At 36.8% G+C, this 72,089-nt stretch overlaps 1 protein-coding gene across 1 annotated transcript; it reads left to right on the forward strand.

Annotated features, from left to right (window-relative positions):
- The first annotated feature begins 7,269 nt into the window (after positions 1-7,269).
- Positions 7,270-38,785, forward strand: LOC110659193 (extra-large guanine nucleotide-binding protein 3). The gene is made up of 9 exons (XM_021817059.2): positions 7,270-7,530; positions 8,079-9,267; positions 9,372-9,509; positions 19,181-19,285; positions 19,380-19,559; positions 20,624-20,774; positions 36,095-36,342; positions 37,504-37,676; positions 37,979-38,785. Exons 2-9 carry the CDS (start codon positions 8,299-8,301, stop codon positions 38,571-38,573), a joined length of 2,559 nt encoding a protein of 852 aa, XP_021672751.2. The 5' UTR covers positions 7,270-7,530; positions 8,079-8,298; the 3' UTR covers positions 38,574-38,785.
- Positions 38,786-72,089: the final 33,304 nt, after the last annotated feature.

Here is a 72,089-nt window from a genome sequence, read left to right on the forward strand (position 1 = left end):
GTCACAAATAAACATTCTCTTTTCCATTTACAAACACAATTCTTATTATTTACATGATCATCAAAATACATTTCATAAGTTCAACTACATATGGGAAAATGAAAATTTAGTTACAAAATACCAAAATGACACCTAGTGTCCTACCAATGCACTGTAGAAGTTGAGGTGACAAGGACACTGTGCAGAGCTGCAGGATGGACTCACCCAGTCTGCGGTCTACTGGGCTCACGATCAGTATCTCCAGAACCTACACGTGGCAAAAGCAACGCGCTAAGCAATAATGCTTAGTAGTGCAATAATAAAATAAAAGAAAATAGCAAAAAAAAAAATAGATATGCATTGAATGTATATGTCTTATTTGTTTTGTATCTGTTATATTCATTTATTTCTTTAACTTTGTCCATTTTCATTCATTTGGTTGCCCAAGTAACCTATACTAGACGACTGGACTGGATAAACGGGTAAACTGGCACTGGGTATCTAGTACCTCGGGCCGTCACACCATCGGTCACATATGCATCTCCCAGTGTGCAATAGAACAGCTAATAAGCTGTAATAACATCAGGCACAAGGCCAAATCTCAACACAATATCAAAATGGCTAAAAGCCATAAAATCACAGAATGGCATAATGCCATGTGCAGTACTGCTAACTGAACCCTATTGGCATGCCAAACCATCCAAACCAATCTTGTTAGGTATACTAGGGCATTTGATACTTTTAAATTCTTGAATTTTTGAATTTCAAGTTTTGGTGTCACTATTCACCTCATTGGTCAACAAAATGTTGACTTTTGGATAGAAAATAGGTATATTGGTTTTGACACTCCCAACATACCACATTTTGCATTGAAAACTTGTTGGCATTAAGCATTAATACCATTTCTAAGCTTAAACCAAGAGAAACAGAATTTTCAGTTTTTGTAACTCAATTTTACTGTTCAATTGGGCACTGTTGCAGTAGGAATTTGAGGAAATGGTAAACATGAAAGTTGTTCCTTATTTTGTCTAGTTGAATTTCCTTTTTTGAATCACTCCATTTGGAGTTTTGTAGCTCCAGATATGGTCCAAAAACCACAGTTGGCCGGATTGGAAAAACTGCAGAATTACCAAATCTACAATACAATGAACAGTGACTGTGACTACTATTTGGGTTAGGTTCTGGTCATAATTTGGGGTAGGTTTCTTCATGAAAGTTGTTGTTCTATGTCTTCACTTGTTGCTGTAAAAATTTCAGGTCAATTGACCATTTCTACAGTGAGTTATGGTTACTGTTCATTTGGTCATTCTGCAGAATTGGCTTGTAGGGTACTCGGATTGGGGCCAACTTTTGGTCCTCTTGATTTGGTCTTTTAGGCATGGTTTCTTCAGCAAAAATGTGCCATTATAAGTCTAGTTTCATGTCCAATTGGCCAAACACCAATTGGACCAACACAGCCAAAGATATGGCAGTCCAAGTGGGCTAGAATCACAGCCACCCTGCTGCACTCATTGGGCAGCATACTCATTCACTTTGCCATGCTATATTTCAGTCCAAATTATGGTCAAATTTCCTCAAATGGTCACTAATTGACCATTAGAAGGTTCTTTAACAATTTCATAAGCCAAGTCCACATTTTACTCTCAAAACCCTAGTTTCCATTTTTAAATTTTCACAACATGCCTTAATTACTAACTCATTCACTAACCACATGCATACATGCTTTAAACATGATCTCTAATCCACTTTAAGTCCATCAAAACACTCCATCATTGTTCCTTCCTTAGGGCTGCCAAAATTCATGGTAGGCATACACACAAATTTGGTTCATTTAATTCACAAATTCATGTTGATTTCTAGTCCCTAACATGGAAAATAAGGGTTTTAAGTAAATAGGTGCACTAACCTCTTGTAGGGCAGATTTTTCCAAGCTCAAACTTCACTTTCCTTCACTTTCTAGGCTGCCAAACACTTTCCCAAGATGAGTGGACAAGTTTTAATGAAGAGAATAAGGGATTTTATGGTGGAATGAAGAGGGGAAATGAAGCTTGATGGAGTGTTAATGGTGGTTTAGGGCAAGGGCATGGGTTCGGCTGGTTGGGGAAGAAGAATGGCAGATTGTATTTTTAATTCTTTGGTCTTGTTTGTCTCTTTTATTGGTTAATTAAAGGGTTGTTTAATTATGATTGGTGGAAGTTTTTAAATGACATCATAATGATGTCATATTTAGCTTTTTATTGATTTTTCTTTTCTTTTCATCACTACTCAATTTCACTTTAATTTTTAGTAATATTTATTCATATTTTAGACCATAATAATTATTTACTTAACTGGACAAGTCGGCCAAAAATCGTCTTTGAAGGCGAAATGACCAAAATGCCCTCCGTTTGGCTTAACGGGTCAAAATTGTCTGTACCGATTGAAAAATTTTTCTAAATATTTTCTTGGCATTCTAATGCCATAGGAACCTCAATGACCCTTCTCTGGAGTCCCAAAAATTATTTTATAATTTTTCCCCAGGGTCTAGGGCTCCTAGTTGCGAGAACCGCAACTTCCCTCTGGGTTACCCATCGCTTGGGCACCGGCTCATTTGACTTGGTTGTATTTTATTTCTAAAATTTTTACTAAATTTTTCTTATTAATATTTAAGTTAATTATGGTTCCTGACTTTAGTTTAAATATTTTTCCGGACGTTTTTAGGCTATGGGACCGACCTGATCACCGGACGAGTAGAATGTACAGAGTTGCTACCGGGAGGGTGTTACAAAACTGCTTGCACAAGTTGAGGTACCAAAACTGTTCAGAACCATTGCAACTCAGAATTTGACCATATGAACAGTAGTCACTCATTTGACCATAACTTATTCAAAACAGGTCCAAATGACCTAAAATTTATATCAATGGAAAGATTAGATATAGAGCTACAACTCTTATGAAGACACCAAAGCCCAGAAATGACCAGAACCAAGTCAAATTGCTTGCCCAAGTTAGGATACTAAATCTGCCAGAATTGAACTTGACCTAAAAATGACCTAAAGTTGCATTGAAAATGCAATCTGTCCAGCTTTAGTAAATTGACCATATCTTGGTCTATACAACTCAGAATGACCGGAAATCTATGCCAAAAGTTCAATAAGATATAGAGCTACAAAGTTGCTCCTTTGACCAAAGCTAAAAATTAATGGAAACAGGACATTTAGCTAGACCAATCTAGCACACTAAATCTAGAATTGGTACAATTGACCATTAAGTCCAAAAAATTCAAATAAGCATATCTCCCACAAAAAGTATCTAAATATAATGAGCTATACCAATCTGGAAAGCTAAGAAAGAGACCTAAAACTTTTTTTAGGCAACTTCCTCAAATTATAAATGTATAAGGCCAGAATTTAAGGTCAAAGCCATTGACCTAATTGAAAACCATGCCAATATAGGACCTTTGAGTCCAAGTCAATAATTTGACTAAAAATAATTCTATAAGACTTGACAAAGTATGAGTAAAATTTCTAAATGACTATAAGACATAGGACAACAAATTCTATGAAGCACACTAGGCCTAAATGTCATTATAAGCAGTCCAAATAAATTAGTAAAGTCCAGAATCAAAATGACTACTAAGGGAACCAAAATTCATATTTGACCTAGTTATGGTTAATTGACCATAACTTGAGTTATACAACTCAAAATGGAGTAATTCAAAAAGGAAATTAAAGAAGACACAATAAAAAACAATTTGATGAAGAGAATTTTGCTAATTTCACCCTATAGCTTGACCCAATGGAACAATAATCATTGGCCATGAAATCTGAAAAATTGGAATCACATATAATTAGCCTTGAATTAAGTTTGGAAATCAATGCCAACGAGTATAAACTCAAAATGAGGAATCCTAGTGCAACTAGAACCAACATATCTGTTCAGTATGGAAAAGTCAATATTTATGTTTGACTAGTAATGTGAATAAGAAATATAATGACTTAATAAATCACATGAATGTATGAATGGGACATTAGTCCTTATTATTAGAGACAGGAAAAATGCTTTGAGCACAATGGTACTTCAGAACAATTGATATGAAATGTGATCTGTCTAATGATCTATTGAATAATTGTGACATGTTGATACTAGAATCAACCTATCCATGATGCATAAAAAGATCAACAATTTTGTTGACCAGTGAAAGGCATAATGACCTATAAATCCTAAAAATAAATAATTAAATATTTAAGTTTGTAAATGCCCTAGTATTGCCTAGTTGACTAGTTTGGATAGGTTGGCATGCCAATAGGATTTTGACAGCTGTTCTGTAAATAGCTTCATGCCATACTGTATTTTCTGGCTTATTATGCCATACTATGATTTTAATAGCCTATGGCTATACGGATTGTGTTATTATACTCGGCTTAATGCTTGATTAATTATATGGCTTTTTAGCCATACTGTTTGCACACCGGAGATACTTTGTGACCAATGGTGTGACTGCCCGAAGTACTAGGTACTCAGTGCTAGTATATCCGTTTATCTAGTCTGGTCAATGTATAGGCTACACGGGCAGTCAATTAAAACATTATTCAATTCAGGCAGTTAAGTTAAGTTAAGTATAATGAAATTTCAGTACAATTAAGTTAAGTATTGAATAAAATGAGTAACAGAGATTAGCAATAGAAACATAATAAAAATACAATTTGCAGAACCGTAGAGACTTAAAATATAATACAGTTAGAATAATTTGTATACTGGATATTATTACGGAAAGTTTATAAACTTAGCACTTCCAAAAAGGAACAAACTAGTATATAAGATAGTTGATGCTAGAAAAACAATACCAAATTAAATTGATTCCTGGATATCCGAATTATGATTTATTTCTTTCTTTATTTGTATATATTATTTCTTGTTATATTGCACCACTAAGCAGAAATGCTTAGCGCGATGGAATTGTTTTCCTCACGTAGGTACTTCAACTGAGATTTTGGAGTCCAGATTTGTAGAATTGTCAGAAGTGTACAAGGTTATCACCTCCTCAGCAATGCATGTAGATAGGGCTCATTTTAAGCATGTTTCTAATCTGTACATTATAATTACTGCTTATATTGTAATGTGAATTAGTAACTGTAATTTCATTTGTATATCCTGTACTTGATAAATTTATGTACTTAGTTGGCAAATTATATAAGTTAATGAAATATAAAAATTCTAATATCTGAGTTGATTATCTAATCATAATGATTCTGAATGAGATTGAGTTTGAGAAATTTTGAGACTGAATCTGTGTTTGAGAAACTGTTGAGAATGCTTTGAGACAATCTGAGTTATGAATTTGAGTATATATTGAAATTGTTTTTAGCAGGTTTAGAAGAACTGTTAGTCCAAATTACAGCCCGCACTCTGCCAGATTGTCGTTAAAATTTTTGAAATTTCCAAATTAGTTAGATTTTGATAAAAGTAAAAATAACCTAAACCTTAGATAAAGTTTTTGAATAAATAAATCAAGAACTGTAATGAAATCAGATAAGATCAGGTGCTCCGGCACTCCGTGTGACACACCTTGCTCGGCTACACTATAGACGGGTTAGGAGTGTTACACATGTAATCTTCTGCCACTCCAATTAATGAAGGCTTCCAAGGCTCCAGAGAGTTACATGGCTTGCCCCATGCAACAATACACGGGTCGTGTAAATTGCCCCAACTCATGCTCCAATGCAACTCCAACTCTCTTTTACTCGACTCAAAAAGACTTCTAAGGCCTCCAGGACTCTAAATTGAGGATTTTTATGTCAGATATAAATACAAGAAGTCAGAAATAAGCTAGGTATTGCATCTTTTACATTCCAACTTAGATTTTCAATGATTTGGAGAGATTTGCACAAGATTTTTAGGAGAGATTTACAGTCGAAGTTCCAAAAGTTCAAAATTGCAGAATCTCCTACATGGGTTACTTTGTTATATTTCTTTAGATGTTTTGTCATTGTTATTTTGTTTTTATTTTGATTATTAAACTCACTATGGGTGAGTAGTTTTCTTAATTATAGGATTAATGATATAACACTTTCAATTTCGTTATGGATTTACATTGATTTTATTTAATAAATTTGGAGATTTGTTCTTTGATTCAATTTCTTGTGATCTTAATACATGCTATATGTAGAGTTCCACTTAGTTACGATTTTAGATATTAATTGAAGGACTGAAAGGTAAATATTAATATTGAAAAATTAATATATTAAACTTAGGTTTTTAACCTAGAGATAGCTAAGATTCTATGTGAGATCATAATTAATCAAAGAGTTTAAAGGGTCTTAATTAAGATTGATCGTTATAAAAGTAGGGTTCAAATTAATTAAGATACACTTTGAGTATCTTAAGAGTGGACTTAAGATAGCTCAGGATTAATTTCTTTCAAAGTAAGAACTTTTCAATTTATTGAATTAATGAGATTAGATTTGTAATAGGTTGAAGTGTGAGCCATTAATTCTAGAATTGCTTTTATTAATTGATTACCTTAGTTAAATTGTTTAACTTTCCTTTTTTTTTTTTCAATAGTTTAGAATAACTTAATTTAGATTCTTATCACTATAATTGATAGTCTAGATAATTATAATTGCTGTTTAGTTTAATACTAAGTTTCTCATGGGAACAATAATAATACTATATTACTTATTAATGATACGTGTATTTATAGGATTTTGCACAATAAGAAGAGTAATTGAAAATTTAATTAAAAAATAATTGATTTTAGGGATATATAATATGATGAGTATAGTTTTGTATTGTTTGAATTTGTAAACTTAAGAAAATTTTAAAATTCTTAAAAAATTGTATGAAAAAAGTATTTTAGATTTTAATAATTGAGATAAAATTTTTATAGTTTAAATTTGAAAATATTTAGATAAAAATCAATATTTAATGTGATAAACTAATTTACTTATGTGGCACATTCTTATAAAATATCTTTTAAGACTTAGTTTAATAAATATATATCGATAAAAATGTTTTAATTAATTTATTTTAGTGGTGTCCTGATTTCAAATTATATCAAAAAAGTGTGGAGTGAAAATAGAATATATGAAAAATAGAATATAGGTATTTTTGACATCACACTAACCCATTAAAATGAATGGAAGGAATAAAAAGATTAAACAGTTTTATTTTAAAAATATATGAGATATTTTAATTAAATTTTAAAATTTTAAGCATAACATAATGTATAAATATTATATTTAACACTACTCTCATCGACTCATAAAAATTCATATACATTAAAAAAATGTAGTTAATGTAATTAAAAATGCCCACCTGCTGTCCTGCGTGCATCATTCACAGACTGCACTAGTTAGAAAGAGCCAAATTGCAAAATATGGTCCCTCTTCCATTATCAACTCTCTCTTTCTTAACTCTCTGTTCATCTTCTGCTATTAGTTTTCACTTTTCACCCATAGCTGAAATTTGTTCTTCAAAGCATTGGAGAGGAACCTCAACAAGCATACTTCGTCTTCTTTCTTGGATTTTCTTTAGCTAGCTCTCTCTCTCTCATTTTGTCTCTTTCTTCAGGTCTCTCTCTCTCTCTCTCTCTCTGTTTTATCTGTTTAGAAAGTTGAAATTTTGTTATGGCAAAGGACGTTTCAACTTTTTTTTTTTTTAAATTTTGTTCTTTAATGGGTTTATTTGAATGAGTTTGTTATTATTGATTGTTTTCTAGGGTTTTCGTTTGTGTTTTTGACTATTTGATTGTTTCAACACTTGGATTAGTACAAGTGGCCTTTTCTATGACTTGAAACCTTAAAGTTAAAAGAAAAAAGGTGTGATTTGAGGTGGGTTAATTGATTTTCACTGCAAATTAATTTTATTTTTATTTTATTTTTGGTGATTTAGCTGAAAAAGTCATGCTTGGCCTATGTAAGAGTTGAATTTGGCTACATTTCAATCAGAATGTTTCTTGTATGACTGCTATATGATTCAATCTCAGATGGGTAGCGTGCAGTAATTTTGCATAATAAGTTGTGCTTGGACATTGGATCAAGTATTGGATTTAGGTTGAATTCTTCATCAGGTCTTTGATCTAATTTTCTTTTTCTTTTGTCATTTTATCAAATTTGAAGGCTTTCAAAGGATGATCCAAGATGTATGACTATTGATTGCGGCTGTTTGCTTGATTATTTCTGGTTTTGCTTGCAAGTCCACGGAGGATATTGTCTAGAATTTCCAATTCAATATCTTGGATTATCTTTGAAGTTACTCTCATGATTTGTTTCATGATTGATACTTGAGAAGCTATTAGTTTAATTGAAGATATAGTTAGTTGGTGTTATTGTGGAAGTAATGGAGCAAAAAGAGGGAGAGAGCTGGAGGGAATTGGTGAGAAAGATGCTTCCTCCAGGTGCTTCTCTTCCTGAGGATGATACTAAACTTGATTACTCCATAGCTATAGAGTATCATGGTCCTCCGGTCCCTTACAAGGTTCCTAAAGTTGAACCTCTTGATGTAAGTTCTCATGCAATCCCAACTGCAGAACAACTTTCAGAGTCGCAAAGATCAGCTGAAAATGTTAGTCCTCCAATAATTGAACCAATACCTTTGCCCGTGTCTTGTATAGCTGGTGTCACAAGCTCACCCATTCAAAGCCCCAGAGTATCAGCAAGCTCGGAGTCAGAGGTGTCTGTGTTGCAAAACCCAGATTTTTCTTCTGCTTCAGCTTCAGCTTCACCAGGTTCAGTCCATATTCCTTCTAATCATCCTCCAAAACAAGTGGTCAATGAAGTGAAGAGAATACCAGTTGTTACATTTAATACAGTTGATAGATCTGAGAAGAAAGATATTGATGTGGAGAAGCCATTTTATCCTGAGTATGCTGGGGTTTCCAAAGGAAAGATGAAGAAAAAGAGTAGATTCTGTTACAGGTGTGGAAAAGGTAAGTGGGAAACCAAAGAATCATGCGTGGTTTGTGATGCTAAGTATTGTAGCAATTGCGTACTGAGGGCTATGGGATCAATGCCTGAAGGCCGTAAATGTGTGACTTGCATTGGGGAAGCAATTGATGAATCAAAGCGGTTCAAGTTAGGTAAACATTCCAGGGTCTTATCTCGATTGCTCAGTCCTTTGGAAGTTAAGCAGATAATGAAAGCAGAGAAAGAGTGCTCTGCTAATCAACTTCGACCAGAGCAACTAATTGTCAATGGATTCCCTTTGAAGCCAGAAGAGATGGCAGAATTACTTGGATGCCCATTACCTCCACGAAAACTGAAGCCAGGTAGATATTGGTATGATAAGGAATCTGGTCTCTGGGGAAAGGTATGTTAAGTGTTGTTGAACTGCATTGTTTGGAATTATTAACATTTCTTCTGGATTACTTTTGGCAGAAATTGTTCTAACATCTCAACTTGTTGATTTTACAGGAGGGGGAAAGGCCAGATAGAATCATAAGTTCAAACTTAAATTTTACAGGAAAACTCAGTCCAGGTGCAAGCAGTGGGAACACTGAAGTTTATATTAATGGCCGGGAAATCACCAAACTTGAACTGAGGGTGCTAAAAGTAAGTCCACTTATTTTTGGTAAGGTATCATCTTATTTTGTTATTTCTAGTTCTTTCATGTGTTGCAAATGGCAACATTAGGTTTGTTGCTACATAAATGAAGTAAAACAGATACTATCTTGTTCAAAGGCTCACCCCTTATCTTATCTATTTACTAATGCCAAGACTCATTTGTGGTGTTTGTCAATACTCATATGTAATACTCAATGTATGTTTCTGTGTTAACCTGTGGGGTATACTGGATTTAACAGGATGTATGATGTTCAGTCAATATATTAATAGAAGGCTTTATTTCACCCTTCCATTGACCTTTTTTTTTTCCTTTTTTTTTTTTTAGAATTATGCAATTCTAGTTCAATAGTTGACTGCAAATGGATGTGAGGAAACCCTAAGTTTCTTTTGTATGAATTTCCCATTGGCTATTGAATAAATTGGATTTGTACTGTTGTTCAGTGTTAGTCTTTTAGTGATATTATCAACTGCTCTCAGCTTTAGCTGTGCTGGCAAGATACATAGCTGAGTTGGGTAGGTTATCATTTGAAATTATAATAATGGAAACCAAAAGAGCTGAATTTATATGTGGTCTTTTTTTTTTCTTCTTTCTTTTTATAGGAAGTGGATGTGCTGGAATGAGAATGTCTTATGATTTCATATAATCCTTTTTATTTTTTTTCATTCTCTTACAAAGCGATAAGGGAAGCAGTTCTAAAATTTCCGCCTCTGGCAATGAAATGAAGACTTAAGTGTTTATATGTTATTTTCTTTCGGCACTGAAGTTGCAACATGCAGCAAAACATTTATTGATGCAAAAATTATGTGTAGATCAAATAATGATTTGAGCAAAGCAGCTAAGGGTGCAATGAGCCAAACTGTTGGAAAGCGTGAGAAATTTGGTACAAAACTACAAATGGTTAAAGAGTTGAAAGGGTAGCTGGGAAAATTCATGAATAGAGCGAATAACCTAGATGGCAACCTAACCTACGTCGTATTTAAGAGAAGGATCAAGCCACCCCTTCTCCCCTAACACATGCACACTTGTGCATTTGCTCGCACTCGCGAAAGAGCCAGAACACAAGAGTAAATGGGCAACTATCTTTGAAATTATATTGTTAAAAGCACTAATCGAAATAGGTGGGATTCCTTTGGAGTGATTCCTTTTCAACCTTCTCTGTTCAGGATGAGCTAGGATACCTTTTCTGTTCTTTTGCAGAAGAGAAAGCAAGAACAAAAGACCTGTAGGAAGGAGACAGGACTTTAAAGTAAAGAATTTGATTGATGGGTTGAATTGTACAAGAACATGTCCCTTATCTCAAAGTAATAGGAAGGTCAGCATTGGAATCAGAAGCAGCGGGAGTATCAGGCAGTAATGAATAAGATTCAATAGGAAGGGAAAGAGGGCTTAAGTTCCAAAGACTTGTGGAGTGTGGAGTGGAGCTTAGTGCACAAATCACAGGCATGCACCTAATTGAAGTTAGGTGCACATCCTTGAAATAAAATGTATGATATTTTTCTATGAGAATTTTATATCATATAATAAGGTTAAATGTATCATTATCGTAAATTTTTATTCTACACCTGCAAAACATGCCCACTCATGTAGCAATGATAAGAAAAAGTATTATCAAACAATACTTTACCATCATGTATAAGAAGCAATGCAATGTTTACAATTGTCGTCTTATTTGCGATATTTCTAAAAGGATGAAGCATTTTTTGCAATTGATAGATGAAGAGTCATATAATTAATTGTTATTTTATTAACATTTTGTTTCTAAAGGTTATATCCCCTTTCAATGTTAGCGGTCTTTGGTGCACTTTGATCTTCTAACTTTTTAGCCTTGTGACAATCTAAGGAAATAATTGGATGTAACTAGCTTTTGAAATTCAACAATGTAGAAAGAGATGATTCTCCTTAATTTTAATTAATCTGTACATGGGTATATATATATATAATTGATTCCTATAATTGTATTCTACTAATTAGGAAGAAATCCTAAATAAGAAATTCTAAATAGGAATACAGAATATACAAAGAAATAATATAGTGATTGACTTTCCATAACACTCCCCCTCAAGTTGGAGCATAGATGTTAATCATGCCCAACTTGTTACAAATGTAGTCAATCCTAGCTCCATTCAGAGCTTTTGTGAAAATCTCCTAACTGCTCTCCAGTTTTGATGTGTCCTGTTGAGATGATCTGTTGTTGAATCTTTTCACGAACAAAGTGACAATCAATCTCAATATGTTTGGTCCGCTCATGAAACACCGGATTAGAAGCAATATGGAGAGCAGCTTGATTATCACACCACAATTTCGCAGGCAGGGAGGTCTTAAAACCTATCTCATCTAGTAATTGAAGTATCCACATTACCTCACATACTGATTGTGCCATGGCTCTGTATTCGGATTCAGCACTAGATCAAGAAACTACACTCTGCTTCTTGCTTCTCCAAGACACCAAATTTCTTTCAACAAAAACGCAATATCTAGTAGTTGATCTCTTGTCAACCTTAGATCCAGCCTAGTCAGCATCTAAAAAACATTCAACATTCAAATGCCCATGATTACCATATAACAAACCTCTTCTTGGAGCGCCCTTCAGATAACACAAGATTTGTCCCAAGGCTTCCCAATGAGCAACAGTTGGGGAAGACATAAACTGACTTACCACACTAATGGCATAAGCAATGTCAGGACGAGTGACTGTATGGTAGTTCAATTTTCCTATCAATTTCCTGTATCTCTTTGGATCTTCAAACAACTCACTATCCCTTGCTAACAGTTGTAAATTTAGAGTCATTGGTGCACTACAAGGCTTAGCACCTAATTTTCCTGTTTCTGTCTATAAATTGAGGACATATTTTCTTTGAGACAAGAAAATACCCTTCTTACTTCTCATAACTTTAATACCCAAAAAATACTTTAACAATCCCAAGTCTTTGGTCCAAAACTGGGTTTGGAGGAAGGTTTTAAGAGATGAAATACCTGCAGAGTCACTCCCAGTGATGATAATGTCATCCACATAGACTACCAGGAGGATTAGACCAGCCTCAGATTGCCTATAAAACACTGAGTGATCACACTTACTCTTTTCCATATCAAATTCTTGTATTGCTTCACTGAATCTCCCAAACCAGGTCCTAGGACTTTGTTTCAAGCCATAAAGAGACTTCCGAAGCCTACAAACTTTACCCAACTCTCCCTGAGCAACAAACCCAGGTGGTTGTTCCATATACACCTCCTCCTGAAGATCATCATGAAGGAAAGCATTCTTGATATCCAATTGGTATAGGGGCCAATCATATGTAGCTGCTAAAGAGATAAACAAGCGAACAGAAGTAAGTTTAGCTACAGGAGAAAAAGTGTCAGAGTAATCAACCCCATATGTCTGAGCATATCCTTTTGCTACAAGGCGTGCTTTTAACCTAGCCACAGAACCATCAGGATTTACTTTTACTGTAAATACCCATTTGCAACCAATAGCTTTCTTACCAGTGGGCAAAGGCAACGTTTCCCATGTACTATTAGCATCTAAAGCCTCCATTTCCTCTTTCATAGCAGCACACCAGCCAAGATGAGACAGTGCCTCACTAACAATATTAGGGATAGGAATAGAGTTTAAAGAAGTAACAAAACACCGAGAACAAGAAGACAATTGATTATAAGAAACAAAAGAAGAGATAGGTTAAATACATGAACGTTTACCTTTACGAAGAGCAATGGGTAAGTCTAGATCAGAATCATGATGAGTATGAGGTACAGGATCTCCTAACGAAGTAGATGGTGGAGGATCTGAGTCGGGAATCTCCAATCTCCTGGAATAAACATGAACAACGGGAGGTCGAGTAGGTCTAGAGATAGAAGGAACAGGCTGTGGGAGAGGACTAGACATTGGTTGGACAGTATATATTAAGAGATCATCCTCCTCCCCCTGACTCTCATACATAGATGATTGAGGAAAAAATGGAGTGGACTAAAAAAATGTGACATCTGCAGAAACAAGATAACGATTAAGAGTAGGAGAGAAATAGCGGTACCCTTTTTGCAGCCGGGAGTACCCAAGGAAGACATATTTGAGAGACTTTGGATCCAATTTAGTAACCTGTGGACGAACATCACGCACAAAACAGGTACAACAAAAAATACGGGGTTCAACAGGGAACAAAGATTTTGTAGGGAACAAAGTAGTATAAGGAATATCCCCATTAAGGACAGAAGACGGCATACAATTAATAAAAAAATATGCCGTAGAAACTGCATCCGCCCAAAAGTGTTTAGGAATTTTCATCTGAAAAAGAAGAGCACGAGTTACCTCAAGAAGATGCTGATTTTTTCTTACGGCCACGCCATTTTGGGATGGGGTATCCACTCAGGAAGACTGATGAAGAATGTCATTTTATTTCATATAAGGCTGAAATTGTGCTGAAAAGTATTCTTTGGCATTGTCACTTCTTAATATGTGCACAGAAATATTAAATTGAGTTTTGATTTTATTACAAAAGGCACAAAAGATAGAAAACAACTCAGAACGATTCTTCATTAAATATAACCAGGTAACACGAGAGTAATCATCAACAAAAGTAACAAAATAACGAAATTCAGTTTTAGAAGTAACAGAACAAGGACTCCAAACATCAGAATGAACTAACTCAAAAGGGGATGAAGCCCGTTTATTGACTCTAGACATAGAAGGCAAACGATAATGTTTTGCAAACTGATACGACTCACATTCTAGTACTGATAAAGACTGAAACTGAGGACATAGCTTTTTCATGGTAGACAAAGAAGGATGACCCAATCTACAATGAGCTTCAAGAGGTGTTAAGGTACTAGAGCAAACAAGCGACCGCGGTACATGATTTTCAGAATGTCGAGACTACCTGACTCACGTCCTCTATCAATAATCTGCTTCATCGTAAGATCCTAAAACAAACACTGGTTAGGAAAAAAGGAAACAGAACAATTTAAGGTACGAGTAAGTTTACTAACAGAAAGTAGATTAAAAGAGAATTTTGGTAGATACAAAACAGATGACAAAGAAATTGATGAAATCGGGTTCGCAGTTTCAGAACCCATGACACAAGAAGTAGAACCATCGGCAATAAAGTAATGTGAGAGGAAGTGAGATTAAACCAAAAGCGGATAGAAGACTAAAATTACTCGTCATGTGATCCGCCGCACTGTAATCAATAACCCATTTGGATGAGGAAGACACAAGGCATGTAGTGGATTTACCTGACTCAGTGATCGCAGTGACAGGGGAACTGGTAGGCTTTAGAGATGCCTGATACTGGAAAAACTGTGCAAAATCCTCTGCAGATACCAAAATAGTTTTCTCAGAGGAAGATACTGTAGAATCCTCTGCTGCCATATTTGCCATTTGTGATCGTTGATTTTTCCTCTGAAGTTACAGACAATTATATTTGGTATGGCCAGGCTCATGGCAATAATAACAAATGACTTATCTTGAGTCCTGATTAGAACTGGCCTGTCCATTACGCTGATTACTTTGGTTGTCTGTAATTCCTCCTCTACTTTCTCTTCTATTACCCTGTTGTCCATGTGGATTACGGCTAATAAGAGCACTACTGACAGGCTGTGAAGATTGGGTACTCTCTGTACGAAGGACCCGTGTGAATGTTTCATGCAAAGAGGAAATCTCAGAACTGGAGAGAATCTGAGATTTAGCAGTCTCATACTCTGAAGGAAGGCTTGGAAGAAAACTCATAACAGCCAGTTGCTCCCGTTGGGTGTGCTGAACTTTCACATCAGGATTAAAAGGCAACAATACATTAAGTTCCTCATATACCCGTTTAAAATCCATAAAATAAGCCGTGAGAGACTTATCCTCTTTTTCGGCACGGTAGAATGCCTTACAAACATTATAAATACGGGAGATATTTCCTTTACCAGAATACAGAAAATTTAATTAATCCATCAATTTCTTAACAAATTCACAGTGATTAATTAAACTAATTACCTCACTGTGAATCGAGTTCCGAAGTTGTAAAAACAACCGAATATCCTCCCTTAGCCAAGTTTGTCGTGTATCATCCGTAGGTGGATCTTTAGTAAGGTGATTATCCTTATCAATGCTACGCAAATAGACCCTAACAGTCTTACTCTACTCCAGGTAATTTGAACCATTAAGTTTGTGTTCCATGATCTTAGTCATCACCGGAATCACATCAGAAATAACATTCTTATTGTCTGTCATTTGTTGAGACAAAGAAAACTAATCGAAACGCTAATTCAAAGTGCTTACAGCAGCAAAATAACCCAAAATCACAAATCAAGCAAATATCGAAATAGGATCTGAGAGTTAAATCTCAGAAGTCCTTTAATGGTATACTGGATCAGGCAACAGCACACAGTGGTGGAATGAGGGGGTTGAGGCGATGCCGGCTATGTTGATCGGAGTCGAAACGGCAGGTCGGCGGCCAAGGTCTCTCCTGAGCTTGGTGGTGAGAACAAATAGTCACCCTAGATAGATGATCTGCTCTGATATCATGTAGAAAGAGATGATTCTTCTTAATTTCAATTAATCTGTACATGGGTATATATATACAATTGATTCCTATAATTGTGTTCTACTAATTAGGAAGAAATCCTAAATAGGAATACAGAATATAGAAGATACAAAGAAATAATATAGTGATTGACTTTCCATAACAAACAATATGGAAAAACATATTGAATTTCACAAAAATGAGCATCTTTTTTTTGTGCCTAAGTTGAATGATGGGTGATGCAGTCCAAGAAGACTAGATTTAGGGATTGTTTTGATATGATATTTTCTTGTAAAATTGGGAAGGTTATATTTCTATTATCTAGGAAATGCAGAGGAGCAGAAATTAAGAAGAATCATATCAGATAACGGATAACGCAATTGCGGTCACGGTCACAGATAACGGAAACAGGCCTGTAACGGCCGTAATGTAACGGTAACAGCCTGGCGCTATGCAATTTTTTTTGAAAATTTTGCAAAGTTCATAAAATGAGTAGATATTGGTAGAAATAAATAAAATTAAGATATACAACTATATACTAAGCATTTATATATCAAATAAAGACGTTATCATCTATAGGGGGCTGCCACTGCTGTCTTTTGTTTCCAAGTAAGAGAAAATGAGTTACGAAGGTGGAGACTAGAGAATGGAGCATTATTTGAAAGTAAAAAAGTGAGTTTGGACTGAATTATTACTTTGAATTGTTCTCTGCCATTTTGGACTGAAATTAGATGGTTTTTGGACTATTTTGGACTGCTAAAATCATGTGATTTCTGCCTCCCACCAGCCCACAAATTCTGTCACATTCGCAACAGCCGTTACCGTTATTTAACAATGGTAACGGCCGTTACCGTTATTTAACAATGGTAACGGCCGTTATTCTGCAAATCAAAATAGGCCTGTAAATAACGGCCTAACGGGTAACCGGCTCCTCTAAAACCTGTAAATAACGGCCGTTTGATTCCATGGTTCCAAATCCTAATACTAATAGAATTAATATTCTACCATAAATACCTTAGTTCTCTGTGTATTTTGGTAGACTGTTATTATGATATTATTGACAATTGAGAATTAATAAAGTGAGAATTTGTATCTCTTCCTATGTGTCTTGAGAATTTGTTTCTTGATCCTTTGGTTTCTTCTTGTTCTGCATCAATTTGGTGTTAGAGTATTGAAAGATCTCACCCTTGATTTCCTTTGAAATTTCCTTCATGATGCAGTATGGGAAGATAGAATTTAGGAGTAATGTCCATTGTAAAATTAGGAAATTTAGAGTTTTTATTATTCAAGAATTCTATTAGTTATAGTATTTCTTTTAGGAAGTATTTTAATTATTTAGGAATTTTGTTGATGTGGGATTCCTAGTTAGGATTTGATTTGTATCTTCTTGATTAGGTTCTAAATCCTAAAGCTAGTAGGATTACTAATACTATATCTAGGACCTAGGATTTCTATTATTATTAGCAGCTTGGACTATAATGTGATTATTATTTGAGCATAATACAATTGAGAATTCGTTCTCTTTTTCTTCAAGATTTATTCCTTTTCTTTGCCTTTTCAACTGTTTGCTGTTGAGCTCATGAGCTTTCCAATTTTAAGACATTTTATTTAATAGCAAAAATAAAAAATTCGAAAGTTGTTAATGGAAGTTTAGAATACATAAAAAATTGTTTCATGCTTAAAAAACTTGTATTGCATCATGGACAAAACTTTGAAAAATTCATTAGCTTAGAAATAGGTTCTTTTTCTTTCCTCTAATCTCAACAACTTTCACAGTAGAAAAATAATTTAATTTTTTAATTTTTAAAATTGTTATTCTCAATATCCATAAATTGAAAAGTTCATGGGCTCATTAGCGCACAATTGAAGAATAGGGGTTCAATAGATAAAACCTGAAAATTTTAGCAGCCTAGAAAAGACTACATAAAAATTTCAGCACCAATTTGATTATGCCACGTAAGGTTCAGTTATTTTCTATTAATTGTGTATACTTCCAATGCACCACAAACATTTGAGCCATTGCAGGACTAATACAGGGATTATTCCTTTAACCCACAAGCCTGCTTTTGGAAGAACTTCCACTTGGTCTATTTGGCATTACTGTTTCAGCTACTATTGAGAAACACACCATCTCTAATATCATAATATGTTATTAGATGCTGTTAATTGTTTTGAGGTTAAATTTATCTTGTTTTAGTCATAAGAACTCTAAAACAACTTGATAACAGTTTTATTTTGCTTTTTCCAATAGCATCTGAAGGGGTGCTAGAGGAGGTTTGAACCTCAATCCTAAAAAGGCTCTTAGTGTTTTGACTATGCTGAAAATGTTTTGCCAGATATGAAACTCTACCTTTTCTATGCAAGTTTTGTTGCCAGAGATGTCTAATATAGTGCAATTTTACCCATGTTTATTCACTTTGTTATTATCATCTTCAGTAGCAGATGTACTGCACTAAATGGGGGGGTCAATTAACACTCTTTTGTTTAAAAATAAAAATCCTTATATATCATATATTTGTCTAAATTGACCACTCATAAATTTAATTTTTGAACCATCTTTTTGGTAAAAGTAAAAGTTAAATAAGAGCATAATATTATTCTTTTTCAAGGGTAAAAGTTAAAATTTGCACTTATTCTGCTTGTCACTACTGCAATTGTGAAACTAGTTTTTTCAGCAATAAATTTTATCAAGACAATTGTGCCAACCACGTGTGATCAATTGATGAATACTTGTTAAGTTACTCATGGAGAGAGAGAGATGTATTGATAGCATTAATAATAATGTAATTCTTGATAGCTTATAGAGTAATAGACATTGTAGAGTCCAATTATAAGATATTAATATTATATTTTTTTTTATATCTTTTAATAGTATTTTATTATTTATTTTTTATATGTTGACCCTAGGGAAAAAAAAAATCTAGATGCACCATTCGTCTTGGATCTTATGCACCAATTTTGTGCAACAATATTACTGTTCTTGTTACATGAATGATAGTTATGTGTTGCTTGAATCTTATTTCTTCAGTTGATTCTCCATACTACATGATTGTGTCAAGGTTACAAATGATAATATTAGTCCCTTGGCATGATATATGTGTTTTTGTTGCTCTTGCTTATAGCTAATGAGAACTAATAACCTAATTTCTCAATGTTTACAGCTAGCAAATGTCCAATGTCCGCGTGACACTCATTTTTGGGTCTATGATGATGGCCGTTACGAAGAGGAAGGCCAGAATAATATCAGGGGAAACATTTGGGAGAAGGTATGTAGTGAAAAACTCACTAAAAATTTAACAGAGCCTTTGTAAAATCATAGTTTCTTCGTGAAGTATTGTGGATTTGGTCTTTCCTAGACAGGCATCAACGCGTTTTGTTTGTGCACTTTTCTCTTTGCCCGTCCTTCATGGTCAACCACTTGGACAGAGAGATGAGGCTAGTAATTATACTACGGTTCCAAATTATCTAGAGCAGAAAAGAGTACAGAAACTTCTTCTGCTTGGCCTTGAAGGCTCTGGAACCAGCACTATCTTCAAGCAGGTATGGCTTTTATGTCTTGTTTTCTTCTTTTAACTTTTCTTAAAATTTTTTAATTCAATTATGGTTTTCTCTAACAGTGTAATGAAAGTAATGTTTACTTTTATACCCTAGTTATGCTTACCTGTATGATGTGGATGACCAAAGTGTTTTCCCCCCCTAAATCATTTTAAATCCTCCAGCCTTGATAGCCAGTGAACCATAACCCTAGTTATGCTCACGTGTATTATTCTGTAACAGTTGCAATGCTGAAAATTAGTTAAATATTATTTTCTAGCATTCGGAGTACATTGGGATGTATGAATATTCTTTCAATATTTAAGAGACTAAAAGTGTTTGGACCTACAAGATTTTCTATATTCTTCTGTTTAGAATTTGAATATGAGAGATATTATGCAAAAAAAAGAAAAAGGGTAAATTGTGATTTTCATTGGCAATTGGCAGTGACTGGCGTTGACCAGGGATAATTGGTGATGGCTAGTAGGCTAATGGACATGCCTTTTGTTCCTTATAGGTTTTCCTCCTTTTATGAGTTTGAAAGTCCAAAAAATGACTTACTTTTTCCTTTGAGTAAGAACATTTTTCGTTGACTTCCAGGAAATTAACTTCTATGTAGCAAACAGAGCCCAAACCTTAGAAATTTATGCATTTAACTCTGGACCTTTTAAGTTGCATCATATGTGTTGCTAATGTATGGTCTAGGTATACATAATTGAATGCGCAAATGATATGCCTTACTTGTAGGCCATTATTGGGGAAGTCCAATATCCTAAGATTTTAAAAAATGGTCAAAACTAAAAACTGAAAAAAAAAAAAGAGAAAAAAGTGGTTGCATGACATTGTTCCAGGAGAAGTGTCATTATGACCAATTTTGGTGTGTATGTATATGTAATATTTGACCAACTTAAGTGGTAAAATGATTTAAATTGGAACTCAGCCTCAATTTGATAAGCTGTCATTGCATTCGTTTCCGGACATATCGTATTTCAGCAAATATTCTGTAGAAACTTGATATACTTTTGTAATTGTGTTGACCAATTTAACTTCCACTATGTATCATTCGACAGGCCAAATTTTTGTATGGAAACAAGTTTATTGCAGAGGAACTGCAGGATATCAAGTTGATGATCCAGAGTAATATGTATAGATATCTTAGCCTTTTGCTTGATGGACGGGAACGCTTTGAGGAGGAGGCATTGTATAGAATGAAGGAATTAGGTACCCAAGATGACTTTGAGACTGATAATATTTTCATATTTTTTTTCCTGCATTAAATTCTTCGATGTGCTTTCCATTTAATGTGATCTATTGTTAGCTTTACTAAAAAATTGGTATAATGATAGTATACTGGTCTCTCCACTTGCTTGTTTAGTGTTTTTGAGTTGGATGCTGTTGTGACTCTGTTGTGTTCGTTGCTTGTCAGCCCATGTCTTAGCCTTTTCTCATTATTGTTGTCAACCAATCATGTATCATGCTTCTATGTTGGTTCAATATTAATTAATAAATGAGCGCTGGGTGTCTAAGCATGCACTGTTCAGTACTTTCTAACTACTAGTTAGGATTTTAGGTTGGATTTTCCAACTGTTCTAAACATGATTTTGGAACTGTAAGTAATCTACTTGCATTTTAATGAATTTTTTTTTTGTTTATTTATTAATTAGAGGAATGCACTTTAATATTTTGCGTTTACATTTACTACAAGTCCAGATAGAGGACTAAGGTTTTGAATGATATTTAAATACTCTGAAGTCAATATTGGTTAGCAAATGTTCCTGTGCTGTTAATTTGGTCTCTGACATGACACCTAAATGGCCTTCATTTGTTTTAAGAAAACTCACCTCTCTTTATTTTCCGAACCAAGAAAAGGATTCCACCCTCGGTCCTTTCTCTTAAGCTGTATTCATGATGATAATTTCTTCCTAAATAATTCAAAAGCCTCTCCTCAGAGTTCCCATTTTCCTCCAAGTAAACAAGTGTTATGGAAAGTCAATCACTATATTATTTCTCTGTATATTCTGTATTCTGTATTCCTATTTAGGATTTCTTATTTAGGATTTCTTCCTAATTAGTAGAACACAATTATAGGAATCAATTGTATATATATACCCATGTACAGATTAATTGAAATTGAGGAGAATCATCTCTTTCTACAACAAGAAAGCAAGAATGCTGGAATTCAGTCAATTGGTCAAAATAGCCTTTTTTTTTTTTTTGGGATAGCCCTGGTTAAACTTTCAATTTCTGCAAGTTACTCATGCTGGAAATCCCTTCAATAGAACCTTCATAGAAAACTGCAGTAAGATGCAGTTCATTAAAGGGATAAATAATGCTGAAGGTGCTTAAACTTTGAGTGAATTGCCATTTAAGTGTTGAAACTTCCTTTCAATGAAGTACTGACGTAGAACAAAGAGAAAAAACCAAGAAATCAAGGACCAATCCTTGAAAAGAGAACTAATTCTCTAAGATATTATTGATCTTATGAAATTGTCATAACAAAACTTGTCTAATAACAATAGAAACCCTAGGTCTTATTTATAGAATTAGGAGTCCCAATTACATTAAGATTTTAGAACCCTAATTCAATTCTAATTAGGAATATTAAATTAAACCAAAAGAAACTAGAAAATAATAAAATTCTTAAATAATAGACTTAATAAGAATAAAATTCCTAAAGAATATAACTTTTAAATTTCCTAATTTTACATGGAATATAATTCTTAAATTAGGAATATTATCTTCCTATTCTGCATTATTCTCCCCTGGTTGGAAAAAAAACTCGTCCTTGAGTCTTGAAGTGTGAGAGAATCAGAAAATGCATTAGGAGAACAATCAACTCTTTATTCTTGTATGGTAGCAAGAAATTTGAAATCAAGCACTTCATGCTTTCCTTTGCATCTCTAAAAGGATCTAGACAAACAAAATCAAATGGATTAACAGTTGAAAGACTCTTCAAATCAATAAGAATAACTTTGACTTTCTTCAATCTCCATTGAAGTTTCCATAAAGTGATCTTTGTTCTGCAAGTTATCCTCCTCAAGTTTTGGTTTTGCATTTTCATCAACTTCTTGCTTTAGAATAGGCTCTTTAACAGGTGTGTGTTCAATACTCAAATCTTCAGATTCTTCGATCTTAGGTTCTTTAATACTCATTCTACCACTGTGTGCCGTTGCCTGATCCAGTATAACCATTAAAGGACTTCTGAGGTTTGGCTCTCAGATCCTATTTCGGTATTTGCTTGATTTGTGATTTTGGGTTATTTTGCTGCTATAAGCACTTTGGATTAGCGTTTCGGTTAGTTTTCTTTGTCTCAACAAATGGCAGACAATAAGAATGTTATTTCTGATGTGATTCCGGTGATGACTAAGATCACGGAACACAAACTTAATGGTTCGAATTACCTGGAGTGGAGTAAGACTGTTAGGGTCTATTTGCGTAGCATTGATAAGGATGATCACCTTACTAAAGATCCACCCACTGATGATACACGACAAACTTGGCTAAGGGAGGATGCTCGGTTGTTTTTGCAGCTTCGGAACTCGATTCATAGTGAGGTAATTAGTTTAATTAATCACTGTGAATTTGTTAAGGAATTGATGGATTACTTAGATTTTCTGTATTCTGGTAAAGGGAATATCTCCCGTATTTATGATGTTTGTAAGGCATTCTACCGTGCTGAGAAAGAGGATAAGTCTCTCACGGCTTATTTTATGGATTTTAAACGGGTATATGAGGAACTTAATGTATTGTTGCCTTTTAGTCCTGATATGAAAGTTCAGCAGGCCCAACGGGAGCAACTGGCTGTTATGAGTTTTCTTGCAGGCCTTCCTTCAGAGTATGAGACTGCTAAATCTCAGATTCTTTCCAGTTCTGAGATTTCCTCTTTGCATGAAACGTTCACACGGATCCTTCGTACAGAGAGTACTCAATCTTCACAGCCTGGCAGTAGTGTTCTTATTAGTCGTAATCCAAATGGACAACAGGGTAATAGAAGAGGAAGTAGAGGAGGAATTACAGACAACAGAAGTAATCAGCGTAATGGAGAGGCTAGTTCTAATCAGGACTCAAGAGGAGTCATTTGTTATTATTGCCATGAGCCTGGCCATACAAAATATAATTGTCCGCAACTTCAGAGAAAAAATCAGCGATCACAGATGGCAAATATGGCAGCAGAGAATTCTACAGTATCTTCCTCTGAGAAAACTATTTTGGTATCTGCAGAGGATTTTGCACAATTTTTCCAGTATCAGGCATCTCTAAAGCCTACCAGTTCCTCTGTCACTGCGATCGCTGAGTCAGGTAAATCCACTACATGCCTTGTGTCTTCTTCATCCAAATGGGTTATTGATTCTGGTGCGACAGATCACATGACAGGTAATTCTAGTCTTCTATCTGCTTTTCAGTCTAATCTCACTTCCTCTACTGTTACTTTAGCTGATGGTTCTACTTCTTGTGTCATGGGTTCTGGAACTGCGAACCCGACTTCGTCAATTTCTTTGTCTTCTGTTTTGTGTCTACCAAAATTCTCTTTTAATTTACTTTCTGTTAGTAAACTTACTCGTACCTTAAATTGTTCTATTTCCTTTTTTCCTGACCAGTGTTTGTTTCAGGATCTTACGACGAAGCAGATTATTGGTAGAGGACGCGAGTCAGGTGGTCTCTACATTCTGGAAAATCATGTACCACGGTCGCTTGTTTGCCCCAGTACCTTAACACCTCTTGAAGCTCATTGTAGATTGGGTCATCCTTCTTTGTCTACCATGAAGAAGCTGTGTCCTCAATTTCAGTCTTTATCAGTACTAGAATGTGAGTCGTGTCAGTTTGCAAAACATCATCGTTTGCCTTCTGTGTCTAGAGTCAATAAACGGGCTTCATCTCCTCTTGAGTTAGTTCATTCTGATGTTTGGGGTCCTTGTTCTGTTATATCTAAAACTGGATTTCGTTATTTTATTACTTTTGTTGATGATTACTCTCGTGTTACCTGGTTATATTTAATGAAGAATCGTTCTGAGTTGTTTTCTATCTTTTGTGCCTTTTGTAATGAAATCAAAACTCAATTTAATATTTCTGTGCGCATATTAAGAAGTGACAATGCCAAAGAATACTTTTCAGCACAATTTCAGCCTTATATGATACAAAATGGCATTCTTCATCAGTTTTCCTGTGTGGATACCCCATCCCAAAATGGCGTGGCCGAAAGAAAAAATCATATTCTTGAGGTAACTCGTGCTCTTCTTTTTCAGATGAAAGTACCTAAACACTTTTGAGCGGATGTAGTTTTTACGGCATGTTTTTTGATCAATCGTATGCCGTCTTATGTCCTTAATGGGGATATTCCTTATACTGCTTTGTTTCCTACAAAATCTTTGTTCCCTATTAAACTCCGTATTTTTGGTTGTGCCTGTTTTGTGCGTGATGTTCGTCCACAGGTTACTAAATTGGATCCAAAATCTCTCAAATGTGTCTTCCTTGGGTACTCTCGGCTTCAAAAAGGGTACCGTTGTTTCTCTCCTACTCTTAATCATTATCTTATTTCTGTAGATGTCATATTTTTTGAGTCCACTCTATTTTTTTCTCCATCATCTGTGTATGAGAATCAGGGGGAGGAGGATGATCTCTTAATATATACTGTCCAACCAATGTCTAGTCCTCTCCCACAGCCTGTTCCTTCTGTCTCTAGACCTACGACCTCCCGTTGTTCATGTTTATTCCAGGAGATTGGAGATTCCTGACTCAGATCCTCCACCAGCTACTTCGTTGGGAGATCCTATACCTCATACTAATCATGATTCTGATCTAGACTTACCCATTGCTCTTCGTAAAGGTAAACGTTCATGTACTTATCCTATCTCTTCTTTTGTTTCTTATAATCAATTGTCTTCTTGTTCTCGGTGTTTTGTTACTTCTTTAGACTCTGTTCCTATACCTCATACGGTTGATGAGGCCTTTGTCTCATCCCGGGCCGGTGTGATGCTATGAAAGTGGAAATGGAGGCTTTAGATGCTAATGGTACATGGGAACTATTGCCTTTGCCCACTGGTAAGAAAGCTATTGGTTGCAAATGGGTATATACAGTAAAGGTAAATCCTGATGGTTCTGTGGCTAGGTTAAAAGCACGCCTTGTAGCAAAAGGATATGCTTAGACATATGGGGTTGATTACTCTGATACTTTTTCTCCTGTAGCTAAACTTACTTCTATTCGCTTGTTTATCTCTTTAGCAGCTACATATGATTGGCCCCTGCATCAATTGGATATCAAGAATGCTTTCCTTCATGGTGATCTTCGAGGAGGAGGTATATGGAGCAACCACCTGGGTTTGTTGCTCAAGGGGAGTTGGGTAAAGTTTGTAGGCTTCGGAAGTCTCTTTATGGCTTGAAACAAAGTCCTAGGGCATGGTTTGGGAGATTCAGTGAAGCAGTACAGGAATTTGGTATGCAAAAGAGTAAGTGTGATCACTCAGTATTTTATAGGCAATCTGAGGCTGGTCTAATTCTCTTGGTAGTCTATGTGGATGACATTGTCATAACTGAGAGTAACTCTGCAGGTATTTCATCTCTTAAAACCTTCCTCCAAACTCGCCTGCACCAAAGACTTGGGATTGTTAAAGTATTTCTTGGGTATCGAAGTTATGAGAAGTAAGAAGGGTATTTTCTTGTCTCAAAGAAAATATGTCCTCGATCTATTGACAGAGATAGGAAAATTAGGTGCTAAGCCTTGTAGCGCATCAATGACTCCAACTTTACAATTGTTAGCAGGGGATAGTGAGTTGTTTGAAGATCCAGAGAGATACAGGAGATTGGTAGAAAAATTGAACTACCTTACAGTCACTCGTGCTGACATTGCTGATGCCGTTAGTGTGGTAAGTCAGTTTGTGTCTTCCCCAACTGTTGCTCATTGGGAAGCCTTGGAACAAATCTTGTGTTATCTGAAGGGCGCTTCAGGAAGAGGTTTGCTATATGGTAATCATGGGCATTTGAATGTTGAATGTTTTTCAGATGCCGATTGGGCTGGATCTAAGGTTGACAGGATGTCAACTACTGGATATTGCGTTTTTATTGGAGGAAATTTGGTGTCTTGGAGAAGCAAGAAGCAGAGTGTAGTTTCTCGTTCTAGTGCTGAATCCGAATACAGAGCCATGGCACAATCAGTATGTGAGGTAATGTGGATATTTCAATTACTAGATGAGACAGGTTTTAAGACCTCCCTGCCTGTGAAATTGTGGTGTGATAATCAAGCTGCTCTTCATATTGCTTCTAATCCGGTGTTTCATAAGCGGACCAAATATATTGAGATTGATTGTCACTTTATTCGCGAAAAGATTCAACAACATATCATCTCAACAGGACACATCAAAACTGGAGAGCAGTTAGGAGATATTTTCACAAAAGCTCTGAATGGAGCTAGGATTGACTACATTTGTAACAAGTTGGGCATGATTAACAACTATGCTCCAACTTGAGGGGGAGTGTTATGGAAAGTCAATCACTATGTTATGGAAAGTCAATCACTATATTATTTCTCTGTATATTTTGTATTCTGTATTCCTATTTAGGATTTCTTATTTAGGATTTCTTCCTAATTAGTAGAACACAATTATAGGAATCAATTGTATATATATACCCATGTACAGATTAATTGAGATCAATGAGAATCATCTCTTTCTACAAAGGCAAATTTGAAGGATTAGCGGGGTTGAAAAACAAATGGAGTTTGAATGTTTAGCTATGTTTATAGTTAGAATTAGAATCATTTTATTTCAGCTTGATTCTTGCCTCAAACCAATCTTACTAACTTACTTATGAATTGAAATTGATATTAGTTGTCAAAGAATTGTGCAATTTGCAATTTGAATTATATAGATCAACTTGAATTTTAGGATTCTTGTGATTTGAATTAAAATATTAATGTAGGTGCTGTCTTCTTTTTCTCCATTCCACTTCTCTCTCTCTATCTCCCTCTCTCTCTCTCTCTCTCTTTCTCTCTTTTCCCTTGGTATTTCTAAAGATGACACGAGTCATGGAACCCTGGTCATTTGTATATATGATAGAGGATAGAAATGTTATTTTCATAGGAAAGCTTTATAGGTAAAGTCATAGTTAAAAGTTGCGTGGGAGGTGGATCTAAGGAACACGGTGCTTAGGGCATTGGCGGTATCCCTAGGAAAGGGGAAGGCAACCTGTAATTGATGCACGCTTTGTGGCTTAAGTGTGTGCTTCTTATAAGCAGCCTAAGAAAGGCACACCTTCCAAAGCATCTTTGGCGAGTTTTTTCATCAATAAAAGCCACCACCATCAGAATCAAAACTTTCCATGCAGAAATTTGGTGTTGACCCACTAGAATGTTCTCAAAAATGATATTGGACCACCACCTTTGAGATTAGTAGCTGCTACTACTTTCATTTGACCTTGTTTTGGGTCCATATTCTCTTTTCTTTCTTCCCTTGGTAGCTTGGCTCCTTGTTTTTGGGTTGGGCGTTTCTTTTTTTCTTTTCCAAACAATAATCAAACTATTTCTCTAGAGTCCTTTTGCAGGTTTGTTAATATTGAAACCAATTCTAAAAGTTGAGGGTAGAATTGACGAACTTAAAAAGATTGGATAAAATTGATAATTTTCCAAAAGGCTGAGGTTTTTCTTTTGGTCTTTTAGCTTTTATATGTATTGAAATAAGTTATGGATTCAAATATTTTTATTATCAAATTAGCATAAGAATTATATTTCGTTTGTTTCATTTATTATCAAATATTTAATAAGAATGCTCACAGTGTCATAACTTTGAAGGCAAGTACTCAAACTTGGAAGAAGACACTTAGAATAGGTGTATTCTATGATTACTTGGTTTTATCATTACTGAGAATTATGGACCCAAGAGTGTAAATATCAAACCAGCAAGATACATGTTTAACTAGGCTTCTCATTACCAAAATGGCCTAAGCCTTTTTGATTTGGTTTGCCAACACTTTTATATCCTTTAATTTTCTTGTACCTTGCCAATGTGGGACTAGTTCCCACAAGTGATATTCCACCACTCATCTCAAGTGGCAACTTGGACATCCGGTTGACACTTGAAACCTGAAATTGAAATGCCGTGGCAACACCGGGAAATTAAAATGAAATTGAAATCGGGCCTTGACCTGCTCTGCTACCATGTTGAGAATTATGAATCCAAGAGTGTAAATATCAAATTGGCAAGCTACATGTTGAAATATGCTCTCCATCACCAAAATGGCCTAAGCCTTTTTTGTTTGATTTGCCAATAATTATTTATCCTTTAATTTTCTTGTATATTGCCGATGTGAGACTTGTTCCCATAAGTAATATTCCAACAATTACAAAGTAAAATTATTTTGTTACGTAAATAAGATAATTTAAAAATAAGGGAGACATACAGAGTTGCTCAAACTATAGGGGAATTAAACTCATGAGCCATACTATGACGTTGTGGGAGAGAGTTATGGAGCATCGACTACGTCATGATACTTCTATCTCTCTCAATCAATTTGGTTTCATGCCCGGTCGTTCAACTATGGAAGCGATCTTTCTCATTAGAAGCTTGATGGAGAAATATAGAGATGTGAAGAAAGATCTACACATGGTTTTTATTGATTTGGAGAAGGCTTATGATAGTGTTCCAAGAGAGGTCTTATGGAATGTGTTAGAACAAAAAAGGGTATCTATTAGGTACATACAAGTATTGAAAGATATGTATGAAGGAGCAACTACTATTGTGCACACAGTGGGAGGGGACACAAGAGATTTTCCGATCTCAATTGGATTACACCAAGGATCAGCTATAAGCCCTTACCTTTTTACATTAGTTTTAGATGAACTGACGAAACATATACAAGAGAGTATTCCTTGGTGCATGATGTTTGCGGATGATATTGTTCTGATAGATGAGACACGAGAAGGAGTCAATAGAAAGCTAGAACTTTGGAGAAGCACTCTAGAGTCAAAGGGTTTTAAGTTAAGTAGAACGAAGACAGAATACATGCATTGCAAGTTCAGTGAAGGCCAAACTGGTGATAGGGAAGGAGTTAGTTTGAATGGAGTGGTACTGTTCCAAAGTAATCACTTTAAATATCTAGGCTCAGTCCTTCAAGTAGATGGAGGATGTTAGTCATAGGATTAAAGCCGGATGGTTGAAGTGGAGACGTGCCACTGGAGTTTTATGTGATCGTAAGATTCCCAATAAATTGAAAGGAAAATTTTACCGTACAGCCATACGACCGGTTATGTTATATGGTAGTGAGTGTTGGGCACTGAAAGAGTCGTATGCATCTAAGATAAGAGTTGCAGAGATGAGAATGTTAAGGTGGATGAGTGGCCATACTAGACTAGATAAAGTCCGTAATGAGAGTATTAGAGTAAAGGTAGGAGTGGTGCCAATAGAAGATAAGTTGAGAGAAGGGAGATTGAGGTGGTTTGGTCATGTGAAGCGTAGACATACGGAGGCTCCAGTTAGACAAGTAGAGTACATTAGGTTAGAGGATAGAAAGAAAAAAAGGAGTAGACCTAAATTGACTTGGAGGAGATTAGTACAATATGACCTAGAAGCATTACACATTACTGAGGATTTAGCCCAAAATCGTTCAGAGTGGAAAAAGCGAAATCCATATAGCCGACCCCAAATTTTTGGGATAAAAGCTTAGTTGAGTTGAGTAAATAAGATAATTTAGCAAAAATTGACAATTCATCTTACGAGATTTTTGTAAACTGATAGTTTTTTTTTACTTAAAATAGTTAATTACAAAAAATTTATTAGATTAACGAAAAAAGTAAAGTTTCTTCATGTAAAAAAAAAAAAAAACATATAATATTGATGAATATGGGGATCATTATTACTTTATCTATGAAGGGAGATGTAGAACTACAAAGAATGCTCAATGGAGATGAGAAACAATTTTCAAGAACTTTTATTAAATTCTTAGTTGTCAATAATAACTGTGATAATATCTAATAAACCACCTAGATGACGGGAATTTATTGTATAATATTAATCTTAGTACTGGGATTAGGAATCCCAAAATAAGAAAATATTAAGCCAATATTAACTGGTAAAATACTAAACTGTTATGGAAAGTCAATCACTATATTATTTCTCTGTATATTCTGTATTCTGTATTCCTATTTAGGATTTCTTATTTAGGATTTCTTCCTAATTAGTAGAACACAATTATAGGAATCAATTGTATATATATACCCATGTACAGATTAATTGAAATCAATGAAAATCATCTCTTTCTACATGGTATCAGAGCTGGTCATCAATCTAGGGTGACTATTTGTTTTCACTACCCAGCTCAGGAGAGACCTTGGCCGCCGATCGGCCGTTTCAACCCCGATCAACATCGCCGGCATCGTCTCAACCCCCTCATTCCACCACTGTGTCTTTGTTCGATCCAAGATACACCATTAAAGGACTTCTGAGGTTTGGCTCTCAGATCCTATTTCGGTATTTGCTTGATTTGTGATTTTGGATTATTTTGCTGCTATAAGCACTTTGGATTAACTTTTCGGTCAGTTTTCTTTGTCTCAACAAATGGCAGACAATAAGAATGTTATTTCTGATGTGATTCCGGTGATGACTAAGATCACGGAACACAAACTTAATGGTTCGAATTACCTGGAGTGGAGTAAGACTGTTAGGGTCTATTTGCGTAGCATTGATAAGGATGATCACCTTACTAAAGATCTACCCACTGATGATACACGACAAACTTGGCTAAGGGAGGATGCTCGGTTGTTTTTGCAGCTTCGGAACTCGATTCATAGTGAGGTAATTAGTTTAATTAATCACTGTGAATTTGTTAAGGAATTGATGGATTACTTAGATTTTCTGTATTCTGGTAAAGGGAATATCTCCCGTATTTATGATGTTTGTAAGGCATTCTATCGTGCTGAGAAAGAGGATAAGTCTCTCACGGCTTATTTTATGGATTTTAAACGGGTATATGAGGAACTTAATGTATTGTTGCCTTTTAGTCCTGATGTGAAAGTTCAGCAGGCCCAACGGGAGCAACTGGCTGTTTTGAGTTTTCTTGCAGGCCTTCCTTCAGAGTATGAGACTGCTAAATCTCAGATTCTCTCAAGTTCTGAGATTTCCTCTTTGCATGAAACGTTCACACGGATCCTTCGTACAGAGAGTACCCAATCTTCACAGCCTGTCAGTAGTGCTCTTATTTGCCATAATCCAAATGGACAACAGCGTAATAAAAGAGAAAGTAGAGGAGGAATTACAAGCAACAGAAGTCATCAGCGTAATGGAGAGGCTAGTTCTAATCAGGACTCAAGAGGAGTCATTTGTTATTATTGCCATGAGCCTGGCTATACAAAATATAATTGTCCGCAACTTCAGAGGAAAAATCAGCGATCACAGATGGCAAATATGGCGTGAGAGAATTCTACAAGATCTTTCTCTCGAGAAAACTATTTTGGTATCTGCAGATGATTTTGCACAATTTTTCCGATGATCGCATCTCTAAAGCCTACCGGTTCCCTCACATCGCGATCACGAGTCGTAAATCCACTACATGCCTTGTGTCTTCCTCATCCAAATGGGTTATTGATTCCGCATGCGACATCACATGACAAGTAATTCTAGTCTTCTATCCGCTTTTCACTAATCTCACTTCCAACATCAAGTACTTTAGCCGATGGTTCTACTTCTTGTGTCATGGGTTCTCGAATCGCAACCCGACTTCACAATTTCTTTGTCTTCTGCTTTGTGTCTACCAAAATTCTCTTTTAATCTACTTTCTGTTAGTAAACTTACTCGCACCTTAAATTGTTCTGTTTCCTTTTTCCGACCGGTGTTTGTTTCGTGATCTTACGACGGCGCATTATTGGTAGAGGACGCGAGTCAGGTGGTCTCTACATTCTGGAAAATCATGTACCGCGGTCGCTTGTTTGCTCCAGCACCTTAACACCTCTTAAAGCTCATTGTAGATTGGGTCATCCTTCTTTGTCTACCATGAAGAAGTTGTGTCCTCAATTTCAGTCTTTATCGATCTAGAATGTGAGTCGTGTCGCTTGCAAAATATCATCGCTTGCCTTCTCGTGTCTAGAGTCAATAAACGCTTCATCCCCTTTTGAGTTAGTTCATTCGATGTTTGGGGTCCTTATTCTACTTCTAAACTGGATTTCGTTATTTTGTTACTTTTGTTGATGATTACTCGTGTTACCTGGTTATATTTAATGATGAATCGCTCGAGTTGTTTTCTATCTTTTGTGCCTTTTGTAATGAAATCAAAACTCAATTTAATATTTAAGGCATGCATATTAAGAAGTGACAATGCCAAAGAATACTTTTCAGCACAATTTCAGTCTTATATGATACAAAATGGCATTCTTCATCAGTCTTCCTGTGTGGATACCCCATCACAAAATGGTGTGGCCGAAAGAAAAAATCGGCATCTTCTTGAGGTAACTCGTGCTCTTCTTTTTCATATGAAAGTACCTAAACACTTTTGGGCGGATGCAGTTTCTACGGCATGTTTTTTGATCAATCGTATGCCGTCTTCTGTCCTTAATGGGGATATTCCTTATACTGCTTTGTTCCCTACAAAATCTTTGTTTCCTATTGAACCCCGTATTTTTGGTTGTACATGTTTTGTGCGTGATGTTCGTCCACAGGTTACTAAATTGGATCCAAAATCTCTCAAATGTGTCTTCCTTGGGTACTCCGGCCCAAAAAGGGTACCGTTGTTTCTCTCCTACTCTTAATCGTTATCTTGTTTCGCAGATGTCACATTTTTGAGTCCACTCCATTTTTTCCTCCATCATCTGTGTATGAGAGTCGGGGAGGAGGATGATCTCTTAATATATACCGTCAACCAATGTCTAGTCCTCTCCCACACTGCTCCTTCCGTCTCTAGACCTACTCGACCTCCCGTTGTTCATGTTTATTCCAGAGATTGAGATTCCCGACTGGATCCTCCACCAGCCTACTTCGTTGGGAGATCCTGCACTCATACTGATCATGATTCTGATCTAGACTTACCCATTGCTCTTCGTAAAGGTAAACGTTCATGTACTTACCCTATCTCTTCTTTTGTTTCTTATAATCAATTGTCTTCTTGTTCTCGGTGTTTTGTTACTTCTTTAGACTGCTCCTATCTCTAATATCAGTGAGGCCTTTGTCTCATTCTGGCTGGTGTGATGCTATGAAAGAGGAAATGGAGGCTTTAGATGCTAATGGTACGTGGGAACTATTGCCTTTGCCCACTGGTAAGAAAGCTATTGGTTGCAAATGGGTATTTACAGTAAAGGTAAATCCTAATGATTCTGTGGCTAGGTTAAAAGCACGCCTTGTAGCAAAAGGATATGCTCAGACATATGGGGTTGATTACTCTGATACTTTTTCTCCTGTAGCTAAACTTACTTCTATTCGCTTATTTATCTCTTTAGCAGCTACATATGATTGGCCCCTGCATCAATTGGATATCAAGAATGCTTTCCTTCATGGTGATCTTCAGGAGGAGGTGTATATGGAGCAACCACCTGGGTTTGTTGCTCAGGGGGAGTTGGGTAAAGTTTGTAGGCTTCGGAAGTCTCTTTATGACTTGAAACAAAGTCCTAGGGCATGGTTTGGGAGATTCAGTGAAGCAGTACAGGAATTTGGTATGCAAAAGAGTAAGTGTGATTACTCAGTATTTTATAGGCAATCTGTGGCTGGTCTAATTCTCTTGGTAGTCTATGTGGATGACATTGTCATCACTGGGAGTGACTCTACAGGTATTTCATCTCTTAAAACCTTCCTCCAAACTCAGTTTCAGACCAAAGACTTGGGATTGTTAAAGTATTTCTTGGGTATCAAAGTTATGAGAAGTAAGAAGGGTATTTTCTTGTCTCAAAGAAAATATATCCTCGATCTATTGACAGAGACAGGAAAATTAGGTGCTAAGCCTTCTAGCGCACCAATGACTCTAACTTTACAACTGTTAGCAGGGGATAGTGAGTTGTTTGAAGATCCAGAGAGATACAGGAGATTGGTAGGAAAATTGAACTACCTTACAGTTACTCGTCCTGACATTGCTTATGCCGTTAGTGTGGTAAGTCAGTTTATGTCTTCCCCAACTGTTGCTCATTGGGAAGCCTTGGAACAAATTTTATGTTATCTGAAGGGCGCTCCAGGAAGAGGTTTGCTATATGGTAATCATGGGCATTTGAATATTGAATGTTTTTCAGATGCCGACTGGGCTGGATCTAAGGTTGACAGAAGGTCAACTACTGGATATTGCGTTTTTATTGGAGGAAATTTAGTGTCTTGGAGAAGCAAGAAGCAGAGTGTAGTTTCTCGATCTAGTGCTGAATCCGAATACAGAGCCATGGCACAATCAGTATGTGAGGTAATGTGGATACTTCAATTACTAGATGAGACAGGTTTTAAGACCTCCCTGCCTGCGAAATTGTGGTGTGATAATCAAGCTGCTCTTCATATTGCTTCTAATCCGGTGTTTCATGAGCGGACCAAACATATTGAGATTGATTGTCATTTTATTCGTGAAAAGATTCAGCAACAGATCATCTCAACAGGACACATCAAAACTGGAGAGCAGTTAGGAGATATTTTCACAAAAGCTCTAAATGGAGCTAGGATTGACTACATTTGTAACAAGTTGGGCATGATTAACATCTATGCTCCAACTTGAGGGGGAGTGTTATGGAAAGTCAATCACTATATTATTTCTCTGTATATTCTGTATTCTGTATTCCTATTTAGGATTTCTTATTTAAGATTTCTTCCTAATTAGTAGAACACAATTATAGGAATCAATTGTATATATATACCCATGTACAGATTAATTGAAATCAATGAGAATCATCTCTTTCTACATAAACCTAATAGAATTTTTAAATATTCCTAAATAATAATGGAATTCCTAAATTATAGAAGTCTAAACTTCTTAATTTTACAATGAAAACTTAAGTCAACATAATTTCTAAATTGAATCTTCTTTGACTTCTGTTGTGATCTCTGTGTGTTTTGACCTATGTTTAGTAGCCATTATTATTATTTTGGTACTACTGTGTGTACACATGGCTTTTGTTGAGCTAATCTTAGTAGCAACCTTCTTTCTACTAGCAAATAGAAGCTGACTGTAGTATTTGAAGCTTGCAATTATGCTTGTGTGCTTCTGGTTTCTTTGTACTCCAGTGAACACATAACATATGATCAACCATATTCAGTGGCGATAGTCTTTGTATATTGATATTTTAGTATTCATTTTGGGTTTTTATGGTTAAATTATTACTGATAAATTGAAAACATCATAAAAGGGTGGAAACTTTAACAGATATGCTCCTCATGTCCTTCAAGCACCTTGTGCCTATAGTTTAGCTACCCTATTCACTTGATTGTATTATGACGACTATAGAAATGATAGGGCTGAGGTAGGGTCTTAGAGCAGAATAATCCATATCCTAAAGGAGGGGAGAAAATAATCATAGTGATGTTGGTAAAGCCTTGTGCAATTGGTAAAAGGTACTTATACTATTATAGTGGCTTCCACATGTAATGGTCATTTCAATTTTGCTTCAGGTGAAGAGCTCGATCCTAGTGAAACTAGTCAGTGTATCTATTCCATCAACCCAAGATTGAAGCATTTTTCTGATTGGCTGCTAGACATCATAGCTACAGGAGATTTGGATGCATTTTTCCCTGCTGCAACGCGTGAATATGCTCCATTGGTTGAAGAAGTGTGGAGGGATCCTGCAATACAGGCAACATATAGAAGAAAAGATGAGCTTCACTTTCTTCCAGATGTTGCGGAGTACTTCTTAAGTCGGGTATTTCACTGGAACACTAATTATCTCGTTCTGAAAAATTATGTTATTTACTTATATGAGCATCACATTTGCATTGTGTGTCAGGCCCTTATTTTAACAAGGCTTTGGGACCAAAAATGCCAAACTTTTTCATGGTTTTTCAATTATATCCAAATGATCAAAATTGAACAAAAATAAAATTTTGTTACGAATTATAATAAACAATATTTTTCCTTTATCTTTCCTCTTCCATTCGCCCCCTGTGCTTTTTCTTTCTGTTGTTCCTGCCAAAGCCCTTCTCTCTCTCTCTCTCTCTCTCTCTCTCTCTCTCTCCTCTTGATCCCTTGTTTTTCAGTGAGCATTTCATTGGAAAGTCACAAAATGGAAAGAAAAACTGAAGCTTCTGCAATATCAGATTCCCCTCTAACACATGATTGGCATCCTCATTCCACGACAAAATTTCAAAACATCTCCAGATACGCATTATTGAAGATGCCCAACCGTCATTGCCATACTCTAACTAAACCCGTTGAAATAAAAGGAAGTTATTTGCTGCAATCAAAATGTGAACGACCACATACCGCGCCACCGCTTCTTACATCAGTTGGTAACACTAATGAGACTACCATATGTGTGCCATCTATGTGCCCAAATTCAATGCCATTACTTCAGTTCTTCAACTTTTTGATTTGTTGTCCTTCCATTGTTTTTAGCAAAACCGAAGTATAAGATTGTTGCAGGGAGCTTAAATGAATTTGAGGATAATTCCATGAATCTTGCCAGCATTGGGTTTGCAACAAAGGGAGGGCAGGAGCAGAGGGAGAGAAAAAAGACAATATAAAGAGGGGGAGGAGGGGAAGAGGAAAGAGATGGGAAAAATAATAATAATAATAATATGTTAACATTTATTTTTTAATTCAAGTTTGAATAGTTGTGTTTTTGCAACTACTAATTTGAGCTAAAATCACCAAAATTAAAAGATTTGGGTGTAATTGGAAAAGCAAGAAAAGGTTTGGCTTTTCTTGGCCATTTGGGCTTTTAGAAAAAGCTTTTCTCTTCCAATTTTTGTATTTTACTATCTTCTAGTGTCTTTTCCCCGATAGCTTCTGTGATTGTGTCTGAACCTAGAAATCTAGAAAATTCAATATATTGAATGGCTATATGATGCGGTCTTTCTTTCAGGCAGTTGAGGTCTCCAGCAACGAATATGAACCTTCTGAACGTGATATCATCTATGCAGAAGGGGTCACCAAAGAGAATGGTTTGGCTTTCATAGAATTTTCCCTTGATGATTGCAGCCCAATGTCTGAAACATACACAGATAATATGGAAGCTCCACCCCCACCTCTTACAAAGTAATTCTTTTCTAGTTTTCTGTTTAATAACATGCAATAACACTCTAGCACAAAAAGATCCTGTTCAGTCACACATTTTGCACACCCTAGGAGAACCTTCTTTTGAGTTGGAAAGACTGGAAAACTGCTATGCACATGATTTGCCAGCAAATCAATAGCTGGAGCCTCTCTCTACTGCCCTCTTTTCTTTTTTCACACGCACATGCACGCATAACCCTGTGGTATTTACCATCTGGTCTCGGAATTTAGTAATTATTTTCAGTAATGTTGGCCAATATTTGATTACTTGTTCTGCATTTCAGATACCAACTTATTAGGGTAAATGCAAAGGGGATGAATGAGGGTTGCAAATGGGTGGAAATGTTTGAAGATGTCAGTGTAGCAGTGTTCTGTGTTGCCCTCAGTGACTATGATCAGATGTGTCTTGCACCGGAGAGTGGTGGCAGTGGATCGCTACTTCAGAACAAGATCATGCAAAGCAAGGAGCTGTTTGAGGCTATGATCAGGCACCCTTGCTTCAAGGACACTCCTTTTGTCTTGATACTTAACAAATATGATCTCTTTGAAGAGAAGGTTAATCGGATACATCTAAGTTCTTGTGAGTGGTTCAATGATTTCAGTCCTGTGCGACCGCACCACAACAATCAGACACTTGCTCACCAGGCATACTACTATGTTGCAATGAAGTTCAAAGATCTCTATGCATCCCTCACAGGTTGTAAGCTTTTCGTGTGGCAAGCTAGGGCTAGAGACCGTGTGACCATTGACGAGGCATTTAAGTACATAAGGGAAGTTCTCAAGTGGGATGAGGAGAAAGATGATAATTACTATGGTGGAGCTGAGGACTCATTTTATAGTACTGACTTGAGCTCATCACCATTTGTTAGGCAAGAATGATGTGCTTTTGAATTCTTACTTTCATTTGATTTATAGGTAAAGAAAAGTGCATAAAGAAAAAAAAAAAAAAGATATGATCAGCAATACTCTTAAGGTTACTTGTTTATCTTGTGTAACATCAACTCTAATGACGGTATTGGTGGGGCTGTTCCAAGTTGAATCTTGAATGCCTTCTGTCCAGTGGTAAATTAATGGGGTAAATTACTTTTTCACGGTATTGTGAAATGCTATAATTGTTACTTAGGTCCTTATCTTTTGAAAAATAGATAAGATATCCCTACAGTTTGATTCCATCATATAATTTTGTTTCTTTGTTCTTTTTATGTTAATTTAGTCGATGTCAAGCAATGAAAAGGTGACCATTGAGGGATTAAATTTTTAATCATGGTAAAAATTTAGGGAAAATTTATAATGATAAAATTTCTTAGTTAACGGTAAAAGTTGAGGAAATGTATATATATATATAACCAAAAGTATATAATGAAACCAAAATTAAAGATATTTTCTATTTTTTAAAATACAAGAATTTGTGTTAATTGTGGCATAATACATATGTACCGATCATTTTAGGAAGAACATTAACATCAACCCGCTCCTCCGTAGTGTAGAAGGGGCAGAATAAGGGATATTTAGATTGTATATGATTGTAACTTTATAGGAGCGAAATGGATATTTTGAAATGTAATTTTGGGGGGTGTGACAATTGAGACATATTGATGTCTTCTCCTATCAAGAGCGATTTTGTCCCTAATGCTCTTTAGGGAGGAGTGACTGGTTGGCCTTAAGTGGACAACTGGCCTAGCTAGTCACTTTGCTTGCCGAGTCCCGTCGTGTAGTCTTTGTAGGTTTCCCCTCTGCCTACAAAGAATTCGTTGTACTTATGTTATATGAATAAATGAAGTAGTCCTTTTCATAACATGCTTGTACCTTTCATGCTTTCCTCACAATGGGGACGACCACATACGTGGGCTCCTTACGCTTCACACCTTTCTTGAATTGAAGAGTCGATATCAACTTCTTCTCAGAAATGGGACTGAAAGATGTTGGAATCGTGCAAGGTTTATCTCCCATTGCCAAAATGCAATCAGCGGCTGGGATTGGAATGGCTTGCGCCCTCTCGAGGAAATCCATCCCAATCACCACATCAAAGTCATCAAGAGGAGTTATTGTAAAATCCATTTTACCTCTCTAGGGTCCCATTTGACAGGATATTCTTTGAGCTACTCCCACTGTGTTTAGTGCCTCAGAATTCACGGCTTTTATCTTTCCTGCGTCCGCTTGTACTGTTAGCTTGAATCGGGAGACCATACTGTCCGCCACAAAATTATCAATGGCTCTTGTGTCCACTAAAGCCCTTGTTGCTTTCCCATTAATTAGCAAATCGACGTACATCAACTCCCTTTAGTGACGGGTTTTAGTTTCTGTTTCTCCAGGGCTCCAAGGATTTCGACCCCATTTGTTAGGGCGATTGTCAGCAGCCGGAGTGGAGTTAAATTTTCTCTTTGGTGCACTACTAGAGTAGTCATCAAGACTTTCAGCTGTGGCTAAGGCGGCACTGAGGTCTTTTACTCCCCTTCTTACTAGTTCATTCTTGGCCCATGGTTTTAAACCTTTTTGAAAGTGGAATAATCTATCAGTCTCAGACATGTCCTTAATGTCGAGCATGAGCGTCAAAAAGTTTCTTACATACTCTTGGATGGAGCCCGTGTGCTGTAACTCGGTCAGCTTACAACATGCATTATAAACCTCATTTTCAGGGTAGAATTGGGCCTTCAGCTCCTTTTTGAAATTGTTCCAAGTACCAATGGAGCACTAGCCTGATATAGTTTCTTCCTCCTTTGTTCTCCACCACAGTTTGGCATCATTGGCCAGATACATCGGTGCAATCTTCAATCTACATGCATCAGAATCATTTTTGGTGGCATCGAAATATAATTCCATGTCAAAGATGAAATTATCTACCTCCCTTGCATCATGAGCACCTCCAAAAGCTTTGGGCTCTGGGATTTTAGCCTTGCTCATCTCGAAAACTCCCCCATTAGGGTTGTTTGCAGCTTTCACTAGCAAGTTCACCTTTCCTTGCAGATCTTGTATTTCGCCTCGAAGTGTTTTCACCATTTTTGTGACGTCCTCTTTCATGTCATTCACATTCCCTACTAGGGAATCATGAGTAATGGTGAGGGCTTTCAAGCTTTCTGCACAATCCCCCACCTGAGAGGCCTCTGCCTCTAATGTGAGCACTCTGCTCTCCATATCCCCTATTTGGGTAATACTCGTTGGTAAGGAATTTTGGATGGCCTCAAACTCTATTGGCTCATCCTCACCCCTAGTTAATTTGGCTATTTGCCTTCTAGCACCTCAATGTGCTTATTTTGTTATTCAAGAGAGAGGCGGGCAACTTCCAGCTCCTTTGTCAATGACTCATATGTAGGGCAATTATCAATTAAAGCGAAAACATTGTCAACCCTTCTCTCAAGGGCATCGATGTGATCAGCCAAGTTCGTCATCCTTGATTCCACTCATGGATCAATTACAGCTCTGATACCAACTGTTATGGGCCCAGTTATAGCACTCAATTGGGACCATGTGGCACTTGGCTTGAACTCTTCAAGGCAAGTCAGCCAACAAGAATCTTACAACAATCTGCGAAAAATCAGGGACATGGTTAGCATCGAGCCAAGTAAGGCCAATTAAGGAGCCATCACAAGCATTTCATAAAAGCGAGATTTCACATAGCTAGCATCATAAGCATGAAAGGCACAAGCATGTCATTAAAAGGGCTACTTCATTCATTTATATAACATGAGTACAACAAATCCATTGTAGGTAGGGGGAAAACCTACAAAGAGTACAAAAGGAGACTTGGCAAGCAAAGTGACTAGCTAGGCCAATTGCCCACCTAAGGCCAACTAGTCACTCTCCCCTAAAGAGCTTTAGGGATAAAGTCACCCTTGGTAGGAGAAGACATCACTATGTCTCAGTTGTCACACCCCCTAAAATTACATAAATAAAATAAATTACAAAATGTCCCTTTCGCCCATAAAAAGTTACAATCATATACAATCTAAATACCCCATATTCTCCCCCTTTTACATTTTTATTGCTGATCTCTTTGACCAGTTGATTTAAGCCAAATTCTTCACCAAGCTAGATCTCCGCTCTGGCTATCATTAAGTCCGCATCAAGGCAGGGGATGAACCCAAAACCACATGTGTAACTTGGTATGGTGCTTTTGATTTTTAGTTATACCTTTTGGACTAACAAATGCTCCAATTACCTTTTGTACCTTGATGAACTAGGTATTCCATGATTATCTTGACAAGTTTGTGGTGGTCTACCTTGATGATATTGTGGTGTACAGTTCTACTTTGGAGGAACATAAGGAGCATCTCCGTCTTGTTTTTGAGAAGTTGAGGGAGAATAAACTCTTTTTGAAGAAGGAAAAATGTGCCTTTGGCCAAACTCGAATCAAGTTCTTGGGCCATATAATTGAACAAGGAAGAATTCATATGGATCAGACCAAGGTGAAAGCTATATAAGAATGGGCGGTACCCAAAACTGTGACCGAGCTTAGATCCTTATTGGGATTGGCAAACTACTATCGGCGGTTTGTTCAAGGCTACTCTCAAAAGATTTTCCCCTTGACAGAGTTGCTAAAGAAAGGGAGTAAATGGCAGTGGACTGAGGAGTGCCAAGTAGCATTTGAGAATCTGAAGAAAGCCATGACAGTAGAACCAGTCCTAGCCCTCCCAGACACGACGAAACCATTTGAAGTGCAAACTGATGCATCTGACTTTGCACTGAGAGGGGTCTTAATGCAAGAAAGTCATCCAATTGCTTTTGAAAGCTGAAAACTGAAAAATGCCGAGATTAGATATACAACCCAAGAAAAGGAGCTATTAGCGGTGGTGCATTGTCTTCGAGCTTGGAGACACTATTTGCTAGGGTCCAAATTTGTGGTCAAAACAGATAACACAGCAGTGAGTCACTTCTTTTCACAACCCAAGCTAACCCCTAAACAAGCCAGGTGGCAGGAATGTTTGGCAGAGTTTGATTTCCACTTTGAATAAAAGTTGGGGACTTTGAACAAAGTTGCAGATGCATTAAGTAGGAAGTCGAGTGGGGAGATTCTTCAGCAATTGGCACAGTTGTCAAGTGGCAAAGTGGCTACCACATTACGGGAGCAAATTCAAGATAACTTAAAGAAGGAACCCCAAGCAGTGGCTCTAATGCAATTAGTGGAGGAAGGGAAGACTAGACAATTTCGGTTGGAAGATGGTATCTTGATGACCCGAAGGAATTGAGTGTATGTTCCGAAAACAGGCAACTTGAGAAAATTACTGCTGCATGAATGCCATGACACTTTGTGGGCAGGACATCCGAGCTGGCAACGCACTTTAACATTATTAATGTAGGGCTATTATTAGCCTCAGTTGGAAGAAGATGTAAGGGAATATATGAAGACTTGTTTGGTGTGCCAGCAAGATAAGGTAGATCAGGAGAAACCCGTGGGATTACTTCAACCATTACCACTTCTGAGTCGACCCTGGGAGAGTGTTTCCTTAGAGTTCATTGCAGGTTTGCCACGAGTGGGGGAGTATGACCATATCTTGGTTGTGATAGACAGATTCTCCAAATATGGGACCTTCATACCAATGTCAAAATATTGCTTTGCTGAAGACACCGCGCAGGCCTTTTTCAAACACGTGGTGAAATATTGAAGAGTCCCAAAGAGTATTATCAGTGATAGAAATGGCCGGTTTGTGGGCTCATTTTTGTCAGAGCTCTTTCGTCTCTTCGGTTCGAGAATGGATGTCTCCACCAACTTTCATCCTCAAAACAGATGGCCAGACTGAAAGATTTAATGGGTTACTGGAAGACACTTTGTGAATGCCAGTAAGAAGAACTAGGCCTCTTTACTTGATGTAGCACAATTCTGTTTCAATTCCTTAAAGAGCTCTGCTACTAACAAAAGTCCTTTTGAGATTGTTACAGGACAACAACCATTGGCACCTCACACGTTAGATGGTCCTTACACATGCCGTAATCCTAAGGCTTATCAATTCACAAAGGAGTGGAAACGAAATGCAGAACTTGCAAGGGTTCAATTGGAGAAAGAATCCAAATACATGAAGAAATGGGCAGATGAAAATCGAAGGCCACAAGAGTTCGCAGTGGGAGACCTAATGGTGGTGAAGCTACTATGTAACACCCCTTACCCGGTCTACAGTGTAGCCGAGCAAGACGTGCCACATCCAGCGCTGGAACACTTTCTCTTATTTTTTCTATATTTCTTCGTAATTATATTCCATTTTGTTATTTTAAATTCAATAGTTCAAACGGAGAAACTGCCGGAGTTTTCCCTAATTTATTAACATTTTTTATGAATGACAAATTGTTTGAAAACAATTTTGTATATATTCTCATTTTTACATTCAAATAAAAAATTCATTTCCATCATCATTTCACCAATAATCTCAAATTTCAAATTATCAATCGTTTTCACTCATATGGATCCAAATGAGATTCCATTCATACACAGTTCATATATGAAATTTCAAACTTCATTAATTTACAATAATGTATAAATTAATGCAACTTTTTAATATACATTACATGCTTAATTGTTATGGAAAGTCAATTACTATATTATTTCTCCGTATATTTTGTATTCTGTATTCCTATTTAGGATTTCTTATTTAGGATTTCTTCCTAATTAGTAGAACACAATTATAGGAATCAATTGTATATATATACCCATGTACAGATTAATTGAAATTAAGGAGAATCATCTCTTTCTACATGGTATCAGAGCAGGTCATCTATCTAGGGTGATTATTTGTTCTCACCACCCAGCTCAGGAGAGACCTTGGCCGTCGACCGGCCGTTTCGACTCCGATCAACATCGCCGGTGTCGCCTCCACCCCCTCATTCCACTACTGTGTGCTGTTGCCTGATCCAGTACACCATTAATGGACTTCTGAGGTTTAGCTCTCAGATCCTATTTCGATATTTGCTTGATTTGTGATTTTGGGTTATTTTGCTGCTGTAAGAACTTTGGATTAGCATTTTAGTTAGTTTTCTTTTTCTCAACAAATGGCAGACAATAAGAATGTTATTTCTGATGTGATTCTGGTGATGATTAAGATCACGGAACACAAACTTAATAGTTCGAATTACCTAGAGTGGAGTAAGACTGTTAGGGTCTATTTGTGTAGCATTAATAAGGATGATCACCTTTCTAAAGGCCCACCTACTAATGATACACGATAAACTTGGCTAAGGGAGGATGCTCGGTTGTTTTTGCAGCTTCGGAACTCGATTCACAGTGAGGTAATTAGTTTAATTAATCACTGTGAATTTGTTAAGGAATTGATGGATTACTTAGATTTTCTGTATTCTGGTAAAGGGAATATCTCCTGTATTTATGATGTTTGTAAGGCATTCTACCGTGCTGAGAAAGAGGATAAGTCTCTAATGGCTTATTTTATGGATTTTAAACGGGTATATGAGGAACTTAATGTATTGTCGCCTTTTAGTCCCGATGTGAAAGTTCAGCAGGCCCAACGGGAGTAACTGGCTGTTATAAGTTTTCTTGCAGGCCTTCTTTCAGAGTATGAGATTGCTAAATCTCAGATTCTCTCCAGTTCTAAGATTTCCTCTTTGCATGAAACGTTCACACGGGTCCTTCGTACAGAGAGTACTCAATCTTCATAGCCTGCCAGTAGTGCTCTTATTAGTCGTAATCCAAATGGACAACAGGGTAATAGAAGAGGAAGTAGAGGAGGAATTACAGGCAATAGAAGTAATCAGCATAATGGAGAGGCTAGTTCTAATCAGGACTCAAGAGGAGTCATTTGTTATTATTGCCATGAGCCAGGCCATACAAAATATAATTGTCCGTAACTTCAGAGGAAAAATCAACGATCACAGATAGCAAATATGGTAGCAGAGGATTCTATAGTATCTTCCTCTGAGAAAACTATTTTAGTATTTGCAGAGGATTTTGCACAGTTTTCCCAGTATCAGGCATCTCGAAAACCTACCAGTTCCCTTGTCACTGCGATCGCTGAGTCAGGTAAATCCACTACATGCCTTGTGTCTTCCTCATCCAAATGGGTTATTGATTCTGGTGCGACAGATCACATGATAAGTAATTCTAGTCTTCTATCTGCTTTTCAGTCTAATCTCACGTCCTTTATTGTTACTTTAGCTAATGGTTCTACTTCTTGTGTCATAGGTTCTGGAACTGCAAACCCGACTTCGTCATTTTCTTTGTCATCTGTTTTGTATCTACCAAAATTCTCTTTTAATCTACTTTCTGTTAGTAAACTTACTCGTACCTTAAATTGTTCTGTTTCCTTTTTTCCTGACCAATGTTTGTTTTAGGATCTTACGACGAAATAGATTATTGGTAGAGGACGTGAGTCAGGTGGTCTCTACATTCTGGAAAATCATGTACCGCGGTCACTTGTTTTCTCCAGTACCTTAACACCTCTTGAAGCTCATTGTAGATTGGGCCATCTTTCTTTGCCTACCATGAAAAAACTGTGTACTCAGTTTCAGTCTTTATCAGTACTAGAATGTGAGTCGTGTCAGTTTACAAAACATCATCGTTTGCCTTCTGTGTCTAGAGTCAATAAACGGGCTTCATCCCCTTTTGAGTTAGTTTATTATGATGTTTGGGGTCCTTGTTCTGTTACTTCTAAAACTAGATTTTGTTATTTTATTACTTTTGTTGATGATTACTCTCGTGTTACCTAGTTATATTTAATGAAGAATCGTTCTGAGTTGTTTTCTATCTTTTGTGCCTTTTGTAATGAAATCAAAACTCAATTTAATATTTTGTGTGCATATTAAGAAGTGACAATGCCAAAGAATACTTTTCAGCACAATTTCAGTCTTATATGATACAAAATGGCATTTTTCATTAGTCTTCCTGTGTTGATACACCATCCCAAAATGGCGTGGCCGAAAGAAAAAAATCTGCATCTTCTTGAGGTAACTCGTGCTCTTCTTTTCAGATGAAAGTACCTAAACACTTTTGGGTGGATGTAGTTTCTACGGCATATTTTTTGATCAATCGTATGCCGTCTTCTGTCTTTAATGGGGATATTCCTTATACTGCTTTGTTTCCTATAAAATCTTTGTTCCTTGTTAAACTCCGTATTTTTTATTGTATCTGTTTTGTGCGTGATGTTCGTCCACAGGTTACTAAATTAGATCCGAAGTCTCTCAAATGTGTCTTCCTTGGGTACTCCCGGCTCCAAAAAGGGTACCGCTATTTTTCTCCTACTCTTAATTGTTATCTTGTTTCTGCAGATGTCACATTTTTTGAGTCCACTCTATTTTTTCCTCAATCATTTGTGTATGAGAGTCAGGGGGAGGAGGATGATCTCTTAATATATAATATCCAACCAATGTCTAGTCCTCTCCCACAGCCTGTTCCTTCTGTCTCTAGACCTACTCGACCTCCCATTGCTCATATTTATTCCAGGAGATTGGAGATTCTTGACTCAGATCCTCCACCAATTACTTCGTTGGGAAATCCTGTACCTCATACTTATCATGATTTTGATCTAGACTTACCCATTGCTCTTCGTAAAGGTAAACGTTCATGTACTTACCCTATCTCTTCTTTTATTTCTTATAATCAATTGTCTTCTTGTTCTTGGTGTTTTGTTACTTCTTTAGACTCTGTTCCTATCCCTAATACTGTTGGTGAGACACTGTCTCATCCTGGTTGGTGTGCTGCTATAAAAGAGGAAATAGAGGCTTTAGATGCTAATGATACATGGGAACTGTTGCCTTTGCCCACTGGTAAGAAAAGCTATTGGTTGCAAATGGGTATTTACAGTAAAGGTAAATCCTGATGGTTCTGTGGCTAGGTTAAAAGCACGCCTTGTACCAAAAGGATATGCTCAGACATATGGGGTTGATTACTCTGACACTTTTTCTCCTGTAGCTAAACTTACTTCTGTTCGCTTGTTTATCTCTTTAGCAGCTACATATGATTAGCCCCTACACCAATTGGATATCAAGAATGCTTTCCTTCATGGTGATCTTTAGGAGGGGGTGTATATGGAGCAACTACATGGGTTTATTGCTCAGGGGGAGTTGGTTAAAGTTTGTAGGCTTCGAAAGTCTCTTTATGGCTTGAAACAAAGTCCTAGGGCCTGATTTGGGAGATTCAGTGAAGCAGTACAGGAATTTGGTATGCAAAAGAGTAAGTGTGATCACTCAGTATTTTATAGGCAATTTGAGGCTGGTCTAATTTTCCTGGTAGTATATGTGGATGACATTGTCATCACTGGGAGTGACTCTGTAGGTATTTTGTAACACCCCTCACCGATCTACAGTATAGCCGAGCAAGGCATGCTACACGGCGTGTCGAAACACCTAGTCTGTGATTATCTCATTTCTTGAACTCAATTTGATTTTAAGAAGTCATTTATGTAATATTCATATCATGTTGATACTATTGTCATACTTTGTTAAAATCAGTGTTTCCAGACTGGTAATAAAAATTTGGTAAGGTGCTGTCTATAATTAGGACAAACTGTCCTTCCAAACCTGTTGAAAACAGTTTAATATTATGATATCAAAATCTTAAATATTTCACAGTCTCTATTTCTCAGTAAAGTCAATAGACTTTTACAGTTATTAAACAGTTCCATAATACAGTCCATAATAATTTAAATATATACAGAAAATCTCCATGTTATTTAATAAGTACAAAATATTACAAACTTTAAAGGTTTCATAATATTACAAAATACAAGGCCAATTTTCAAATATACAACAAAAGTACAAAATACAAGATATCCTAAGTCCTACCATGTATGCAATGCAGTGCAGATGACTCTGGACTTCTGTGCATATCTGATGTCTCACCTGGTCGTAGGTCTGCTGGGCTCCCCAGCTGTGTCTCCAATACCTACGCGTTACAAAAGCAACGCGCTTACAAAAGCAACGCGCTAAGCAATTTTGCTTAGTGGTGCCAAATATAAAGAAATATACACCAAAATAAAGTAAATAAAGTGTTTACAAATTTTTGGCGGTGCTGTATGTCAGTAGATTGGATTTAGGCATTTGAATTTAATAATACTTGAATTACTGCCCGTGTAGCCTATATACTGACCAGACGGGATAAACGGATATACTGGCACTGGGTACCTAGTACCTCGGGCCGTCACACCATCGGTTACAAAGTGTCTCCCGGTGTGCAAATAGCGTGGCTAAAAAGCCATATAGTCAATCTGGCGATAAGCCAAAAATAAATACACAATATGTATAGCCGTAGGCTATTAAAGTCACAGTGCGGCATAATAAGCCGTAAAAACATAGTATGGCATAAAGCCATTTCTGAGCAATTGCCGAATCCTATTGGCATGCCAACCTATCCATACTAGTCAACTAGGCAAACTAGGGCACATTATTAATTAATTGTTTAATTCTTCAATTTTTTTGGAGTTTTCTAACTATTATATAATTCACAAGTCAATGCATATGTTGACCTTTTTAGATAATATGGACAAGTTGTTTCTAGCATCAATATGTCACAATTTATATCTCAATATACTGCCAATATAGTGCAATTTACCATTTTTACAAATTGGCATTCATTGCCAAAATGCTTCAAGCATCATTGTATGCAAAATGTCAAATTCTCAATTTTTGTATTCTAGATTGGTCTAGCTTAAAATCCTATTTCCCTTGGTTTTTAGCTTATGGTCAAAGAAGCAAAATTGTAGCTCTATGTCTTATTGCACGCGGGGCAAAATTTCAGGTCATTCCGAGTTGTGTAGACCAAGATATGGTCAATTTGCTAAAGCTGAACAGATTGCACTTTTAGTGCACAATTTGATCAATTTTTAGGTCACTTTTGGTTCAGCAGTTTTTGTGGCCGAACTTCTGTAAGCCATTTGACTTGGTTTTGGTCATTTCTGGGCTTTGGTGTCTTCATAAGACTTGTAGATATAGGTCTTAACTATTCATGGTCAAAATTTCAGGTCAATTGGACCTGTTTTGAGTGAGTTATGGCCTAAACACTAACTACTGCCCAAATGGTCAGTTTTCAGGCCTTAAATGCACTAATCCGGATTTGGTCACTTTTTAAGGTCAGTTTCTAGGCAGAATTTTGGCAACCTTTCTACATGAAAGTTGGCCTATTTGGTGTTTAGTTTCACCCCATATTGGCCTCATACCAATTGGGTTCATAGTTTGGCACTTATGGCCTCATTTAGGTGCTGCCTTCAATACACAACCTGCACAAAGCTCATACACTCCCAATTTAATGTTCCTTCTCCTCCTCATTACTACAATATTCAATCAACAACACTTCCATACATATATTGTACACAATTCCAGCAAAAATTTTGGGCAGAATACTCAAGTGCACAAGGCACACAATACACCATTAAACTTCAATATTTACATCCACCCAAATTCAACATACTTCAATGTTAATATTACACATATACTTCAACATATTCATACTTCAACATCACTTACACTTGCTGCCCACAAAATGACATTCACATATATTATTAATAACCATATATTCACACACAATTTCATGCTATTAGGGGCTGCCAAACATGGCAGTTTGGTCAAGGCTTCAAGGTTCCATTTCACACCTTTAATCTAAACACTACATGTACATACTTGTGCACAAACTTACTACAACTTTCATTTGGACAATTCAACCTTCATTTTCATTCATTAGAAGTAAAAATAACTCAAGCTCAACAAGGGTTCATGGCTGCCAAAAATGGACAAATTCATTTCTCATTATTTCTTTCATTTCTCTTCACCAAAACACTCACCTCAACCTAAACACAAGCTTTACCAAAGCAAGGGAGAGGTTTTGGACACTTACCACTTTTGGAGCTTGTTAAAACTTCACCAAACCTCTTCCTTTTTGTCTTCTATAATCTGCCCAAGAGGTGTGGACCAAGTTTAATGAAAGAGTTTAAGTGGAAACATGGCGTGAAGGTGCTTGCATGAGAGGTTAGGAAGCTTGGCCATGGTGTTTTCATGGTGGTCCATTTCGGCCGGAGAAGATGATGCAGAAAACTGAAGTGTTTAGTGGACATACACATGTCCTTTAGGTGTTTAAATACCCCTTAGTGCTCCACTCACTTTTAATTAAGTAATTTTATATGTTAAGATTTTAATTATTCACTTTATACCCCATTTCTTGCACTATTAATATAATGTACCACAATTTTAATGTTTAAGACATTTATAAAGTGTAATATCATTTATTTTTAATGGACATTGAGGTCAAAAGGCAACTCTAGGTATCAAATGACCCAAATACCCCACTTCGGGGTATATTCCCGATTTTTCGGTAACACCGATTTTTGTCTACTTCTCGATTTTTTATTTTTCTTTGTACTAATTTAATAATTTTTCTTTGATATTTCTAGTGTCAATTACATTTCAATAAACCTTTATTTATGTCTCAAAATTAAATTCAAAGGGTTCCCCACGGTCCTGGGGTCGGCAACGGCCTTCCTTGCAGGCCACCCATCACTACTGTCTTACTGTTTAACTTAGCTTCATTTTCTCTCTTTCATTTTTGTTTGATTTTTCTTGTATTTTCTCTTTATTTATTTCATCATTATATGTCTGTTCACCATCACCGAAGTGTAGTTCCAGACATTTTGACTTGCCTGGACTGTTATTTGACTACTGGAACAATAGAACGTGCAAAATATGTACAGTGGGGATGTTACAACTCTTCCCCTCTAAATAAAAATTTCGTCCTCGAAATTTACCTGATGTGAAGAGTTGAGGGAACTGTTGCCTCATTGTCTCCTCGCTCTCCTAGGTTGCCTCCTCCGTGTTGTGGTGTGTCCATAGGATTTTCACTAGTGGAATTGTCTTGTTTCTGAGCTCTTTTATCTCTCGTGCCAAGATTTTAATTGGTTCTTCTTCATATGTCAGGTCAGGTCGTACCACAATTTCTTCTGCTGAGATGACATGTGAAGGATCTGATCTGTATCTTCTGAGCATCGAGACATGGAACACATTATGTATCTTGTCCAGCTCAGGTGGTAAGGCTAATCTGTAGGCTACTGGTCCCACATGTTCAATAACTTCATATGGGCCAATAAACCTAGGGCTTAATTTTCCCTTTTTCCCGAATCTCAACACTTTCTTCCATGGTGATACTTTGAGAAATACCTTCTCGCCAACTCCATATTCAATATCCTTTCTTTTCAAGTCAGCATAAGATTTCTGTTGGTCTGAGGCAACTTTCAAATTGGCCTTTATCAGTTTTACCTTTTCCTCTGTTTGTTTTATCAGGTCTGGCCCCACTAGCTTATCTTCACCCAATTCAGTCCAACATACAGGTGTTCTGCATTTTCTCCCATACAGTGCTTCATAGGGTGCCATTTGTATGCTAGCTTGATAGCTATTATTGTATGCAAATTCTGCCAGTGGAAGGTATCTGTCCCAACTTCCCTCAAACTCAATAACACAACTTCTCAGCATATCCTCGAGGACCTATCAAATATGTTTGGTTATTATTATCATTATCAGTTCAATTATTGTTTACAATAAATCAATGAGTTTCAAAATTTACCTGGATTATTTTTTCTGACTGTCCATCCGTTTGAGGATGAAAAGCCGTACTAAAATGGAGTTGTGTGCCCAAGGATTCTTGTAATTTCTTCCAAAATCTAGATGTAAACCTCGGGTCTTTATCAGATATAATGGAAAGTGGAATTCCATGTAGTCTAACTATCTCACTGATGTACAATTCTGCTAGCTTTTCTAGTGAGTAGTCAGTTCTAACTGGCAAAAAATATGCTGATTTGGTCAACCTATCCACAATCACCCATACTGCATCATGCTTCTTCTGAGTGAGAGGTAGACCACTGACAAAGTCCATAATGACTCGGTCCCACTTCCATTCAGGTATGTTTATGGGCTGTAACAAACCTGATGGAACTTGATGTTCTGCTTTGACTTGCTGACAGGCCAAGCATCTAGTTACATGGTCAACTATGTCCTTCTTCATACCTGGCCACCAGTATTGGAGTTTCAGGTCATGGTACATTTTTGTGCTTCCTGGGTGCATAGCATACACACTGTTATGTGCTTCTTTCAGAATACTGATTTTCAACTCTTTATCATCTGGTACACATACTCTTTCTTTATAGTACAGGCACCCATTTTCTTTCACTTCATATTCAGTTTCCTTCCCCTTAGTGATTTTACCCATAACAGCCATTAATTTCTCATATGTCTTCTGCCCATCCTGTATTTGTTGTAACAGATTCGGCTTCACTTGCAACTTAGCCAAAATAACTCCATCATGAGTGAAGGATAGTTGGGCATTCAGAGATCTTAATGCTACAATAGATTTTCTGCTTAAAGCATCAGTGATTACATTTGCCTTCCCAGGGTGATAGTCAATTACTCAATCATAATCTTTCAGGAATTCAATCCATCGCCTCTGTCTCAAATTAAGTTCCTTCTGGGTTGGCAAATACTTCAGACTCTTATGGTCTGTGTATATGTAGCATTTTTCTCCATACAAGTAATGCCTCCATATCTTCAATGCGAAGATAATTGCAGCTAACTCTAAATCATGAGTAGGGTAATTCTTTTCATGTGGCCTTAACTGCCTGGAAGCATATGCAACCACTTTCCCTTCTTGCATGAGTACACACCCTAACCCATTGTGTGAGGCATCACTGTAGACTACAAAGTCTTTTCCAGACATTGGCTGTGTTAACACTGGTGCCTCTGTCAACATAGCCTTCAGCCTCTCAAAACTGACTTGACACTTGTCATTCCAGTCAAATTTCATATTCTTGTGCAGTAATTTGGTCATTGGAGCAGCTATCAGGGAAAATCCCTTTACAAATCTTCTATAATATCCAGTTAACCCCAAGAAACTTCTGATCTCTGTGGTATTTCTGGGAGGCTTCCATTCCATCACTGCTTCAATCTTCTTGGGATCCACTCTAATCCCTTCAGCTGATACTACATGTCCAAGGAATGCAATCTCATTCAACCAGAACTCACACTTAGACAATTTAGCATACAGTTTCTTCTCTTTTAAAGTGTGCAGAACAATTCTCAAATGCTCATCATGTTCTGCTTTATCCTTGGAATACACCAGGATGTCATCAATGAAGACCACTACGAACCGATCTAAGTATAGATGGAAGATACAGTTCATAAGGTCCATGAATGCTGCTGGAGCGTTTGTTAACCCAAATGGCATCACCAGGAATTTATAATGCCCATACCGGGTTCTAAATGCAGTCTTAGGCACATCTGCATCCTTAACCCTTAGCTGATGATACCCTGATCTGAGATCAATCTTAGAAAACACACTGGCTCCCTTCAACTGATCAAACAGATCGTCAATTCTAGGCAACGGATACTTGTTCTTCACTGTTACTCTGTTTAACTGCATGTAGTCAACACATAACCTCAGTGTCCCATCTTTCTTCTTTATAAATAGTACCGGAGCTCCCCACAGTGACACACTGGGGCGTATGAACCCCTTGTCTAGTAATTCTTGTAGCTGGATTTTTAACTCTTTCAATTCAGCAGGTGCCATCCTATATGGAGCAATTGAAATTGGAGCTGTACCCGGCATAATCTCAATAGCAAATTCAACTTCTCTTTCTGGTGGTAAACTAGGCAATTCCTCAGGAAATACCTCAGAGAAATCCTTTACTGTGGGTATGTTAGACAAGTTAAGGTTACCCTGCTTAGTGTCAACCACGTGTGCCAGATAGGCTTCACACCCTTTTTTCAACCATCTCCTTGCAACTGTAGCTGAGATGACATTGGACAAGAAATCTGTCCTTTCACCCACTACTATTATTTCTTCGTTCTCGGCTTTGAGAGATTCTCTTCAATTTACAATCTACTATTGCCTGATGATGGGATAACCAGTCCATTCCCAAAATCACATCAAACTCATGGAAAAGCAGTTCGATTAAGTCTGCTAAGAACTCTTTCCCTTGAATCTTCAATGGACAGCCCTTATACACCTTGTTTACTACCACACTGTGGCCTAGCGGATTTGTGACCAGGATGTCTTGGTCACTTTCCTCCACTGGTATTCCCTTTTCTACGGGCAGCTTGATACAAATATATGAATGAGTAGATCCAGGATCCACTAATGCATGCACAAAAGTATTATAAAGGAGGAATGTACCCTTGATGACATCTGGAGCATCCTATTCCTCCTGTGCCCTTATAGCATAGGCTTTGGCTGGTTTTTCGCCGCTCTCTCCACGCACTGCATACACAAGTTTCGTGAAGTACCGCCGCTCGCCTTACCCGGCCTTCTACCCCTTGGAGCTGGAGGGGCAGGCCTATCAGTTGATATCGGAGTGGATGTAGCAGTTCTGCGAGGACAATCTCGGACTAGGTGGTCTGTAGATCCACATCGTAAACAAGCACCTATCATCCTCCAACAGTCACCCTTATGCCATTTTTGGCAATGTGGGCAAGCAACAGATACTGTTGGGGCTGGTCCCCTGTACCCTGTCCCTGGAGAGCTAGCCATTGAAGGGGTGGACTGGCCTCTCCTTGGTGCAAACTGAGATTTGGGCCTCGTGGATCGACTCGACTTGGTGCTCTACTGAAACTCTGAGTAGGCGAACCTCTGAATTTCTTGCTAGGGGCAGAAGATGTACCGGTCTGACCCTGACCTCTTTTCTGCTGTCTGTCCCTTCTGTTCTGCTCATTCATTCTAACTTTTTCAACCTTCAGTGTAGCTTCCAATAACTTGGCAAACTCTGTAATCCCCAAGGCTGTAATCATTACTTTAATGTTACATTGAGTCCTTCCTCAAATCTCTTGCATCTCTCTGCCTCATTAGGGACTATTTCCCGCCCATAGCAGTTCAGTCTGACAAATTCTCTTTCATATTCAGCCACTGTCAGCTGTCTCTGGCGTAGGGTAATAAACTCCCTTCTCTTCTCTTCCAAGTATACACTGCCCACATACTTCTTTCTGAACTCAGTGAGAAAGAAATCCCAAGTTATCTGTTCTGGTGGCACCTCACTAGCTACTGTATCCCACCACTGGTATGCATAATCTTACAGTAGTGATACAACAGCTTCCAAATTCTGCTCTAGAGTACAATGAAGTTGTTTCAAGACTCTTCCAGTTCTGTCCAACCAGCCAAATGTGATGTAATCATCTTCCTTTTTGGCCAGAAAGTCCACTGCTCCAAACTTCCTGAGTCTCTCCATATGAGATTTTTGATGTGGAGGTGGTGGTGGTGGCATAACTCCTACCATCTGTCTAAAGAACTCACCATTCTTTGAAATGTGGTGATGCATTTGGTCTTGGTGGAACAGTTCCCTCCTGTCTCCTTGGTCAGTCATAGATGGAGCATGACTTTCCACTTCCTCATCGACCGCTCTCTGCGATGTGGAGTCCATATTATGATCAAAATAACAAAACAAATCAAAAGATCTGCATTAGAGTCATCTTAACACTTACAATGCATTGCATGATATGCAATTTATCTAGGTCCAGAAACGCCTAAACCAGGCTCTGATACCACTAAATGTAACACCCCTCACCCGTCTACAGTATAGCCGAGCAAGGCATGCTACACAGCGTTCCGGAACACCTAGTCTGTGATTATCTCATTTCTTGAACTCAATTTGATTTTAAGAAGTCATTTATGTAATATTCATATCATGTTGATACTATTGTCATACTTTGTTAAAATCAGTGTTTCCAGACTGGTAATAAAAATTTGGCAAGGTGCCGTCTATATTTAGGACAAACTGTCCTTCCAAACCTGTTGAAAACAGTTTAATATTATGATATCAAAATCTCAAATATTTCACAGTCTCTATTTCTCAGTAAAGTCAATAGACTTTTACAGTCATTAAACAGTTCCATAATACAGTCCATAATAATTTAAATATATACAGAAAATCTCCATGTTATTTAATATGTACAAAATATTACAAACTTTAAAGGTTTCATAATATTACAAAATACAAGGCCAATTTTCAAATATACAACAAAAGTACAAAATACAAGATATCCTAAGTCCTACCATGTATGCAATGCAGTGCAGATGACTCTGGACTCCTGTGCAGATCTGATGTCTCACCCGGTCGTAGGTCTGCTGGGCTCCCCAGCTGTGTCTCCAATACCTACGCGTTACAAAAAGCAACGCGCTAAGCAATTTTGCTTAGTGGTGCCAAATATAAAGAAATATACACTAAAATAAAGTAAATAAAGTGTTTACAAATTTTTGGTGGTGCTGTATGTCAGTAGATTGGATTTAGGTATTTGAATTTAATAATACTTGAATTACTGCCCGTGTAGCCTATATACTGACCAGACTGGATAAATGGATATACTGGCACTGGGTACCTAGTACCTCGGGCTGTCACACCATCGGTCACAAAGTGTCTCCCTGTGTGCAAATAGCGTGGCTAAAAAGCCATATAGTCAATCTGGTGATAAGCCAAAAATAAATACACAATATGTATAGCCGTAGGCTATTAAAGTCACAGTATGGCATAATAAGCCGTAAAAACACAGTATGGCATAAAGCCATTTACAGAACAGCTGTCAGAATCCTATTGGCATGCCAACCTATCCATACTAGTCAACTAGGCAAACTAGGGCACATTATTAATTAATTGTTTAATTCGTCAATTTTTTTGGAGTTTTCTAACTATTATATAATTCACAAGTCAATGCATATGTTGACCTTTTTAGATAATATGGACAAGTTGTTTCTAGCATTAATATGTCACAATTTATATCTCAATATACTGCCAATATAGTGCAATTTACCATTTTTACAAATTGGCATTCATTTCCAAAATGCTTCAAGCATCATTGTATGCAAAATGTCAAATTCTCAATTTTTGTATGCTAGATTGGTCTAGCTTAAAATCCTATTTCCCTTGGTTTTTAGCTTATGGTCAAAGAAGCAAAATTGTAGCTCTATTTCTTATTGCACGCGGGGCAAAATTTCAGGTCATTTCGAGTTGTGTAGACCAAGATATGGTCAATTTGCTAAAGCTGGACAGATTGCACTTTTAGTGCACAATTTGGTCAATTTTTAGGTCACTTTTGGTTCGGCAGTTTTTGTGCCCGAACTTGTGCAAGCCATTTGACTTGGTTCTGGTCATTTCTGGGCTTTGGTGTCTTCATAAGACTTGTAGATATAGGTCTTAACTATTCATGGTCAAAATTTCAGGTCAATTGGACCTGTTTTGAGTGAGTTATGGCCTAAACACTAACTGCTGCCCAAATGGTCAGTTTTCAGGCCTTAAATGCACTAATCCGGATTTGGTCACTTTTTAAGGTCAGTTTCTAGGCAGAATTTTGGCAACCTTTCTACATGAAAGTTGGCCTATTTGGTGTCAAGTTTCACCCCATATTGGCCTCATACCAATTGGGTTCATAGTTTGGCACTTATGGCCTCATTTAGGTGCTGCCTTCAATACACAACCTGCACAAAGCTCATACACTCCCAATTTAATGTTCCTTCTCCTCCTCATTACTACAATATTCAATCAACAACACTTCCATACATATATTGTACACAATTCCAGCAAAAATTCTGGGCAGAATACTCAAGTGCACAAGGCACACAATACACCATTAAACTTCAATATTTACATCCACCCAAATTCAACATACTTCAATGTTAATATTACACATATACTTCAACATATTCATACTTCAACATCACTTACACTTGCTGCCCACAAATTGACATTCACATATATCATTAATAACCATATATTCACACACAATTTCATGCTATTAGGGGTTGCCAAACATGGCAGTTTGGTCAAGGCTTCAAGGTTCCATTTCACACCTTTAATCTAAACACTACATGTACATACTTGTGCACAAACTTACTACAACTTTCATTTGGACAATTCAACCTTCATTTTCATTCATTAGAAGTAAAAATAACTCAAGCTCAACAATGGTTCATGGCTGCCAAAAATGGACAAATTCATTTCTCACTATTTCTTTCATTTCTCTTCACCAAAACACTCACCTCAACCTAAACACAAGCTTTACTAAAGCAAGGGAGAGGTTTTGGACACTTACCACTTTTGGAGCTTGTTAAAACTTCACCAAACCTCTTCCTTTTTGTCTTCTATAATCTGCCCATGAGGTGTGGACTAAGTTTAATGAAAGAATTTAAGTGGAAACATGGCGTGAAGGTGCTTGCATGAGAGGTTAGGAAGCTTGGCCATGGTGTTTTCATGGTGGTCCATTTCGGCTGGAGAAGATGATGCAGAAAACTGAAGTGTTTAGTGGACATACACATGTCCTTTAGGTGTTTAAATACCCCTTAGTGCTCCACTCACTTTTAATTAAGTAATTTTATATGTTAAGATTTTAATTATTCACTTTATACCCCATTTCTTGCACTATTAATATAATGTACCACAATTTTAATTTTTAAGACATTTATAAAGTGTACTATCATTTATTTTTAATAGACATTGAGGTCAAAAGGCAACTCTAGGTGTCAAATGACCAAAATACCCCACTTCGGGATATATTCTCGATTTTTCGGTAACACCGATTTTTGTCTGCTTCTCGATTTTTCGTTTTTCTTTATACTAATTTAATAATTTTTCTTTGATATTTCTAGTGTCAATTACATTTCAATAAACCTTTATTTATGTCTCAAAATTAAATTCAAAGGGTTCCCCACGATCCTGGGGTCGGCAACGGCCTTCCCGGTGCGGTCACCCATCACTGCGGTGCCGGCTCATTTAACTTAGCTTCATTTTCTCTCTTTCATTTTTGTTTGATTTTTCTTGTATTTTCTCTTTATTTATTTCATCATTAAATGCCTGTTCACCATCACCGAAGTGTAGTTCCAGACATCCTGACTTGCCTAGACTGTTATTTGACTACTGGAACAATAGAACGTACAAAATATGTACAGTGGGGATGTTACATATTTCATCTCTTAAAACCTTCCTCCAAATCTAGTTTCAGACGAAAGACTTGGGATTGTTAAAGTATTTCTTGGGTATTGAAGTTATGAGAAGTAAGAAGGGTATTTTCTTGTCTCAAGGAAAATATGTCCTCAATCTATTGACAGAGATAAGAAAATTAGGTGCTAAGCCTTGTAGTGCACCAATGACTCCAAATTTACAACTGTTAACAGGGGATAGTGAGTTGTTTGAAGATCCAGAGAGATATAGGAGATTAGTAGGAAAATTAAACTACCTTACAGTCACTCGTCCTGACATTGCTTATGCCGTTAGTGTGGTAAGTCAATTTATGTCTTCCCCAACTGTTGCTCATTGGGAAGCCTTGGGACAAATCTTGTGTTATCTGAAGGGTGCTCCATGAAGAGGTTTATTATATGGTAATCATGGGCATTTGAATGTTGAATGTTTTTCAGATGCTGATTGGGCTGGATCTAAGGTTGACAGGAGGTCAACTACTGGATATTGCATTTTTGTTGGAGGAAATTTGGTGTCTTGGAGAAGCAACAAGAAGAGTGTAGTTTCTCGATCTAGTGTTGAATTTGAATACAGAGCCATGGCACAATCAGTATGTGAAGTAATGTGGATACTTCAATTACTAAATGAGATAGGTTTTAAGACCTCCTTGCCTGCGAAATTGTGGTTTGATAATCAAACTGCTCTCCATATTGCTTCTAATTCGGTGTTTCATGAGCGGACCAAACATATTGAGATTGATTGTCACTTTGTTCATGAAAAGATTCAATAACAGATCATCTCAACAAGACACATCAAAACTGGAGAGCAGTTAGGAGATATTTTCACAAAAGCTCTGAATGGAGCTAGGACTGACTACATTTGTAACAAGTTGGGCATGATTAACATCTATGCTCCAACTTGAGAGGGAGTGTTATGGAAAGTCAATCACTATATTATTTCTCTGTATATTCTGTATTCTGTATTCCTATTTAGGATTTCTTATTGAGGATTTCTTCCTAATTAGTAGAACACAATTATAGGAATCAATTGTATATATATGCTCATGTACAGATTAATTAAAATTAAAGAGAATCATCTCTTTCTACATTAATAATTAATTACAATGATATAAAGCAAAATATATCAGCTAGATGGACCCTACCAATGCTCTGCAGTGAGGTGACATAGCTGACACAATGCAATCCGATCTCTAGGTAATCCCAGTCAGTCGGCTACTAAGCCTTATCCTTCTCTCTAGTACCTACGCATAGCAAAAAGCAACGCGCTAAGCATAACGCTTAGTGATGCAATAATAATGTGAAAATAAACTAAATAATTAGAAACAAAGAAATTATGTCATTATGCTACACAAGATGTATATTTTGATAACTATTTGTAACATAATTTATTGGTTTTTATATTCATTATTTATTATTGAATTTTTAAGACTTATCCAATGCCCAATAACCTGTGCAGATTGACTGGACTGGATAAACGGGTAATCTAGCTGTAACATCCCTAATTTTCAAAAAAAAAAAAAAATTATATATATATATATATATATATATATATATATATATATATATATATATATATATATATATATATATATATTATTCGAACCCTGGTATTGTGGACTTCGCGTATTTCGTGGATATTCGATCGTCGCCCGGATCTGCAATTTCGAGGCGAGCAGATAAGCTGCTAGAACCATTTCAGAACCGGATAAAGATTATAGGCTACCCCACCATTTTCAGACGTTCTGGACGCGTTTCAGTTGTCAGATTTGGCATAGGTACACTCGAACTCTACATTGCTCAATTTTTGCCTTGTACTGGGTTAGAATAAAATTTATAAAATATTCCTGAATGATAAGAAAATTACGATTCCTATTACAATAGCTTTATAATATTGTTAAGGACCGCGGGGCAGGTTTATAGAATTTTTAAAGTTAATTTGGATAGTTTTTGAAAAATATTAGTTTTGAAGTGTTATAATTGAGTTGTCTGATGTTGTGATTATTGCTTGGTTTGGAGGACCCAGGAGGGGCCGTGTAATGTGATGAGATATGGGTTGAGTTTAGAAGTGTTATTTGAACCATTTCGCAGGTTGGGTAGGTCATAGGTATAGGGGAGACTATGCCGGATTTTCAGCACAACTTAGGGTGTCTTTGGTCTTTTCTAAACTTTTATTGAGTCAAATATATTAAATAATTGCAATAAAATTGTCAGGTGAGCCGGGACAGCCTTCCTCCTTCGCCCAGCCCGCAGTAACCTCGGTTCAAGTTTGTGAGTAAAGTATTAATTGTAATTGTAATTTTGATATTATTATATGTTCAAGCATGCCCATGCATCACTTATAAATATGTATCTATGTAGTTAAATACTAGGCACGTTTTATATTGCATTCATAATTGTTGAAGTGCCATGGATGTTGTTTGTGGTAATTTGGAGTAGTGTGTGTGCATGGCGTGCGTGTGTTATGGTATTGGATATTGACAAGATCAGTAGACACAGCTTGAGAGAGACTCGCTGGGACCCTGTCCTTCGGGGTAGACACGACTTGAGAGACACTTGCTGGGACCCTGCATTTGGTTTATTAAATTAAAGTCCAGCTTGAGAGACACTTGCTGGCAGAGGTTGGATTAAGAGGGCTGTATAGGGGATCAGCTCCCATATATGTATTCTTTGATTGTGTTGGGTGTGTGAGTGCTCCAAATTGCCTTTTTGCTGTTATGATATGAAAATTATAACGATGTTGCATTTTACTTCCCAGGGTGTATTAGCTTTAGATAGCTATAGAGATTATGGTTAAAATTAATATTTTACTCTATGAGTCGAACGCTCACTCCTGTTCATCTATTTTTTCAGGCTACAGGAGGATTATTTGTTGTGTCTAACCTGCTCTTCTTCTTCGCAAGTCCATTAATAGCATTTAATGTATTTTATACAATTGAGTTAAATTTTAGACTCCGTATGTGTTAGAAGCACTTATTTTTATTTTGGGCCTGTATTATAAAAGTTATGTTGGACCTCTAAAATTATTAACTGTATGCATGATGTGATTGGATGAGGGAGCTGAGCTCCTATTTGAGTTATGACATTTTGATTATGTGGAGGGTGAGCTGAGCTCCCCAATTTATTATATATTGTGTTTACAGGTCGGGCGAGTCAAAAACTCCTTGTTGAATGATCCATTTTATGGTCGAACTCTGTCCGATTGAATTCTTAAAATTGGGCCTAAATGGGCCTTAGAGTTGGGTTGAGGAATAGTTAGGCTTACTACGGGCCTCGGGGGCTTTAGTCCGGCCCAGGTCCTAGTGCCGGTCCGGCCCATAGGTTGGGTCGTGACAAAAGTGGTATCAGAGCTTAGGCTTTAGATTCATGGCAAAATGTGCACCTAGAGTTGTCACATGCGGAGTATAGGATTCTGTTTCGTCTTTTTTCTATAAATTTTCATTTCTAGATTCTGCGTTATTCATCGGTTAATATAAGAGTGCTTCAGTTTAGCACCTCAGTTTTGTGAAGTACATAGAAGTGTAAAATAGAGTTAGCAGACATGTTGAGGTCGGCTATGGAAATATGTTCTCCAAGAAACACTATATTTCTATCAGTATGGGTCTAAATGTTGTGCCTATCTGGTGCTAGGCACGAGTACATAAAGGTGAGTTTTGATAGTATAATTGCACTACGTAAGGGTGAGGATACCACTGCTGGCAGTCGTCAGTGGATGACCCAGTCAAAGTAAGTTTATGATAATAGTAGATTCAAGAGAGATAAGAGATTAGGAGACCTAGTTTGTCAGGACGTATCGTAGTAACTATACAATGTTCTCGATGTCTGCTCTGTAAGCTGCAGATTACAGTACCGACATGAGATTATTGTGTAGAGCTGCATGCATCCCCATGGTGCTCCATAATGAGGGTGTTTGCGGATGGCCTCTGTTTTGGTACATTTATGCTAGAACAAAGTTCTATATCTGCAGAGGAATTGGGAACTCCTGGTTAGGGATCTAGAGCTAGAATATTGAAAGGTCACAGTTGGGTGGTAACTAGAGTCAGTAAATTGGTTACCCTAGCATGAGCTCGAGTTACATCAAGAGTTGCCATCAGACCAGAGGTTGCGGATTAGTTGCAAAGTAAAGGTGACATCTATAGAGTGAGACCATCTGATCTTTGGTATGGAATTTTAGATTGTTTTTGCAGTACGACAGACATTTTGCTTAGAGCTTAGTGAGAATAGTAGATCTTGTGTATATCAGCAAGGTGTAAAGTATAACCCTACTACCTAGGGAAGGTCAGAACTATGAATTGATGATTTACAGAGCTATAATATGATAAGAAAGTCATTAATTTGACATGGTTTTGGCAAGGTGGTAAATGTAGTACCTTTGTTGCAGTAAGTTAGGGTATAGTCCTATCTTTTCAGAAGGGATCGAAAGTTATTACTGATAATGATGACTTATAGAGTAGTGTCCCAGATGGGATTGTAGCGTGAGATAGAGAGTTGTTAGCTTAGGTGTTCTGGAGAGGGTACAAGTTTCATGTAGGAATTATAAGATGTAAGATCAACATGTATGTAAGCCTTTAAATTGAATGACGGGTTTGGATACCTAGTATTTTAAGTTTTAGCTAATTAAATGGATATGAAAAATTAGAGTTGCTACAGATCTCCTCCCTAAGGTAGTAGGGGGTAGTATGTAGTCCAAAAGGGTAAGAATAGAGATCACGCAGGAGAAGTATGACTGCTATTCCCTAAGTTCATCCTTAGCTTCTTAATGCTTAAGACTAAAGTATACTCCAAATAAAGTAAAAGAAAAAGGACAAAAATTAACATCGATAAATCATAGAATATGTATATATATATATATATATATGGAGTGCAGTTCAAATGCAGTAGGAGAGATAGCCTGAATGCTAGTAGAAGTCTAGCTAGGGTAGTTAGAGGATCAATTCTGAGTAACATTGAGGTATAGATGACGTGGTAGGGATAGTGGAAAGGTATAAGTTTCTGATATGACAATCAGGTTCAAAAAGAAAATAGAGTTAAAGGATGGAAGAGCGAAAGTTCGGATTTGGGTAAGATAAAAAGAGTTGGCTAAAGAATAAACTGGAAAAGCAGATTAGGATAAGATTAGGAAGAATGGAGCCAAAATACCGAGGAGGTGAATGTGGTTTTAGGATGGGTAAACGAGATAAAAAAAAAAATAATAATAAGGATAGAGAGCGTAGAAAAGGATGGCATTAGGAAGAACATTATTAAGTTATGGAACCCAGAAGTATAGGACTTAGAGCAGGTCATAATTGATGAAGTGTTAGGAGCCTGAGCCTAGAGCTTAGAGTTACAGGATCTGGATTAGACCTTATATGTTTTCTACCCCCAAGGTAGGATAATGGGGCAATGACATAAGAACCCTTTTGGTTGTTAATAGTATAATGGAAATTAGGTGAGGTGTGCGACCAAAGTAGGTAGTAACTATTTAGTGTGCTGTGGTAACTTGAATTGTATTGCTAGATAAAGAAGCAAGATCAGTAGGAATAAGTTGGATAAAAGTCAACATAAAGGATATAAATATGCAAGATGAGGGATAATGTCACAGAGGCTTGATATTAAAATTTAGAGTGGTGAGACCTAAAGTCAAAAATTGGAGTTAGACATATATTTTCAGTGTGATTGATAGAATAATTATATAAAAAAAAAAGGAGTAATAATAAATAAATAAATAATAGTATGATAATATGTAGTAGAACGCTAATAACGATCAGAATAGGACAAGATAGGTATAGGTGTAATTATAAGATATTGAGAAGTACATGGATTAGAGGAGTGATTATTGGTAAGATTGGAGTAGATCTGAAAGAATTTGTGATTGCTTTTATCTTCTAGAATATAACTAAGTATAAGTAGCATTGGACAAATAATTATAAGTATAGAAGATAAATGGAGAGTAAAAAGGAAATAGTAAATTCTAAGATGATATGTCAGGCAGGACAACAATATAACAAATGGTAGATACAACTAATATCTTGTAATAACGTGCAATAATTACAAAGAAATAATGAAACTAAAAAGGGAGACTAAGGGGTATGAGCTAAATCTTGTTTATCAAACAATGGTATACCATAAATGGTGGGAGAACATTTCTCCTTCTTTTCAAATTGGCTCGTGTTTCGATTCTAGGAGATTATATTAAGAAGAGAGGTGGTGTCAAAGTGACCCAATTAATTGAAAATTTGATGGGCGTTAGTACATATCCAATCTTTTGAGTCGAAAATGACGATAATGGTGTACCTAATGTTAAGTATGAAAGAATGATCAGAGAGGTAACAAGAGTTAAATCGAACTAGTTACTAGGGCTTACAACCATTTTGAACTATACGCTGGAGGAAGTGCTATTTGCTAATGAGTTACAGTGAATGAATTGTTGCTAATGGGAAAAGTTGAGGCTGAAGTTTGGAAAGCTATGGGCAGTATATGTGATTATATTAAGGAGAATGGACACGTGAAGTATCTTGTTCAGAATTAAGGCATGGCACATATTTCCCACAGCCGTGTTAGTTCAAATGGAACTTATAATTTCTGGGGTTCCTATCCATCTAGGATGAGCAATTTCCTACTAAGGCTGGTAGGGAATGATAATATTTTGATAGGTAAGTTGGGAAAGGGGATACAAAAAGAATTTTCTATGGTTAATTACAAGTGTTACGTAATGTGAAGAATGTGTTGGTAGGAGTCAATCATAAAGTTAGAATTTTCGAAGTAATGGAACTAGTAATCAAGATAAGACTAAGAAATAATAATAAAAAAAGTTAAAGTTGATGATGGGATGGACATCCTTGAAGGAAAAGGTGCAAGGGTGAGATAGGACTAAGATTAAAGAATAAGTATAGCATGTTGAAAAGATATCAACGATAGCAGAAATAGGAAAAGAAAGTGGATAAGATCCAAAGGATAGGAAGAAAGCTCGGTAGAGCTAGTTATAATGATGAGGATAAGAAGGAATAGGTATGATAGGAACACACTAAGAGATGTTTGAAACAAGTTATTATGAGATGATAGATTAAAGGAGTAGTAGAGCCTCGATCTGAGTGCCAATGTGTCAGAAGTTGGCCACATACTAAGAAGCTTTAGGAAGAAGTCTAGATATTTCCATTCCAAAGAAGTAGTGAGAAATGGCAAAGTTGCATTAACTGGGTTATCAGGGAATACAAATACATTTGTCCTATAAGAGAAGAGACCTAGTTCACTATCCAATATTGATAAGTGGTGTAGGGTACGCTTGACACTTGGATGAAGCTCTTCATAACTAGTTACATAAGATGGACAAGAGCTGGTCTAAGGACCTTAGTAATGACATAAAAGAGATTGAAAATTTGAAGTATAATGGGAGTGAGAAGATTTATAGGTATTGACTATTGAGGTCATAGGACAAGTAAAGGTTTCGAACGAGATGTATATGATAGGTGCTACAGGAAAGCATTTCATAGGATACTATAGGGTAAGGAACATAAGTCATGTTTTTGGGAAACAGAGATTATTGAAACAAAGGAATGAGGACTGAAGTCACCAAGAGACACGTTAGGGCGTAATAAAAGTGAGGTAAGCGCTAAAGTTGATTAAAGTTATCAGATATCAAGTCGAGAGTAGTAGAGTTATAATGAGTACTAGAGATGACTAAAAAAAAAAGGAGGATGTGATAGACTAAAAAAAAAACGAGTAGTCAGATGTGATGGTTTAGACTCAGAAGGAGGATGGTAGCTGGCATACTACGACAAGGGCAGATAGACATAAAAATTTTTAACCATCCATGCAGATCCAAGGCAGAAAGATGTAAAATTTGCAATGGATGACCGTGTTCTTGAAGGTTTCTCCTATGAAAAGGGTTATGAGATTTGGAAAGAAAAGGCAAATTGGCACTGCGTTATATAGGACCTTTTAAGATCATGGACAGAGTGGGAGCAGTTGCCTATCAGTTAAAGCTGCCACCAAACATTTCTCATGTCCACCCAGTATTCCACATTTTCATGCTTAAAAGGTATGTTCTCGATCCTTCTCATGTGCTGTGACCAGACACAGTAGAGTTAAATGAGAATTTGGTCTTTGAGGAGCAACTAGTAGCCATTGTAGACTATCAGATGAGACAACTTTGGTCAAGGCAAATCCCTATGGTTAGTCTTGTGGAGGAGTTAATCTATGGAGGAATGCATTTAGAAGTTGGAGCGGGATATGCACAGCAAGTACTCTTAAGTTTGATATGCAACTATGTGTCATTGTTCTGCCTTGGGTAAAATTCGAGGACGAATTTTCTATAAGGGGGGAAGAATGTAACATCTCTAATTTTCAAATAATTATATATATATATATATATATATATATATATATATATATATATATATATATATATATATATATATATTATTCTAACCCTGGTATTGTGGACTTCACGTATGTACTTTCATTTCATGGAAATTCGATCGTCGCTTGGATCTGCAATTTTGGGCCGAGCAGATAAGCTACTAGAACCATTTCAGAACCGGGTCAAGATTATAGGCTATCCCACCGTTTTCAGACGTTCTGGACGCGTTCCAGTTGTCAGATTTGGCATAAGTAAACTCAAACTCTATATTACTCAATTTTTGCCTTGTACTGGGTTAGAATAAAATTTATAAAATATTTCTGGATGATAAGAAAATTACGATTCCTATTGCAATAGCCTTATAATATTGTTAAGGACCGCGGGACAGGTTTATAGAATTTTTAAGGTTAATTTGGATAGTTTTTGAAAAATATTAGTTTTGAAGTATTATAATTAAATTGTCTGACGTTGTGATTATTGCTTGGTTTGGAGGGCCCAGGAGGGGCCATGTAATGATGATGAGATATGGGTTGAGTTTAGAAGTGTTATTTGAACCATTTCGCAGGTTGGGTAGGTCATAGGTATAGGGGAGACTCTGTCGGATTTTCAGCACAACTTATGGTGTCTTTGGTGTTTTCTAAACTTGTATTGAGTCAAATATATTAAATAATTACAATGAAATTGTCAGGTGAGCCGGGACAGCCTTCCTCCTCCGCCCAGCTGCCACAGTGACCTCAATTCAAGTTTGTGAATAAAATATTAATTTTAATTATAATTTCGATATTATTATATGTTCAAGCATGCCCATGCATCACTTACAAATATGTATCTATATAGTTAAACACTAGGCATGTTTTATATTACATTCATAATTGTTGAAGTGCCATGAATGTTGTTTGTGGTAATTTGGAGCAGTGTGTGTGCTTGGCGTGCGTGTGGTATGGTATTGGATATGGACAGGACGGGTAGACACGGCTTGAGAGACACTCGCTGGGATCCGGTTCTTCAGGGTAGACACGGCTTGAGAGATACTCTTTGGGACCCCGCATTTGGTTTATTAAGCGAAAGTCCGGCTTGAGAGACACTCGCTGGCAGAGGTTGGATTAAGTGGGGCTGTATAGGGAATCAGCTCCTATATATGTATTGTTTGACAGTGTTGGGTGTGTGAGTGCTCCAAATTGCCTTTTTACTGTTATGATATGAAAATTATGATGATGTTGCATTTCACTCCTCAGGGTGCATTAGCTTTAGATAGCTATAGAGATTATGGTTAAAATTGATATTTTACTCTCTGAGTCGAACACTCACTCCTGTTTATCTATTTTTCCAGGCTACAGGAGGATTATTTGTTGTGGCTAACCTGCTCTTCTTCTTCGCAGGTCTATTAATAGCGTTTAATGTATTTTATACAATTGAGTTAAATTTTAGACTCCACATATGTTAGAAGCACTTATTTTTTATTTTGGGCCTGTATTATAAAAGTTAAGTTGGACTTGTAAAATTATTAACTGTATGCATGATGGGATTGGATGAGGGAGCTGAGCTCCTATTTGAGTTATGACATTTTGATTATGTGGAGGGTGAGCTGAGCTCCTCAATTTATTATATATTGTGTTTACAGGTAGGGCGAGTCAAAAACTCCCTGTTGAATGATCTATTTTATGATCAGACTCTGTCTGATTGAATTCTTAAAATTGGGCCCAAATGGGCCTTAGAGTTGGGTTGAGGAATAGTTAGGCTTACTACGGGCCTCGGGGGCTTTAGGCTGGCCCAGGTCCTAGTACCGGTCTGGCCCATAGGTTGGGTCGTAACACTAGCACTGGGTATCAAATAACTCGAGCTGTCACACCATCGGTCACATAGTGTCTGCCAGATGTGCAATATAATGACTAAAGAGCCATAAAATCAATCAGGCATAAAGCCATGTGTATCAAAACGGAATGGCTATAAGCCATAAATCACAAAATGGCATTAGAAGCCATAAATCACAGAATGGCACAAATCCATAAGCAGTACTACAAGTTAGAACCCTATTGGCATGCCAACCTATCCAAACTAATTATAAAACTAGGCATACATGGGCACCTTCATACCTTAAGCATTGTTCTTTACATTATGTTATTACATTTACTATTCATTGCACTATTCATGTTAAATTTTGATCATGCTATTCATAATGGGAATACAAGCCCCAAATTCATATTCATCCCACATTTTTGTTCATTAAGCTATTGGCATTAATTGCCAACCATAATTCAAGTCATTTTAGGAGTATTTCAAAAATTTCAGAATTTGTAACTTAAGTTCACTGTTACATTAGGCCAATCTAATTGGAGTTTTGTAGCTCAAGATATGGTCAATTAACCATGACTAGTTCACTGACCCTTCTACTATTCCAAAATCTGACAGATTCTGGAGCCTCATTTTGTCTAGCCATTTGGACAAGCTACAATCATATTTTGTCCTGATGTTCTTCATATGAGTTGTTCCCCTATGTGTCTTGGTCACACAGGTTCAAAATCATAAATTTTCAAGTTATGTATGGTGAGTTATGGCAATTTAACTGACCTAGACTCATGAACCCTGCACCTGCAGGATCTCAGATTCAAATCAGTGTCTTACATTTTACATTTAAGGTTCTTACACGTAAAATTGGAGGAAGGTTTCCAAACCAAAGTTGTAGCCCTGTTTTTTAAGTTTCCAGATCATATTGACTCATGTTCATTGGAGTTTTCTACAATGAGGTATGCCTAATGTTCACATGGTCAATTTTCTAGGTCCAGCATTTGGTGCCCGGATTCAAGCCATTTTTAGGGCATTCTAAAAATAGTTTCTGGGCAAGGTCTCTTCATAAAAAATGTGGCATTATGTCCTAAGTTTCATCTCCAATTGGCCTCACACTAATTGGAGCAATACAACTCTACTTATGGCTGCCTAAACATGCTGGACTCAGAGTCTAGAATTTCCTGCATAAGAAACAACATTTCCAACTCCTTACTATCACCCAACTACCATTTCATTTCATCATCAATGCACTTCAATTGGTCCATAATTAACCTCAATAGTGTTAATTTCATATCACAACACAAAATCCCCAAATTTAGTTCAAAATGCTAACCCCTAATTTCTTAAATTCACACTTCACATGTAATTCAAATTCTAGTTCATATATACTCATCAAATACCATTGCTGGGCAAGTTCAATTCACATAAAACCATCAAACACTCCCTTTTCTCATGGTTGTCGAAAATCATGCATGACCTGTAACACCCTCACTTTAGCTAGTCCGTGCATTCGACTATTTTGATGATTAAAGTCGGTCTGGATAGTCAAAATGTCTGGAACTATATATAAACTAGAGTAAGGGGTCATAAATAACCCAAATAATGATAAGGAAAAATTTAAAAAAATTTAAGAAATGAAATACAACAAAGTTAAATGAGCCGGTGCCCCGGCGATCGGTGACCCAACGGAAAGCGACTGTAAAGACAGTTGTCGACCTTATACCCGTAGGGGAACCCTGTGAAATAATTTATGGGATGCCAGAGAAGAGTTATGGAGCTCTAGGTAGCACTAGAATGCCAAAAAAAGATTAGGAGAATTTTTAAGATCGGTACAGATAGTTTTAGCTCCTTAAGCCAAACGGACGGCATTTTGGTCATTTTGCCTTTAGAGACGATTTTTGACCAACTTGTCCATTTATATAAGTGAATTATATGACATAAAATATGAATAAAAATTTATGAAAATTAAATTAAAAATGAGTAGAAAAGAAAGAAAAAGAAAAGAAAGAAAAACAAAATTTAAATTCAATAATGACATAATGATGATGCAATTAAAAAGTGCTTGGCCAATCAAAATTAGACAAGCTTACTTATAAGAGATAAATGAGTTAAAAATGGGAAAAAGCCATCTTCTTCTCCAGCAATAATCTTCCGTCCCAACACCTCCTCTCCATTTCCTTTATTTTTTTTCTTCTTTCCACTATTAAAGCACCATCACCAAACTTCCAAACACCTACCTTCCTTCACCAAAATTGTTGGCAGCCTTGATAAACCTCCATAGCCAGCCATTAAACCCAAGGAAAGTGGGAAGAAAGTGAAGGAAAATTGAGGATTAACTAAGAGAAAATTCTGCTTACACAAGGTTAGTGCATAAAACAAGTTCTCTTCCTTTTTTAATCTTTGTAAGCATGCTAAATCA

Source organism: Hevea brasiliensis, chromosome 15 (assembly GCF_030052815.1).
Source record: "Hevea brasiliensis isolate MT/VB/25A 57/8 chromosome 15, ASM3005281v1, whole genome shotgun sequence".
Lineage (NCBI taxonomy): Eukaryota > Viridiplantae > Streptophyta > Magnoliopsida > Malpighiales > Euphorbiaceae > Hevea > Hevea brasiliensis.

Excerpts from the sequence above, each read along its gene's own strand:
- LOC110659193 (XM_021817059.2), top strand. The coding sequence starts at position 8,299 with ATGGAGCAAAAAGAGGGAGAGAGCTGGAGGGAATTGGTGAGAAAGATG. Across the intron at positions 9,268-9,371 it reads AATCTGGTCTCTGGGGAAAG|GAGGGGGAAAGGCCAGATAG; the intron begins GTATGTTAAGTG and ends TTGATTTTACAG. Across the intron at positions 9,510-19,180 it reads TTGAACTGAGGGTGCTAAAA|CTAGCAAATGTCCAATGTCC; the intron begins GTAAGTCCACTT and ends CAATGTTTACAG.